The sequence below is a fragment of the Biomphalaria glabrata genome, chromosome 11, assembly GCF_947242115.1.
Source record: "Biomphalaria glabrata chromosome 11, xgBioGlab47.1, whole genome shotgun sequence".
NCBI lineage: Eukaryota > Metazoa > Mollusca > Gastropoda > Planorbidae > Biomphalaria > Biomphalaria glabrata.
Genome location: NC_074721.1, coordinates 41,789,040 through 41,861,128, shown reverse-complemented (window position 1 = coordinate 41,861,128; position 72,089 = coordinate 41,789,040). Strand labels below are relative to the sequence as shown.

General features: G+C 37.2%; 4 protein-coding genes across 7 annotated transcripts in view; 3 read left to right on the top strand and 1 right to left on the bottom strand.

Moving 5' to 3' along the window:
- LOC106050387 (uncharacterized) overlaps positions 1-15,644 on the bottom strand; it is a 115,876-nt gene extending 100,232 nt beyond the window's left edge. Inside the window, exon 1 of one of the 3 annotated variants that reach the window (XM_056004917.1) lies at positions 15,070-15,644. The gene's annotated coding sequence lies outside the window, so the exon portion shown is untranslated. Of the gene's footprint in view, positions 1-11,803; positions 11,929-15,069 lie in introns of those variants that run through there. The other 2 variants (XM_056004919.1, XM_056004918.1) reach the window with 2 other exon arrangements.
- An 8,289-nt stretch (positions 15,645-23,933) lies between these two features.
- LOC106071255 (alkyldihydroxyacetonephosphate synthase, peroxisomal-like) lies at positions 23,934-44,184 on the top strand. Its single transcript, XM_056004240.1, has 19 exons — positions 23,934-24,127; positions 26,665-26,845; positions 27,253-27,373; positions 29,225-29,299; positions 29,630-29,701; positions 29,930-30,009; positions 30,599-30,679; positions 32,151-32,276; positions 32,609-32,717; positions 34,240-34,367; positions 34,918-34,969; positions 35,480-35,619; positions 36,024-36,073; positions 36,418-36,487; positions 36,617-36,678; positions 39,427-39,516; positions 40,046-40,145; positions 40,269-40,326; positions 40,960-44,184. Exons 1-19 carry the CDS (start codon positions 23,961-23,963, stop codon positions 41,145-41,147), a joined length of 1,950 nt encoding a protein of 649 aa, XP_055860215.1. The 5' UTR covers positions 23,934-23,960; the 3' UTR covers positions 41,148-44,184.
- A 1,716-nt stretch (positions 44,185-45,900) lies between these two features.
- LOC106071258 (uncharacterized) lies at positions 45,901-57,577 on the top strand. 2 transcript variants are annotated; one of them, XM_056004958.1, is made up of 5 exons: positions 45,901-46,072; positions 46,385-46,509; positions 51,617-51,665; positions 54,910-54,975; positions 55,116-57,577. In XM_056004958.1, the coding sequence occupies exons 2-5, from the start codon at positions 46,444-46,446 to the stop codon at positions 56,066-56,068; spliced, it is 1,134 nt and encodes a 377-aa protein (XP_055860933.1). In that variant the 5' UTR covers positions 45,901-46,072; positions 46,385-46,443; the 3' UTR covers positions 56,069-57,577. The 2 variants fall into 2 exon arrangements, with proteins under 2 accessions (XP_055860933.1, XP_055860932.1); XM_056004957.1 differs by having other exon boundaries at positions 45,901-46,101.
- A 9,058-nt stretch (positions 57,578-66,635) lies between these two features.
- On the top strand, positions 66,636-67,412 carry LOC106071257 (major royal jelly protein 5-like). Its single transcript, XM_013231312.2, has one exon. The coding sequence runs from the start codon at positions 66,636-66,638 to the stop codon at positions 67,410-67,412; it is 777 nt and encodes a 258-aa protein (XP_013086766.2).
- Positions 67,413-72,089: the final 4,677 nt, after the last annotated feature.

The following is a 72,089-nucleotide window of genomic DNA, read 5'->3' as shown; positions in this document are numbered from 1 at the left end:
TGTATTGAAATGAAAGGAGCGCAAATTGTGACAAATATACAGCGTCAAGATTTCTGACATTCGATGTTTTCATTTGAACTTTTTATCAACATTTCTAAACAAAAAAACTGTTGAATGGACAGAATGAAAGGGAGAGAGAGAGAGAGAGAGAGAGAGGGGGACAGAGAGGAAGAAGTACAGAGAGCGTGATAGAGAAGAAAAAGAAGGGAGAGAGAGAGAGAGAGAGACAGGGAAGACGTAGAAGAGAGCGAGACATACGTGAAAGAGAGAGTGAGAGAGACAGAAAAGAAGAAGGAGACAGGCGGCAGACAGAGAGACAGAAAAGTGAAGACTTAGAAAGAAAGGTGGATAGAGAGTGAGAGGCAGTTAAAAAGTGAGAGACTCTCAGAGACAGACTGAGACACAGAGACAGAAAGATAGAGAGACGGAAAGAGAGAGAGAGAGAGAAAGAAAGACAGAGATAGAAAGACAGAGAGAGAGATATGGGCACAGAGAGACAGGGACAGAAACAAGTTAGCCAGAGAGAAAAACGAAGACAGAGAGAGAGAGAGAAAAAAAAAAAAGAAAGGAAGACAGAAAAAAAGAGAAACAAACAAAGACAGTGAAAGAGACAGAAAGAAAAAGAGAGAAACACAGAGAGAGAGAGAGAGAGAGAGAGAGAAAAGAAGAAAGAAACAGTTTTATTAAAGTATTCAGTTTTCATTGGCGCTTATTTCATTACAGTAACCTCTCATCTAAACATTAAAGAATCTTTTACTGTAGATTGAAGCTATTTTATTGACAAAGCTAAGTTCCATTTCCTACAAATGAAAAACAAATCCAGAAGGAGTATTTGTACAAATTTGTCCTAGCATATGGGACGAGGAATGTGCCTTTATCTTTGTGTCTTTCAGAGTATTTTACTAAATTTTGTTTTTGTATTTGAAGATTATGGTTCAGTGTTTTATGTATAATTGCTACTTTACTTTTGAGTCTTCTGTCCTGAAGGCTTTCTGAATTTAGTGATTTTACTAAAGGTGTTACTCAAGTCAAATGTGAATATTCGTTTGTTATGAATCTCACTGCTCTATTTTGTGTCTGTTCCAGTTTCTTAATGTTTTCTTGAGTTGAGGGGTCCCAAACGGAGGATGCATATTCTATTATTGGCCTAACCAAGGTTAAATAACATTTTAGTTTTATGTTCTTATTTGATGTATAGAAATTTCTTTTAATAAATCCTAATGCTTTGTTTGATTTTTTTGTAGTTTCATCAATATGTGGATTCCATGACAGTTTTTCATTTATTATAACACCTAGGTATTTTGCGTTTTTAGTCTGTGTTACTGGTTTGTGTGTGTGTCTATGGTGGCTGTAGGAAGAGGTTAGCGATTGGTTGGGAATGACGCAAGAGAAAAGACATTGTCGTCAGCGGTTTTAGATAGGAGAAACAGCTCCATAATGTCAAACTGAAAAGACGTGTTTTTTATAGTAAATTAGATTTTATTCAGAATACTATTTAATATTATTACTAAAGCCAAGTACATTTATTACAAATTCATTTTTACTACAGTGTTCTATTTAGTACTTTTCACAAACAAGTTATTCTAGTTATTTCAAATTATACTAGTTAAAATATAATAAACCAACAGCGGTTTAGTTGTCTACCAGCTGCTTGGTGCTACAAGTCAACCACCGTCAGTAACAACCAGTAACAACCAGTAAGTGCTAGTTTTAAACCAGAAAATTAAAGCGTTGCTAAATATATTAACGCTTTCTCTCCTAACTGACGGTACCAACATTGATTCTACCAGAATGTGGTAAATAATTACGGAGAGAAAGAGTTAACAAAAAGATAAAAGTCTCATTCTTAATAAATAAATCAAAGTAAATTAAATCGTGGGCGCAAAAAATTTAGCCTGTCTCTAGTTGTATTATCTGGCTAATGGTTGGTATTAATGATAACTAAATATGTCAGTTAGGACATTTTCTTTTAAACATTTTTGAAATATCCTTTCTCCGTGTAGATCTATCTAAAGACACACACACACACGTATACTCAGGAATACTTTACACACATACACACACAATAGTCTAGCGACGACTAAAAGCTTTTTGTTATCGTTGATGTCCATCAAAATTTGGCGGGGAGTAAAAGTGAAATGGCAAAGCGGTTCTGCCACGCAGACGACAGTATCACGAGCTGACCTAATTACAGCGGTAATTTAATTGTCACAAGACATCTCCTTAAAGACAGTTCACAAATACGATTTAGTGATTTAGAAAAAAAAGAAAAAGTAAGTATGGGGATTGGGTAGGACCACTGAAATCATCTTTTTTTGTTTTAAGTCACGTCTGTATTTTATAAGATAAGGGTCTATAGTATCATCCTATAAAAGGGCCCTCTTAGTGACGTTTTAAAAATGTTATACCAGAATCTACTAGGGCCTACTAATTTAATCTAACACATTTTCCGAAATAATGTAATAGCCTACATCCGTAGACAGTGCTTCTAGATCTAGTAGGCTCCATCCTTTTAGGGGCCTAAACACTTAGCGATTAAAAAGCAACATAAGGCCTTATAAGGATATAGTGTTTACTGTATGCATGTGTACATCTATCGATAAATTATCAAACTTAACATAATGATATTGAATGAATACAGGTACCTAGAATTGAGTGTTCATTATATAATATACAGTTTATGGACCGGATGGTATAGGAAAGCCCAGGACGATGATGACACCCAGTCCGCCCCCTAGATTTGCACGTGAGAGCTATAGATAGAAACTGGGTAAGAGTCAATAATTCATTCAGTTAATAGTAAAAGTCGAATGGAGAGTCAACTCTTATTGTCAGTTAGCTTATTATGTGTAGTGTACGCTTTTATGAGTAGTCAAGTTCATATTCCTGTAAATTCTATTTTAGAATAACTTGTTTACAGAATTTCTATTTGTTTTTTTTCTCTTTACATTGGGGGGGGGGGGTGCGATGACAGAGCGGCAAGCTTCCGATGGCTCTCCAGTTCAAATCCTAAAGAAGTATGGGATTTTTAGCTTCAGTATTTTTAGGACACTTACGAGAATGAATATGGGTGAAAGGGGGGTGTCCCTTTTGTGCTCGGGCTTCGGCCTCGCCTCTAGCCCAAGCGTTTGTGTAAACGAGCCATCGGTAATGTGGATGTAACCCATTACATCTGCTTGGATCTCTCCCAGACAGAACTGAACAACTGGAGTGTTAAGAATTTTTGACTCCACTCTAACGATTATTACAAAGAAGTAGAAAAGAGAAGAATAAGTATATTTAACTCTTTCTCTCCGTAATTATTTACCACATTCTAGTGGAATCAACGCTGGTATCGTCAGTTAGGAGAGAAAGAGTTAAATAATAATAATAATAATAATAATAATAATCTTTATTGTCCGTATGGAAATTTGTCTTACAATTTTTGCATTACACCAAACAAAAAACAGTATAACTATAAGAAACCAAAGTGTACATTCACACCAGACTCACTCATAATTTACAGGTGACAAAGTCTGCATAACTAATTACAAAAGAACATTCAATATACATCCAGCAAAGAAATAATAATGGATAACGGAAGTACAGTTCAGCAAGGTTCTAAACAGCAAGCAAAATAATAAAATAAAAGATACTTTAAAAAATAAGAATTGTATCAAAGGGGAAAAACCGCAAAACCTCTGCCACAAATCTCAATACTAAAACGTTTAACTCCCTTTTACTTTATAAACCAAATTAATTTGATTCCCACTAATTGATCAATATTTTTTTTATTGATTCATATTTATCGATTATGAAGTCATGTGCGACAATTCAACTTGATCCGAGAATGGGAAGTGGGAGGAAAAAAAAACGAGTAAACAATTTGTACCAGACAGACAGACTGACAGACAGAATGAGCTGATGCAAGCTTCTTTTTAAAAAAAAAAAGAGCAAAAAATGACATCTTCACATTACCAACGCCTGCAGGTTGAGAACTCTCCCTGAAAGCTAGTAGGTCAAGATATCAGAAAATTGTGTCCTATCCACGTTCAGTTTCTCGCTACAAAGAATAGCATGAGGATCTCAAGACCGAAACTTACAATCTTAGCTTGTGAAAGGCTTGTCCTCATTTTACCGGACGTCTTGTAAATCTATCATTTGGCAGCAGTGAACTTTCTTTAAGGTATCCTTGACATCAATTTATTATGTCTTTTTCAATCTATTTCTTTTCATTTCTAATGTTGTTGTTTTTTAGCTACCACTATATTACCACGACATTTCATCAAATCGCTTTCCCTTCTTTTTTTTTCTCGCTCCATACTACCGCTTACAGAAGGTAAAGAGGATCTTACAAGTCATTGTATCAACAAGCAGATCATAACTAATTAATTTCTAGTCTGAAAATCTGTAATGAATATTTTGTTGAAATGTAAAGTTTACATTTCCACTTACGTTCTAGTGTGTAATCAATTTATTTTTGATTCGACGAAATTCATATAGATAAAGCAGGTATAAAGACGGGTTTCGGTAATTTAATTAAATAGAGGGTAGAAAAATAACAGGGCAAAAAAATGGACTGGGTCCTCACTTATCCTCTTATATTAAAAAGAAAATAGTATTTTGAACAAAACAAAAACACGGTCTTTTCACTCAGTCAATCTAGAGTCGTCTGTCCTACACAATATTACAAACAATTTACGAAAGATTGCATGAATACATAGATAGGTCTAGCTAAATCAATGCCTATTTAGTAAGCAGTGCCAACTTCAAGAGAGTATGGTGAAAATGGGCTAGAAATTATGCTGAAAGCTAGATTAGCATTTATACATGTGCTTGGAGAAACGACGAGAGAAAGAGGTCCCTAGAGACAGACAAAATCAGTAGATGAAGTGTTATGAAGTGTGTCTCTACGGTGACGATATAGGAAGAGGGTTAGCTATGCAGTGTGAATGATGCAATGCTAAGTGGCAATGTCATCAGCTGTCTTGTGTAGGACAGACGACTCTAGATTGCCGGAGTGAAAAGACGTGTTTTTTTTTTTTTAGTGACTTAGATTTTGTTCAAAATACTATTTTATATTATTATCTAAGCTCTACAACATTTATTTATTTTAACTCGAGTTAAATTTGTCGATATGGTAATAAAAGTTTAGAGTTAGTCTTGTTCACAAAGATGTTAGTTCAAGTTTTACAATGTAAGATATAATACGCCTAGTAGACAAGTACAAGAGATGATACGGAGAAAGTAAAATAAACTGTATATCGAAAACTCAAAGAGAGAGAGAGAGAGAGAGAGAGAGAGAGAGAGAGACAGAGAGACAGAGAGAGAGAGAGAGAGAGAGAGCTACTGACAAGTATAACTAAACTTAGACTAGATCTACTTAGTTGTGGCCCAGAGCGGAGAAAGTAGTGAAAACTCACACAGAAAGACAGAGAGAGAGAGAGAGAGAGCTACTGACAAGTATAACTAAACTTAAAGACTAGATCTACTTAGTTGTGGCCCAGAGCGGAGAAAGTAGTGAAAACTTACACAGAAAGACAGAGAGAGAGAGAGCTACTGACAAGTATAACTAAACTTAAAGACTAGATCTACTTAGATGTGGCCCAGAGCGGAGAAAGTAGCGAAAACTCACACAGAATGACAGAGAGAGAGAGAGCTACTGACAAGTATAACTAAACTTAAAGACTAGATCTACTTAGTTGTGGCCCAGAGCGGAGAAAGTAGTGAAAACTCACACAGAAAGACAGAGAGAGAGAGAGAGAGCTACTGACAAGTATAACTAAACTTAAAGACTAGATCTACTTAGTTGTGGCCCAGAGCGGAGAAAGTAGTGAAAACTTACACAGAAAGACAGAGAGAGAGAGAGCTACTGACAAGTATAACTAAACTTAAAGACTAGATCTACTTAGATGTGGCCCAGAGCGGAGAAAGTAGCGAAAACTCACACAGAATGACAGAGAGAGAGAGAGCTACTGACAAGTATAACTAAACTTAAAGACTAGATCTACTTAGTTGTGGCCCAGAGCGGAGAAAGTAGTGAAAACTCACACAGAAAGACAGAGAGAGAGAGAGAGAGAGAGCTACTGACAAGAATAACTAAACTTAAAGACTAGATCTACTTAGTTGTGGCCCAGAGCGGAGAAAGTAGTGAAAACTCACACAGAAAGACAGAGAGAGAGAGAGCTACTGACAAGTATAACTAAACTTAAAGACTAGATCTACTTAGTTGTGGCCCAGAGCGGAGAAAGTAGTGAAAACTCACACAGAAAGACAGAGAGAGAGAGAGCTACTGACAAGTTTAACTAAACTTAAAGACTAGATCTACTTAGATGTGGCCCAGAGCGGAGAAAGTAGTGAAAACTCACACAGAAAGACAGAGAGAGAGAGAGAGAGAGCTACTGACAAGTATAACTAAACTTAAAGACTAGATCTACTTAGTTGTGGCCCAGAGCGGAGAAAGTAGTTAAAACTCACACAGAAAGACAGAGAGAGAGAGAGCTACTGACAAGTATAACTAAACTTAAAGACTAGATCTACTTAGTTGTGGCCCAGAGCGGAGAAAGTAGTGAAAACTCACACAGAAAGACAGAGAGAGAGAGAGAGAGCTACTGACAAGTATAACTAAACTTAAAGACTAGATCTACTTAGTTGTGGCCCAGAGCGGAGAAAGTAGTGAAAACTCACACAGAAAGACAGAGAGAGAGAGAGCTACTGACAAGTTTAACTAAACTTAAAGACTAGATCTACTTAGTTGTGGCCCAGAGCGGAGAAAGTAGTGAAAACTCACACAGAAAGACAGAGAGAGAGAGAGAGAGCTACTGACAAGTATAACTAAACTTAAAGACTAGATCTACTTAGTTGTGGCCCAGAGCGGAGAAAGTAGTGAAAACTCACACAGAAAGACAGAGAGAGAGAGAGCTACTGACAAGTTTAACTAAACTTAAAGACTAGATCTACTTAGATGTGGCCCAGAGCGGAGAAAGTAGTGAAAACTCACACAGAAAGACAGAGAGAGAGAGAGCTACTGACAAGTATAACTAAACTTAAAGACTAGATCTACTTAGATGTGACCCAGAGCGGAGAAAGTAGTGAAAACTCACACAGAAAGACAGAGAGAGAGAGAGAGAGAGCTACTGACAAGTATAACTAAACTTAAAGACTAGATCTACTTAGTTGTGGCCCAGAGCGGAGAAAGTAGTGAAAACTCACACAGAAAGACAGAGAGAGAGAGAGCTACTGACAAGTATAACTAAACTTAAAGACTAGATCTACTTAGTTGTGGCCCAGAGCGGAGAAAGTAGTGAAAACTCACACAGAAAGACAGAGAGAGAGAGAGCTACTGACAAGTATAACTAAACTTAAAGACTAGATCTACTTAGTTGTGGCCCAGAGCGGAGAAAGTAGTGAAAATTCACACAGAAAGACAGAGAGAGAGAGAGAGAGAGCTACTGACAAGTATAAATAAACTTAAAGATTAGATCTACTTAGTTGTGGCCCAGAGCGGAGAAAGTAAAATACATTGTAGCGAAAACTCAGAGAGAGAGAGAGAGAGAGAGAGAAAGAGACAGAGAGAGAGAGAGACAGAGAGAGAGAGAGACAGAGAGAGAGACAGAGAGAGAGACAGAGAGAGAGAGACAGAGAGAGCTACTTAAAGATTAGATCTACTTAGTTGTGGCCCAGAGCGGAGAAAGTAGTGAAAACTCACACAGAAAGACAGAGAGAGAGAGAGAGAGCTACTGACAAGTATAACTAAACTTAAAGACTAGATCTACTTAGTTGTGGCCCAGAGCGGAGAAAGTAAAATACATTGTAGCGAAAACTCAGAGAGAGAGAGAGAGAGAGACAGAGAGAGAGAGAGACAGAGAGAAAGAGACAGAGAGAGAGAGAGAGAGAGCTACTGACAAGTATAAATAAACTTAAATACTAGATTTATGGCCCAGAGCGGAGAAAGTAAAATGAGAGAGAGAGAGAGAGAGAGAGAGAGCTACTGACAAGTATAAATAAGCTTAAATACTAGATCTACTTAGTTGTTGCCCAGAGCGTCTTGGGAGGTGATATTCTCCCCTCACAGGACTAAGGGGAGATGAAACCAGTTCTAGAGGCAGTGCTGTGGATGGAAGGGGGCAAGGGTGGATGGATTGCAATAATCAAGCAGGTGATACCCTAATTGTAGACAAAAAATGCTTGAGTTTTCGGTGTAAATAACTATTTAAAAGGAATTATATTTCTGGATCAGAAAATTAAATTACTTATTTTATTATAAATTATTTTTATTTATTTTTATTGTAAAACGTTTTTGTTTATTAACCTCCTTTTTATTATAGCCACATATTATTATATTGCTTGTTTTTACTTTGGAATTTTCGCACAATAGTGATGTTACTTATTATACATTTAGTGAAAGTTTAATGTTTTCTTGGTTTCTAAATTGAGAATAAAAATATTTTATTTTATATTGAGAAATTCTGTTATAACGTCACCTGAACTAGAATCTCCAGCATATAACATGACAAAAACAGGATATTACTACATCATTATATATAACATTACATATTGTACACATGTAGGAACTATTGGACTCAAGTAGGAACAGTTACAGTCTATTTTGATGGAGAGCCATGACAGGTGTGTGCTTTTGATGCCAACAATCTCATGTGAACTTTTGTTCATTTAGCTTTGAATCAAATCACTTTCAATCAAAATTATTCTTAATTAACATTGAAGTGTTCGCCGCTTCATACTAAACTCTCCCAACTGATCGATAGGCCTGCATTCAGAGGCGTATTCAAGATTGTCAATGGGACGACTTTCATACCATGCAATTGTATGTTAAAATCGAAGCCCTGGTAGATATTGATCTTGATAAAAGTATCGATTTAGTAAATTATCTAATTTGAAAGCTACTTATAATGGACGTGTACAATGTAAACAAAAAAGTACCCATTTCAGATTTTGCGATATATGGGGACGATGATAAAAATATGTAAAGGTCATCAGATTCTTTGGGTCCACGGATAACGAGAGTGTCATGTGACCAGAACAAAGATCAACCGCCTTTACTTTTTCCCAACCAGTGTCATTAGAGTTAGCTGGACTCAAGGGCCCCCTATAAATCCCGAAGTTCAAAATCCCAGTCGTCACCAAGATTCGACCCCTCGGTTCGAAGGCCAAGCGCTTTACCACTCAGCCACCAAACCGTGTAGCCCAGTGTAGCATCATGTAGCCCCGTGTAGCCCATTGTAGCATCATGTAGCCCCGTGTAGCATCATGCAGCCCCGTGTAGCATGATGCAGCCCCGTGTAGCATCATGTAGCCCTGTGTAGCATCATGTAGCCCTGTGTAGCATCATGTAGCCCCGTGTAGCATCATGTAGCCCCGTGTACCATCATGTAGCCCTGTGTAGCATCATGTAGCCCCGTGTAGCATCATGTAGCCCCGTGTAGCATCATGCAGCCCCGTGTAGCATCATGTAGCCCCGTGTAGCATCATGTAGCCCCGTGTAGCATCATGCAGCCCCGTGTAGCATCACGTAGCCCCGTGTAGCCACGTGTAGCATCATGCAGCCCCGTGTAGCATCATGCAGCCCCGTGTAGCATCATGTAGCCCCGTGTAGCATCATGTCATGGCAACCATGGCATGAAGGGGTACATTGCTCGGAACCAATAGAGGCCCCTAGATCAGTGATGCCCAACCTTATACAGCCGGCGGGCCGTAGTTTGGGTATCACTGCCCTAGATCATCATCCATTAAAAAGAAGACATTAAAAAACACTTGAAACGAAAAAAAAAATTGTGAACCAAGAATGTACAAGTATGATCGTTTTACAGAATTTTGTTTAGAATTCCTTGTTTATGTAACTTTGCTCGCGTCATTAGGAAACATCCAAAAGTTTAGGAATAGTTTAGGAATAGTTTAGGAATAGTTTAGGAATAGTTTAGGAATAGTTTAGGAATAGTTGCAATTGTTTTTGATTTGCCTCTCGGAAGACCACGAACACGAAATTTCAGTCTATAAATATTATATCCATTGATAAAATGGAGAGATGGAAATATCTACTGAAAAATAATGATTTAATCATAATTAGGTAAAGTAGTACCCAGATACTCATTCGAAAGGTTCTTTCCAGCATCTGCACCATCCTCAGACAACGTGGCCAGCATTGGCTTGGTCATGTCCGTCGGACGGAGGAGGAACTTATTCCGAAAATCATTGTTTATGAACAACTCGCAACGGACACAAGAAAAGCTGGTCGCTCCACTTCCGATATTTGGATGTGATTAATAGGACATGAAAAACAGGTGCAATTGATGTTGACTCCTGGGAAGACATAGCCCTAGACTTGAAAACTCAAGAAAACAGGGGCGTAGCTAGGAATTTTCCATCCTTTGGGGGCCCGAGGGGCTTTACCTCTTTTGGGGTTCCTGCATTTTGCGTAATATTTAATATTTAATGTAAAAAAAAAAATACTCGTTTGGGGCCCTCCCTCAAGTGGGGGCCCGGAGGGGTTTTCAAATTCCCCTCTACTCCACACCCACCCTAGCTACGCCACTGTTAAGAAACTAGAACTGACGCAAATAGAGCATTGATTTTTTCACAAACGGGCAAATGCCCGGTGGCCGGTACCCAAGTGGGCCGATAGGGTCATCTAAAGGGCCTCACCAATGCCACTATGGCACGTATTAATTTGTGAATATTCTCTTATAAAAGTGGCCCTCTGAGCGTCTAGTTTAAGAAAAAATCGTTTCCAGACTCTACATTGTAGGTCCTAATACTAATATAATTTAACACATTTTCCGAAGTAATGTAATAGCCTACATCCGTAGACAGTGCTACAGTAGGCTTCATCCTTTTAGGGCCTTCACACTTAGCGATGAAAAAGCAACATAAGGCCTTATATTTCTTATAAAGATATAGAGCATGCGTACAGTTATCGCTACCTTATTAAGCTTAACATAATGATTTTGAGGACAGGTAGGCCTATAATTGGAGGCCCATTGTATGCCATAGGCCTACAATTTATGGGCCGGAGTGTATAGAAACGCCTGGGTCGATTTTGACAGTCTGATCCTGTCCACATTTGTCGAGAGTCATGCCATTGGTAAAATCACTAAATTTACTGACACTCCAGCACAGAAGACTAAAGATTAAAGCAGCAATAATACATAAAATACTAAGCCATAATAAAGTTCTCAGACACAAAGATAAAAATACTTTTATAATTTCAAACGCTTGGAGAAATTCATACACGTATTCATTATTTTCTAGTGTCATTATGGCATTGAACGGATTGCCTGAATCAGCCAAGAAAATCAAAGCCTGAATAGAGTTAAATTCTCTAGTAAGCACGGTTACATTAACCCAGTGATACGCGTATGATCTAATAATGAATAACCCACTCTTTTGAAGTAACGTCAGTAATTTATAAGATAAGAAGATTCATGCATTAGAGCAGTGTTTCCCAAAATGGGGTCCGCGTACCCCCAGGTGTACTGGAAGACTTTGGAAAGGGTACGCATGGAACCTCATTAACTAGTCTGATTTTTTTTTAAATGACTATTTATTATGTTCTATTAATAAATTAAAGTGTTATGGGTGGGAGGGGTACTAAGCATTACAAAAAAAAATTATAAAAAGGGGTACACATAGGTCAAAAGCTTGTGAAACACTGCAGTAGTCTCAGTAGAGTATGGTGAATGTGTTGTAGATCTAATATGCTATATAATCTAAGTTGTTAATTCTTTTTAAAGAGAATTTACAGACGAAATGCAGTGATGAAAAATAAGCAATGGATTAGAAAGAATGCAACATAAAATGTCATTACCTTTGAAAAATAAATCCTTTTCTTTTTAATACGTATTTCAAATTAATCCAAGTATCGAATCATACACAAAACACAAGATTCTAAAACAACACGTTTCGTCAGTACGCTATAATGACTCCATATTGTGTTTAATTTCGGCCTGTGTTGAGTGGGGTCAAGGTCATTCGTACCCAGCGCTAAAAAAAATCTGGCAATCATGAAATTTCCGTTCGCTAACCATCCGTGCAGTTTCTCTTTGACTGGATAGTACAATGGACCAGGGCCGGCCCTAACAGTTGCGGGGCCCTATGCAAAACTGATTGCGCGGGGCCTAGTCTGGGTGGGAATAAGGATAATAAGTTAAAATTAAGATTTTGAATTATAAAAAAAAATCGACTTTGAATTGTATTCATTCTTTACTTAGTACAAAATTGCGATCAAATTAACTTTACTTTACGAACCGTGCAACCTATGGCATGTTCTTATACCAGTGACTATAAAAGTAAATAAAGTATTGGAACTTCCGATTAAGGTGAAAATTTGCCCGATTATTACATTTTATAACATGAAAGCTGACAATGTTTTTTTTCTTTTATCGCGCATAGGATATGCGTTTTCCGCAATGAATGAAACCCACAAATGACAAGTATATTTTTCATGAGATTTTTATGAGTATTTCGGAGATTTTAATAAATTCAGGAGATTTCCAGGAATTTTTCGCATATATTTTGCAATATAATGATTTCACCTAGAATTAGCGCGGGGCCTACGAAAGCGCGGGACCCACTGCGACCGCATAGGTTGCAGTGGCCTAAGACCGGCCCTGCAATTGACACAGTATGAACTGGACGGCATTTAAACTTCTGAACTGCAATTGAAACCTATGTCTGGATATCCATCTTATCTCATTAAAGACGCCCAGAGTCATCTTACAATATCTTATCTTGTAAATTACAGACGTTCCTTCAAAAAGAAGATAATTAAGTTACTCGCTTTAAATCCTGCTAAGTCATTGGTTTTCTTCTGGATGACTCAGGCAACCCGTTCCATGATGTAATGGCACTAGGGAAGAAGAAGTACTTCTACAATTTAGTCCTAGTATATGGAATAAGAAAAGCGCCTTTATCTTTGTATCTTTCCGAGTATTTTAATAGGTTTTGTTTCTGTATTTGTACATTATGGTTCAGCGTTTTAAGTATTATTGCTGCTTTTCAGTCGACTAAGTTACCCTCGGTCTGGAAACAGTTGTCTACAAACAGCTTGCTTGACAACAAGAAGTCTGTATGCTTGTCAAAATAATTTAAAAGTTTTAATCCATGGCGCGAACGGAATCGAAACACGTACTTGAACTTAGCAGACGACGTTGCACTACTCGGGTCTACAATTGAATGCATACAAGAAATGACGGAGAGCCTAGAACTGCGGTTCTCAACCTTTTTTGCTCGGCGACCCGTTATTACAATCCCCAAATCTGCCGCGACCCCCACCCACACAGCAATAGAAGTATAGACAATAACAATTCATATTTTCGATGGTCTTAGGCGACCCCTGGCAAATCGTCAATCGACCCCCCAAGGGGGTCGCGACTCACAGGTTGAGAACCCCTGGCCTAGATAAAGAGGCACCCAAAATTGGCCCTCCGCATAAACTTGGATAAAACTAAAATTATGCGAGTGTTATGTCAGGCATGTCAGTCAGAGCGAGGCCATTCGATATAGAAGGCCTCAACACTGACCTGCAACGTCACAACCTGTGGGCAGTTTAGACCAATAGCTCGTTGCCACGTCGTACAGACTTCAGGCCTTCTATGACGATTGGCGTCGGTCAGAGCTTGAACAGCTAGTTAAGTTCACATACCTATGCAGCATCATAGCTAACGATGGGGATGCATATCAAAACGCAGCATGCCGGATATTGCCGGATATAGCCGGATATTGCCGAATATTGATGGATATTGCCGGATATTGCCGAAAAGGAAAGGCAAGGGCCATTTTCCAAAGAAGATTTACAAGACAAAAAAAAAAAACCAACACAACCTTGCAAGGTTGAGGCGCTGTGGATGAGGGGTAAAGCGCTTGGCTTCTAACAAGGGTTGCCGGGTTCGAAACTCAGTGAAGACTTGGATCCTGAATTTCGGGATCTTTATTGCGTCTGCGAGTCCACCCACGCTCTAATGAGTACCTGACATTAGTTGGGGAAAAGTTAAAGTTAAGATTGGTTGTTGCGCTGGCCACGTTACACTATCGTTTAGCGTGGGCTACAGAAACAGGTGACCTTTACATTATCTGCCCTATAGATTGCAGCACTCTCTCCTTTTCTTTTTTTAAATTGTAAACTGCAGGTAATGTATGATGTAATTTCCAGCTTAAAATAGGTCTGGAATATTTTTTTTTCAATGTTTACATTCGTTGCCTACCCGAGAATGTAACTTTTTTTAAAAGAAATAAAGCGCGCTGTTTCGGTCAGAAGGGTGAGAATGTATAATTGTATATCAACCGAATATAAAATTTGTATGAAGTAATAAAGGCTTACTGTTTTAATATAGACGAAAATTATATAAATGCATAAGTGACCTACATATTTTGCCACATCCAACGCAGACCAAACAACATGTAAATTTAGTGTCAATGAATATATAGATCTTTGTGTATTATATAAAAATATACGTGTGTGTATGTTGCAAATTCCATGGAAAAAAAATCCTTTAGTTAAGTGTTTCATGGCTATTATGTAGCGTTGCAGTTCACGCGATAATATGAAAAACTACTTATTAATTGTTATTTTAAATTATATTCTACTTATATGCATACTAAACAGTTTATTGTGTATAGTCTCCCTAAAAAGACTCCTGTGTTTGTTACTAATGATAGTGAATAGTTGTAAAAATGGTGTATTTTTGTGAAAAAACTGGTTGCATAAGTGATTTTAAGAATTAGATTTTTCGCTTTCAGAAAATTAGGTTTTTCGCTTTTAGAAAATTAGATTTTTCGCTTTCAGAAAATTAGATTTTTCGCTTTCAGAAAAGAAAAAAGTAGCCGTTGCATCAAAACTTTGAATGGTCTAAAATATTATGATGTCAGATTTTCACTATCTTTTCTAGTTTACGAGATCTAAACGGGACGGACAGACATTCCACATAAAACTAACAGCGTCTTTTCCCCTTTCGGGGGCCGCTAAAAATGGTAATATAAAAATGAATTTGATAATAAGAAACTAAAATCTTTTATTATAGTAGGAGTTAAGAAAAAAAAATTCCAGTCTAGATCTAGATCTACCATGAAACTTACTTTGTGTTTAGAGTAGCAGACGTGAAGAACTCTTCCAAATTTCTTAACTTTTTAAAATTTTCAATTTGACGTTAATCCACTAGGAGAATGATAGGTAACGAAACAAACCAATCTGTCAGATCTACGTAATCCTTAGATCAATATAAAGCTGTCTCAGATCTGAACTAATGCGTTATCTTATAGGAGTCTAAGATCGAGTTTATAACAACGCTTGAAATACTCCTACACATAGAAATAATTAGACATTAAACAGAGCACCTCATAATCATTTCATGACTAATTGTCAATTACTTGTATCCTTAGCTATAATAATTAAAGCAAAGTTAGTCTCTCTTTTTTTTTTTATAACACAGAGATAGAGCGATTTTCAAGATGTTTCTAACAAAATATGTAGTTGCTGATGTTGGTGATGGTACATAGTCACCACATGAACTAGCAATCAACGAAAGTCACTACAGTCACCTTGTGACCAGACACCAGCAGATCAGCCAGACGCCTTCGGGGGCCTCTCACCCTTCAAAAAACCACGGGTAGAACGCCTAACCTTCACCGAGTACTCAAAGCCTAGGTTTCAGTGAGACTGTAAAGAGACGCCGTCTCGCTCACGCGCGGGCAAGCGTGCAACAAGTCGACATGGCTGCACCCCCCTTTCCCCCTTCCCTCCCTTTTTTCTCTTTCTACAGCCACGATCATATCAAACGTTCTAAAAATAGCGACCGATTTTTTCCTAAAATAAAACGCAAGGGGAGATAAATAACATCAAAGTTTTTTTTCATAGTGTTCTTTGCGTTTAATTCATCTTTTTTTTTTTTCTTCAGTTTATTCTACAATCTAATGTATATATTTTTTTTTTAGTTATACCCCAACTATTATATTCATGCATTATTTCATTATATTAGATCTACAACAGCTTGGGGTTAGGGCCTGGAGACAAAAGGCTGGAGATCTGAATGGAGGGATGTGTTGAAGCAGGCCAGAACCTTCCATAGAAGCGGTTCTCAACCTTTTATGCTCGGCGACCCCTTTTTACAATCCCCCACTTAGCCGCAACCCCCCCCCTCCGCACACACACACAGCAATAGAAGAATAGACAATAACAATCCATTTTTTCAATGGTCTTTGGCGACCACTGGCAAATCGTCAATCGACCCCCAAGGAAGTCGCGATCCACAGGTTGAGAATCCCTGCTCCATGGGCTGTAGCGCCACTATTTTATTATATAGTAAATAAAAATACGTTTTACTGGTCTTATGATGCCATACATAATAATGGTGACGTGTAATGAGGGTGTCATGTGGCCAGCACAACGACCATCCTCCCTTACTATTCCCAACTTATGCCAGGTACCCAAATGAGTCGTGTGAACTCACTATAATTTGTGTTATATAAAAAGAACATACATTCTTATATACTTCTGTACCAAAAGTAACATTTTCTGATTACAAACACAAATGTTATTGAAGTTTAATCATAAAAAAGGTAGAATATACAAATGTGAAAAATGAACAATTCTCTCAGAATGTGGAAAAATAATTACGGAGATTAAGAGTTAATAAAGATAAATATACACAAGTAGATAGGTAAAATTGTGTAAGGGCCAAACGACAGACAAATATGTATCCATTTTCATATTTTTCACATTAGTTTGCTGGCAAGGGCTAATGTGGGTCTTTGATGGTCCTGGGCCCTGGCGCAATGAGCCCCTTTGCCCCATGGCTGCTACGCAACGTTCATCTTAGTACCTACTATTTGTTTCGGTTTCTTCGACAAGTTTTTAATGTTTCTTCAGAAAGGATTATTACGCTCTAGAGTCTAGACCAAACCTCATGCAGGACGTCTGGGGAATGCCTACTGGAGAATGGCGTCTGGGGAATGAAGGCTGGAGAATGATGTCTAGGGAATGACGGCTAGAAAATAACGGCTAGAGAAAGACGGCTGGAGAATGACGGCTTTCGAACCAGGGACAATCGTGACGAGTGTCCATAGTGCGTACCGTACAACCACAAAGCCAATCATTTACTTATCCAATTACTCTCATATTCACCTAATATATAAATATATTTATAGCTTTTATATAGCACTTCTTTCATGCTTATAGCATGCTCAGAGCGCTTTGGTCCAATCTCATTTGTAGACCAGAGGGGGTATCTAGGAGTTGGTTTTCCGTGCAGCCTTTAGGCGCTCAGTAAACACAACTCTGCCAGAGTCGAACCTCGAGCCCCCTTCTAGGTAGCCAAGCCAAGCCAAGTTCAAGCGCACTTAGCCTCTCGACCACGCTTCCCATAATTAGATCTACCCTGATGCCAGTAATTATCATTATATATATAATATGTATGTATATATGTATCATGTATAAATAACTTCGTAATTGAAAAGAGCACAATCTGATGTCCTATGAACTCGAAGGTGGCTATGGGGTCCGATCTTAGGTTTGAAAAGACGGTCCCACAAAAAGCAAACACATTCATTAATTCAATAAATTTGCTAAATGCAAAATATAAAAAAATGTTATTAGGAGCTCAAAGGTCCTTTTTGTGAATCTCTCGGAGTATAGATATGCTGACCTTAAAATGGTATTCATTTACTTGAAAAGTTGTTTGAAATATTATTGATTAAAATATTGAATGATATTGATTTTTTGAGAAATCATCACCGTGGTATTGACAGATTTAAGAAGAAATCAGGTCAGTGTAAAATAAAAAGTTGGCTAAACGGTAAAAAAAAAATAATTGAGAGATCTTAATTACTTACTTAGGTCCTCCCGCGCCGTTGGGCACATTGGGCGTCAAGCTGTCTCCATAAAGATCTGTCATTGGCAATGTCTGAAGCCTCCTCCCACTTGGTGTCCATTGTTCTGAGGTCCTCCATGAAGGTGTGGCGCCAAGTAATACGAGGACGTCCCTGTTTGCGCTTTCCTCTTATTGGCTTCCATGTCATCGCAACTCTTGGTGTGCGTAATTCATTTTGACGTAGAACATGTCCCTCAAACCTCATGCGACGCTCTGTCACAACCTCACTAAGTGTTCGACTCCCAGTTCGGCATAGGATTTCCTTGTTTGAGACCCGATCTGTGTAACTGACTCCCAAAATCCGTCTCAACCATTTTTGTTGAGCCACATTTAGTCTTTTCTCAATTTTGACAGATGACTTCCACGTCTCACATGCATATGTAACAGTTGGAATGACGATTGTGTTGAGAGATCTAGGTCATATTAAAATGAAACTGCCGAGGAATTATTATAGTTGTTTTATTTTTTTAAAAGTATATAGATGATAAAAGATAGACCCGATTTTATGTCTTACTGGTCACGTGGCTTCGGATTGTCATAGCAGTTGTCCCTATTTCAAACCCTGCCCGACTCCCCATCTGCAAACTTTACAGGATTTCTTATGGCCAGACCCCCCCCCTTTTTTTTTTCTATTCTTTTTTCTATGCTCATACGCTCTTTGCTAGCAGAAGGGTTATCATGTTGGCTTTAGAAGCATGAAAAGGCTTCAGCTCACGAGTTCGAATTCCAACACTGGTCCAGACATGTGATAGGATCATAGCGTATTTAGAAAGCTGAAAGCAAGAAATTGCGCTAAACAAAAACAATTGGTAAAAATATTTCTGATCACACAGATGTATTATTGTGAGTCTAGATCTATTATATATTTTACGATTACACATTTACTTGCATGACTGATCCAAAGTTGATACTCTTAATATAAGCTTTGTGGGTTTTTTTTGTTTTTTTTTTTTTGTAAAGTATTACTTTTTACTTTACTTGTTTTGTTTTTGTTTTTATTTTAATAAATAGGTCACATTTTAAAGATCAACATAGCTCGAATACTTGTTCCAAAATGTAAATAGATCGTTTGTCTGACTGATTCTAACAAACTGGTCAGTGTAAGGCTTGCCTAGAACTTTAGTAGTGTAGTCGGTCATGACAAGACGACCACGCGATAGTCTTTGGTGTGTGTTGAGCGGTCAGGCGAGAAAATACACACTGCCGTGGTTAGTCAAGCGCAACACGCATTTTGTTTTCTTTATTTACAAACTCTGCCGCTTGATCAGTCACACCAGCTTCTGCACCGTCTCAAGACGAAACCAAAGCTATTGATCCACCTGGGCGCATCCATTGTCTTCCGAGACAGAAGGAGCCATAGATATATAAATAATCAATGATGGCAAGTCAATAATATATTCAGGGCACGAGAAGGAACACATTGGTGGTGTAGGAATCATCATGTCTAAAATAGCAGCTTCAGCGCTAATTGCTTAGAAGCGAGTCAGTGACCGCATCATTACAGCTCGACTCCAAACAAAGCAAATCAAAATCACTACCATCCAAGTATATGCCCCTACAGTGGATGCAGAAGATAATTTCTATAATCAACTTCAAACCAGACTTGATGAAACACCCACTCATGACTTAATTCTACTGATGGGAGACTTTAACGCCAAAATCAATCCCAACCGAACTGGCTTTGAATACGTAACTTTACCATATGGCTCTGAAGAAAATATCAGTGATAATGGCCAGCGCTTGATTTCTCTCTGCGCATCCAACAGCCTTTCAATTGGAAACACATATTTTAAGCACAAACAAATACACAATAAAACATGGCGATCACCAAATGGAGAAACCTTCAACGAGATAGATTTCATTTGCATCTCCAAACGATGGAGGTTATCTCTATTAGACGTGCAGACCCACAGGGGAGCGGATATTAGTGGCAAATGTAAGCTCCGATTGAAACGCCAACCAAAACAAGCCACATGACCCCGCCAATTTAATGTAGACAAGCTTAAACACGGCAATATTGCAGCACAGTTCCAATTGAAACTAACGAACCGCTTCGAGGCTCTTACAGATTTACTGACCCTTGAAGAAGAGTGGGCCAACTTCAAAGATACCACTATTGGGTGCGTGGAAGAAGTTATCGGAAGGAGGCGAGGTTCATACAAGGAACGGTGGATACAAGACAGAACATGGAAATTGATCGATGAGAGGAAAGAGGCCAAACGTAGACGAGATCAGAAAAATGAAACACAGGATCGCAGCCTAGCGGAAGAAGCCTATAGGGAAGCAGATCTGAAAGTAAAGAGAAGCTGTCGGCGAGATAAACTGGGCTGGATTGAGCAGAAGGGACAAGAGGCACAAGCAGCTGCAAGCAGAAATGACACAAAAACCCTCCATCGTATTGTCCGAGATCTCACTGGAGCAAGAAGTGGACATGGGGCACCGATAAAAGACAAGCAAGGCAAAACTTTGTTAACGAAAGAAGAACAGGATGCAAGATGGGTAGAGCACTTTAAAGAGACCCATAACCAACCGTCGCCAGACCTGACTTACACATTCAAGGGACCCATCTCCGGGTCAAGACAGACCCAATAACTGCAGAGGAGGTTACCATGGCCATTGCAGTGCTTAAGAACAACAAAGCACCAGGGCTAGACATGGTGTCAACAGAAATGCTAAAACATGGGGGACAGTGCATTGTTAACAGAATGACTGATCTCTTAAATCTCTGTTGGCTAACTTCAAAAGTCCTCGAGGACTGGCAAAAAGGAGTGATTGTAAAGCTTCCAAAAAAGGGCAACTTGGCAGACTGCAACGACTGGAGGGGCATTAATCTCCTCTCTGTCCCAGACAAAGTTTTCAGCACTGTTCTGTTGAGACGGCTTTAAAAGTCTGTAGATGAGAGGCTCAGAGAAGAACAAGCAGGCTTCCGAAGAGGCAGATAATGTGCAGAGCAGATCTTTGTTCTACGAAATATCATAGTCACATGGAAGTCATTTGTCAAAATTAAGAAAAGACTAAATGAGGCTCAACAAAAATGGCTGAGATGGATTTTGGAAGTCAGTTACACAGATCGGGTCTCAAACATAGAAATCTTATGCCGAACTTGGAGTCGAACACTTAGTGAGGTTGTGACAGAGCGTCGCATGAGGTTTGCGGGACATGTTCTACGACAAAATGAACTACGTATACCAAGAGTTGCGATGACATGGAGGCCAATACGAGGAAAGCGCAAACAGGGACGTCCTCGTATTACTTGGCGCCACACCTTCATGGAGGACCTCAGAACAGAGGACACCAGATGGGAGGAGGCTTCAGACATTGCCAACGACAGATCTTTATGGAGACAGCTTGCCGTCCAATGCGCCGAACGGGGCGGGAGGACCTAAGTCCTAAGTAATATATATATATATATATATATATATATATATATATATATATATATATATATATATATATATATATATATATATATATATATATACAAGATTTATATCTAACTGCATACACCTAGATCTATTGCTTTAACGAGATTGTAAACTTTGCTGTATGGTTTTTCTTTATGCAGCAAGTCTAGAAATAAACATAGATCTCTATAAATACATCTTTTTTTAATTGTGCAAAATGTACACATCTTTCATAAATATGTATTGCCGAAACATGTAATAGATACCATCATACCAATCAGTACTACTGAAATCTAGGTCTACATCTACAATCATTTAGATCTACTGAAAGCATTATAATAACGAACTCTGGGTGGGGGGGGAGCATTTTCATCCACACCCCTCCTTGCCGAAAACGTAAATAGGCTGTGAGTTAACAATCTGGTCAGGTGTAGCCTACGTAGACTACACATTTAGGACATTCTGACGTCAATAAGAAACCCGAAAAAAAAAATATGACCTATTTGGATGTGCATAAAAAATACGCCAGAAAAAACATCAATTATTGAATTATTAAATAAATCAGTAAATTTAGAAAGCATTAGGGCTAGAAGATGGTTAAGTAGCAATTGAAGTAACGTCTGTATTATATAAGATAAGATAAGATAATTATACAAAAAACACTGAACCATAATTTTCAAATACAAAAACAAAATCTAATAAAATACTCAGAAAGACACAAAGATAAAGGCACATTCCTCGTTCCATATGCTAGGACAAATTTGTACAAATGCTCCTATTTCCCAAGGGCTATTAAAGCATGTTTGTTGATTGTTAAAATGTTTTACATGTTTCGGATGTTCCTTCAGAGTTGAAGATAGTTTACTTCCTAGTCCAAACCTCCCGCAGGACGACGGGGGATGGGAGCGGGCAGGATTTGAACCCTCGACCATCGATAAATCCAAACGACAGTCCAGCGAGCAAACCGCACGACCAGGCAGCCATGGAATGTGTTGCCTGAGCCAGCCAGAAAAACCGATGACTTGGCAGAATTTAAGTCATTGGTTAACATGCATGACAAGATGCATGGCGTGTAGGACGTAATCATCTTCTTGTTTGAAGTAACGTCTGTATTTTATAAGATAAGAAAAGAAGATAAATAAAAAGAACAATTCATTCCTTATCTGTAATTTAAAACACGTATTATATCAAAAATTGTTAAAACCATCGGAGTTTCCCTTTAATAATTAAGTGTTTTTCTGTTTAGCTTGTCTCATATTCTTATAATTATGTTCTCTATTATGTAAAAGAAATTGTCAAACGCATGAAATGATTTGCCTGAATAAGCCAGGAAAATCATTAGGTTAATACAGCGGTTCTCAACCTTTTAAGCTCGGCGACCCCTTTTTTACAATCCCCCACTCTGCCGCTCCCCCCCCCCCCAGCAATAGACAAAATACAATCCATATTTTCGATGGACTTAGGCGACCCCTGACAAATCGTCAATCGACCCTGCCAGTGGTCGCGACCCATAGGTGGAGGAAAACTGGGTTAATAGTTTGTCTCTAATTAACATGGTGACGTGTTCGACATTATTATTGTAGTTGATGTATCAGATATGGGAGCAGCAGGGCCTAGCACAGGACTTAAAATATTTTTTTTTAGAGAAGAAGTAGCTAAATTTCAATCCAGTGTTCACCTTACTAGGTTTTCAATGAATAATTTTTTTTTTCGCTGTTTATTTTTTATTTTTCTATTCCATTTGGGGCCACCGAATTCACTTCGCCTAGGGCCTCCATTTATCTAAGGCCGACCTGCCATGGAAGCTAGACGTAATTAGGGTAGGTTTTGGTGTCGAAAGAAACTTTCTCCTGAGCTCACAATGTTTAAGTAGCAATCGGTGAGTAAATTGAAGTATTTTCATCTAGAATAATATTAAACCTCACAAAACTTATCTTATCTTATATAATACAGACGTTACTTCAAAAAAGAAGATGATTACGTCGTACGCGTCATGCATTCAATCATGCATATTAACCAATGACTTAAATTCTGCCAAGTCACTGGTTTTCCTGGCTTGTATTAGTGATTTTTTTAAAATAAACTAGATAGTCTAGTGAATAAAATTTAAATTAGCTTCAGAATTCGCCCCTTCTTTTACTGCCACTTTGGACAAGCTTCAACTAATTTCACCAGGTCATGCCTTTAAAAAAAAAAAACAGCACGTCTTTTCCCCCACAATCCCTTAGCAATTTTTCTTTTATTCATTTCTTCTTTCTGTCCATCTTCCCGATGGCTAGCTTGCCACTGATTACGCCACGAGGCCCTAGTAACGTCAAATTGATCCAGTTGTCCTATATCCAAAATCCATGTCTATATTCTATAAATTCGTATGTCTAATTTTACCTTAAAGTATGAAGATTTATTTTTTAAAGGGATCCACAATTGAAAAATTTATCCCGCTTAGACTATCTCTGAAAAATAAAAGGGGATATGAAATCAATATTTTCTTGGTCTAGATATAAAATAATTAATTAATTTCAGTGCAAGAAAAAATAATTGACTCTCCAAAAATGAATAGGATACAAATTTTACAATTTTAGTTATGCCATATTTTAGAAGTTTTATCGAAAGTAGTTTTTTTTTTAATCTGAACTTTGACCACCGCTCTTCTATGTACTGTGGCGTGATGACAAGGGCAGGCTACTCTTACAATAAAATGGCGTCCAAAGATTCTGAAATAAATACCAGCGACGTAAAATACCGGTTGCTGAATAATACTACTAATATGTCAAATCAAATGATAGAAAATAGAATGTGTGGAAATAATTCTGAAGTTTCCAATGGTGGATTGGAGCCTGAGCCTCCTAGCATTCCGAAGAGAAGGTTATTAGACTATTTCGACTTTTAGACTTAAAGACTACATCATCATCATGACTACAATCTACATCACTCAACAAGTCAAATTGACTCAAATCACTGACATTACTTTTACATTTACTATCAACTATCACTACTACTACTGTCTAATTTAGTAATTATGTCTAATATATCTAGAATTTTTCTAGATCTAACTAGACTTTACTTAGACTAACTTCTATATATAAAGACTTTTTTTTTCTAGACTTTAGAACTAGTTTAAGTCAAGTAGTTACTACACTACTACTACTAGATAATCATATAAAGTTGTGATAAAGATATCTTATTATAAGTATATAATATATAAGTATATATATTTACTTAAGTCTTAGCTACTTTAATTTTAATAGACTAGAATTGACTTGATACTTGATTCTATACTAATAATACTATATAGATCTAGTAGTAACTATACTAGATCTAGATTATAGTAGATTTATAATTATTAATTATATTTTAAATTTATGATTAAATTTACACTTGACTTACACAGATTATAATAATTATATTATTTATATCATTATAATTATTCACTTATTGATTATTTCTAGATCTAGACATCCAATTATAGTCACTGGTTAACATGCATGATGCATGACTAAATAAATGATGCATAGGATGTAATCATCTCTTTTTTGAAGTAACTTCTGTATTATAAGATTTATAAGAACAAGAAGAGATATAGATCTAGATTTACTTAGCTTATACTTATAATATTTATATATTTGTATCGATATTCTAGATCTATCTATTTAATGATTATAAAATAATCCAATAAAACTTATAAATTTACAATTTAAGTAATTATAATAAAAAATTATTTTGATAAATTAATAAAGAATAGATCTAGAAATAATAGATCTAGATCTAGAAACTATATATATGTCTAGAATCTATCCTATTGTATCCTATTGAGCCATTTTTATTTATCAGTTTTGCAAACTGGCTTTTATTGACACAACATATAATATCATACACATATCAGCATTTATTTAACACAAAAAAATTAGGTCAAATACACAGGATGGAAGATTGTCATCATGCCGGCGAAATTACTTTAAAATAAAAAAATAACTTGCGCAAGTATTTAATGTCAGTCCAACTGTTTGGGGTATAGGAATTTTTTTCACTTGGCATAAATACAAGTTTTTGTCTATGAGACTTTGTCGGCTTTTAAGATAAATTTTGTTTCCTGTCTCAATTTAAATTTCTCAAATGAGCTAATTCTTGTACTTTCACTTTTTGTCAAAAATGTAAACAGAAGATCCATATCAGACTAAGTTTGATCTGCCTGCTTGCTATATTCTATTATAAGACTTATGGAACTTTCTTTTTCTTATAGAAAAATCGAAACCATACCTAGATCTAGATCTATTTCTAGATTTTACATCTGATCTAGAACTAGATCAATTCTCCAGGCTTTTCTAATCAAGATCTAAACTTAGACAAGAAGTCTACTATAATCTATTTAGATCTAGAGTACAAGTACCCAAGTTGAAAAAAGAAGCTTTTAAAATAGTGTGTACGGATGTGAACACCGTTTACGAAGAATATAGCAGTGAATCATTTAAACTTTCTAATAGCAGTAATAGATTTATTAAAACTTGATAATAAAATTGAAATATTAAAAATGTATAATAGTGGTGAAATATTTAAACTTTATAATAGTGGCTGAAACATTCAAGCTTTAAAATATTGATGGAACATTCAAACTTTATTATAATAGCAATGAAACATTCATACTTTATATAGAAGTGAAACAATCAAACTTTATAATAGCTGTGAAGCATTCAAACTTTATCATCTTCATCATCTGTCCCTTGAATTTCATCTTAGGGGTGCTGTGACCATTCACGTAAGTCCTTCATTTTTTCCTGGTCAGCAGCTGTTCTTAGTAGGCTTGGTGTATTCAAATTAATTTAGGGATGGGCTTGCATCATCCTTAGAAGAGACCTAAATTAAAGAAACAATTTTGTCTTTTCTAGTAGAAGTCTAGGGGGTGCTGTGGCTGAGTGGTTAAGCGCTCGGCTTCCGAACCTGGGGTCCTGGGTTCAAATCTTGGTGAAGACTGGGATTTTGAATTTTGCGATTTTTAGGGCGCCCCTGAGTCCACCCAACTCTAATGGGTACCTGACTTTAGTTGGGGAAAGTAAAGGCGGTTGGTCGTTGTGCTGGCCACATAACACCCTGCTTGTTAACCGATGGCCATAGAAACAGATGACCTTAACATCATCTGCCCCATAGATCACAAGGTCTGAAAGGGGAAACTTTTTTTTTTTTAGTAGAAGTCGAATATTTCTGTTCGTCTTGTCAGTTCTCTGAAAATCTTATGTGAAATAAATCTATTTTCAATCAATCCTTTATTCCACTACTCTTGAATGCCTAATCTCTTTCACAAAACCAAATGTAGTTATGACTTGAACAGATATCCTAGTTGTTAAGTGTTCCCTCTGAAATCTTGATACCCATGTAATTTGTCTTTGTGTTATTTGTTTTTCCTTCAGACAAGAATTGTTAAAGTGGAATGGCTGGGGCTACAAAGACTCGAAGTTCTATGTCAACAAAGACGGCCATGTTGAGTTTACGGGCGAGAGGTATCGAATCAGTGGAAGTACGATGCCTGGTCTGAGGGAATGGATGATCAAAACCATCGGCATATCTTTGGAGCACAAAACTCCAGCTCAGGTACTGTGGAATGTTGACTACTGAGCTTTTCTGGCATTTGGTCAAACAAAAATGGCCTAAGCGCTTAGAGATGAGGGAAAAAATCTTTCTTATAAGTAAATAAATTGTTTACCAACTTGCTATTCTATGATCCAGAACCATGAAGCACTCGAGGCCATCTCTAATTTGTTTTCCAGCTAAAGTTATCAAGTTGTTTTTTTTTTAATTACTTTTATATAGAACATCTTTCATGCTAGGCTTAGTTCACTATGGTTCAATCTCTTATAATGCACTTGTGGGGATGAGGGGGTAAGTGGTCTTGGAGATTTACTTGCTGCCTTTAGTCGATCATCTCAGCTCGAGTTAGGATTTGAATTTTTTATTTTTTTGGTGATGAATGTGCTAAAAATGTTTTTATGTATCAACAGCCTGAGATATCAGCCGCCAACATTCCACTTCCTATCAAAAATGAAGGTTTCATCTCAGAATTAAGGCGCACAGCTATCTCCCAGTCAGACGACTGTCAAGACAGACTCTTCAGAGCTCATGGTAATCCCACTTCCATTTGTAAATTTAGTAATTTTCAATAGATATAAGTTGATATTTCCCAGTCAGATGATAGGATAGCATCTACTAAAAGTATTTATTTATTTTTATTTCAGTTAGTTATAACAAGCTAGCTAATTTCCATAGACTATCCAGATATGCCTACTATTCCTCATTATGTATAATTTTTCCTTAAAATCACAAACACACCATTAATTTCATTACTATTTCTAATGCAAAATGAACTTACTGAATGCTAAATTCATTTATTGTTTACATTTCCTGCTGTTGTGGGTAGGGAGGTTCCATTCCCTTGATTTGATTTAGCTAAGGCGTAATAGACTATTGTCGGGTTCCTTTTAAGACTTGGCTCATTAAGGGTTACAATTAAATATTACCTAAAAAATACACTCCAACTCTAGCTATCCATGGCAATACAAATAATACTTTAATATCCGATAGAGCACAAATAATGACATCAACTCTCAAGAAGTATTAATACACAAAACACCAGTCCAGGAAGCTGCCGTCCAACGTTCCTGGACCTGGGAACAAGACCTCACTAACACACTTACTCGCACATTCAAAGAAGACTAAACCATTCAGTTCATAACATGTGCAGACTGTTCACATTCATAACCTGGGCCAGGGAGTACTTAAACAAAGGGATGTAACTATCATACTGTCAGGGGGAGGTATGGCGAGAGTGAATATGTTACTTTGATATTATGGTATGATAGTTATATCCCCTTGTTTAAGTATGAATGAGAGTGAATATGTTACTTTGATATTATGGTATGATAGTTATATCCCCTTGTTTAAGTATGAATGTGAATAGTCTTGCACATGCTTATGAACTGAATGGTTTAGTCTTTGTTGAATGTGCGAGAGAGTGTGTTAGTCAGTGAGGTCTTGTCCCAGGTCCAGGAAGGTTGGATAGTTGCTTCCTGGACTGGTGGTTTTGTATTAAAATTTATTGAGTTGATGTCATTGTGTGCTTATTGAATATTAAAGTATTATTTGTATTTCCATGGATATCTATAGTCGGAATTGAATTGTGTTTAGTAATAATTGTTCTTGATTGTAATTATTAAGTAACCCCTACCGAGCCAAGTCAAAGCAAAGCAATAAAAAAGGAACCAGACACATACCAAAATATCAACACAGTAACATATTCACTCTCGCCATACCTCCCCCTGACGACTATCACCACTGTTATGCTTAAAAGATTTTTGAAAGTATATGTTGAATTAAGGCCTATATGTTAACATTTATTATATAAATATTTCCACGCACCTTGTCATAATGTACCAAACTAAGGTGCTTCTTCTTCTCACCTCTTTTGACTGATATTGTTACGATCTTCTCAATCAGGCCTTCTGTAAACACTGCTAAACACAACAGCACATCTAAAACATCATCTTGACAACAAGAGCTTCAATAAACAATGTGGCAGTTTTATTTACAAATACATCAACAGCCAATAAACACAATTGGCTACACTAACTTCAAATGCTTTCTTGTACTTAACAGAACTGCCTAACACTACAAGTCTCTCTAGCTCGTACAGCTACATTCTCGAGGACTCAAAGGTACATCACAGTCATTCTGCTTTTCTGTCCTGGACTCAACTGTCCTTTTTAACACACTGTCTCTCGTCTGTAAAGGCATTTTGGTCACATGACCATAACATTGGTCATATTGTGTGCATTGGCAGTAATGTCCCTTGTTCAACAGCCCTTGACCTGTGTGATTGGCCTGAATCGCGTGTCAGTAGGCAGCACACACATTAACCCTTTCAGTTCGCCACTAGGGTTATAACAATATTGTGTTTATTTTTTTTTTCTTTTATAGGACACACAGTTCATGAGATATTTTTACTGCGAGAAGGCAAATATGAGCGCATTCCGGATCTTGTCGTGTGGCCAGGTGAGTCAGACATTGAGTTGATAAAAAAATAGTTTCAGGAATTAGGATTTGCTAGCTTGGCATGTCTGTGAACTGCTTACTTCTTCGACTCTTTATATTTACTTTCTAGATCTCTGGTGTTTCATCATTAAAAATTTTCTAGCAAAATGATGTTTTATTAGTTTCCCTAATTAGTCCGCAATGTTTTTTTAATGTAGTACTTGAATTTCAAAAAGTTTTAAAATTCATGTTTTATTGTATATTATTTATTTTATTTTTACTTGTATAAAGCCCTAAATAGATATTATGTAAATTATTGAAATGGTCTGATGGCTTGGGTGTGTGTTTCAGTCAGTCACGAGGAAGTTGTGAAAGTGGTGGAGTTGGCCTGTAAACATAATGTCGTGGTCATTCCATTTGGTGGTAAGTTCGTCAACATTCAGATATCTTGTTTCTTTTACACCAAGTGAATCTATTCTTTTCCAGAAGTAAGGTCAGGAAATAATAATATACGTTTGTAAATAATAGTACTGTAAGATTATATAATGAATAAAATGTATGTGAAACAGTAAAATAGTAGATAGACTGCATTGTAAAAGAAAGATTTTTACAAATGACTGTTTCTTGACTATCCCATGATTTGCCTTCCAGGTGGCACCAGTGTGTCTGAAGCTTTGGAATGTCCAGCTGAAGAGAAAAGAATGATTGTCTCATTGGACACATCACAGATGGTAGGGAAAATCTTTAGTTGTTTGACTGTGACCTTTACAAAACGTTGACTATTAAAAGAAAGAACTAATTATATCATAAAGTGTAAGGAGTGTGCAGATGTTGTTTAGATTTAAATGATCTTCATTATTATTAGTGACTTTACCTAGATTAGGAAATAACATTTCTTTACTTAGATTAGGAAATAACATTTCTTTACTTAGATTAGGAAATAACATTTTGGAAATAACATTTCTTTACTTAGATTAGGAAATAACATTTCTTTACTTAGATTAGGAAATAACATTTCTTTACTTTGATTAGGAAATAACATTTCTTTAATTAGATTAAGAAATAACATTTCTTTACTTAGATTAGGAAATAAGGACTCTGTTTAGATTAGGAAATAACATGACTCTTGTCTAGATTCAGAAATAACATTTCTTTAATTAGATTAGGAAATAACATTTCATTACTTAGATTACGAAATTACATGACTTTGTTTAAGTTTTTTTTTTGTCGAGATTTGAGAAATAATATCCTCCTTTAGATTAGGAAATAACATGACTGTCTAGGTTAGGAAATAATGTATTTGCTTTTGTTTCCCCTTAGAATCGTATTTTATGGGTGGATGAGAAAAACATGACAATGAGAGCAGAGTGTGGAATTATTGGACAAGATTTGGAAAGGAAGGTCAGTGCTTAAAGCTTCAGTTATTCTTGCACAGTGTGACATAATGGGGAAATAGCTATTTTTGATTACTTGTAAAGTTAGGAATGATTCCCCTTATAAAGTTTATATAAGGCCTTCCAAACTGTGCTTAGCTGCCACTTGCTCCTGAGTTACCAGCTTGACCACTGGACCTGTGTTGTAAATTGTATTTTTTCTGTTAGTGGTCGTGTGTCTTGGGGTACTCGGGAGAAGTGTGCCCTGCTCTGGAGATCTTTGGGCTAAGTATATCTTTAGTCATTATTGTATTTTATATAATGAATTAATTAGTAGATATAGCCTCAAATGATTTCCAGGCAGTATGTTTTACCCTGATGTTCTGCATCCTGGGGTACTCCCAAATGTGACTTTTTTATAGCCTTGTCTCTGAGGGATTCAACCTGTATTGAATCATCAGATATTCTTTACTGAACGGATGTCTATAGGTGGGATTCTATGAAGCTTGTAGGCTCATAGGTTTCCCTGAAGCTTGTAGGCTCATAGGTTTCCCTGATGCTTGTAGGCTCATAGGTTTCCCTGAAGCTTATAGTACATCATGACCCTTTTGTTTTTTTGGCTAAAAGTGGCTAGTGTCAGCCTGAAGCCTGTAACCCCAGAATGGCCAAAAGTGGTCATGTATTGATCTGAGGCCTGTGACCTTTAATTTTCTACACTGATGTGTGATTTCCAGAATGTGACAATAGTGTATATATTATATGACTAGGGCGGTGTGCAATACTTTTTTTTTTTAAATGCATCTTTTGTTTATTTTGTATTGAGAAGGCCAGTGAGTTGATGGCTATTTATTTACACATTTTTTTTACTCATGTAAATAAACTTTGTATATATGTTTACCTGTGAGTTTGTTTAGTCTTGTTTTGCATACATTCGTTTAATTGTCTACCTGGAGGTTATACTTTATAACCTAGGCAGCACAAGTAGGCACCAACTCTGGAAGAACGTGCCAGCACACCTTTAACACTGATCTGTTGATCTAAAATGCCTAAATCTAGCTATAATTCTAATTGAATATTTTTAGCTATACCCGCTAATAGGTAATGTGAACTGATCATATTGGTTCATGAATCCTCTTTAGGTCACACACAGCCAGGCCTGTAACTATTATAGTTTTGATGTAATTTATTGTGTAAATCTTTTTCTTTTTTTCAATTCAATTACATTTCACCAAACTAATGCTGTCCTTTAACGTTTGATGTGGGGACTTGGTCTTTTTATTCTGTCAGACAAACCCATTTCTCTTCAGTCAATAACTGTAATTATTATAGGTTTAATGTAATTAGATCTTTTTTCCTTTTGGAGTTTTATTACATTTCACCAAACTAATGCTGTCTTAAACATTTTCTATTGAGTTGATGTGGGGACCAAGTCTTTTTGTCCTTCAGACGAATCCATTTCTCATCAGTCAATAACACCTATTTTGTTTCTTTATTCCCAGTTGGCAGAGAGAGGTCTATGCACAGGACATGAACCAGACTCTATGGAATTCAGTTCTCTGGGTGGTTGGGTGGCAACTCGTGCCTCTGGGATGAAGAAAAATGTGTATGGAAACATTGAAGACTTGGTGAGTACTGTCTGGGTTTATTTTATGCTTTAATTTTTGCGTTTAAATGTTTCTTGGGTCTTGTTGTCTCTTAAAGACAATGGTAATACTTTCTAGATTGAAATAAGTTTTTTTTTTTTTTTTTTTTGGGGCAGGGGTTGTATGAGATGGTGGTTTTTAAAGATTGTTAACATTTATCACAGTATTTTGTTTTATCTAGACATAAATCTAGGAGGCTTTTATATCTATTGATAACTATATTCACATTTTAAGTTTTCCAATGTATCAATTTGTATGTAAAGAGAAAGTCCAGTAAAATAGTTCCAGTTTCAATAACAAATCTTTGTTATCAGTTGGTTCATGTTAAGATGGTCACCCCCCGTGGTGTCATGGAAAAGAACTGTCAAGTCCCACGTATGTCCTGTGGTCCAGACATTCACCATTTTATTCTAGGATCTGAAGGTGAATATCCTTTTTTTCTTTAAATCTAGTATTTTTATATTTACAGTCAAATAGTTACACAGTCTGGATTTCTAACCTATCTACATCTTGCTCTGGCTATAATTCAAAAAAACAGAAATGGAAAAGTGGTTTGAGTGCTGGGACAAGTCCCAAAAGGCCTGTGGAGTCAGGGAGCGCATGAGGCGCCTTGACCACACTTCCCCATGGTGGAGGCTGTCCAGGCCTGAGCAAGCTATTATAGCACAGTGCAGGACAGGCCATTGTCTTGTTGGCTCATATTTCTCATGGCTATGGCCAAATTTCGATTCACTGTGCCTCCGCTGCAGGGAAGAAGAGGAAACCATGCCTCATATCTTGTTTGACTGTCCCAGACTTGCTGATCTCCGTCTCGACAGGTCTGGGAAACCAAAAATTCTCGACCTGTATGGCGACATTTATGCACTACGCAAGACAGCATGGTTTCTGTCCAGGGTTTTTGCAAGAGAGGATTTGAGCCTCTCAAGCCATCACTCAAATTGAGTTTGATGATGATGATGAACCTATCTACCCTGTAATTAATGATGTGACTTTAAAGATTTAAAAACAAATTATGATGAGACAGAAAAGTGATAGACCATAGATTGACGTAGATTCTACTCTAAAAGATCATTATTTGATATATTTCAACATTGGGATTAGAACCAAGTCATTTATCAAGTGTCTTTTGTAACTTTGAATTGTATGAAAGACGAATGCTACAGTTACGTAAAAGTTTACAACATTGACAAGTTTGGACTGGATCACACATCACATTTTGTTTGTTGAATTGAAAATAATATACCGGCATTTTATGGAATTCTTCTTCTTCTTCTAGCCAGCTTTATAGCTGCTGAGCTGTGAGCTCTTTTGCAGACTGTTCCAAGGAAAAAAAAAGTGTGCTGTTTTCTTCAGTTGTTCAGCACTGCCGTACAGGGTGTTGGTTATGATGGGCTGGAGTTGTAGTAGGGTCTGTCTAAGGTGGATTAGGAAGAAGCATTCAAAAAGGATATGGTTTATGGTTTCATAAGGGTGGGCATTTTATGGAATCAAATGTCATTATTTTTTTCTTTGAGAATCAAAAGCCATACTTATGAATAATGAACGTAAACAACAACTTGAAAAACATAGGGATAGGTCAGAAAGTTTCTCAGTGTAGAATACAACAATAATAAATAAAAATAATAATATCTTTATCATCCTTGAAGAAGATTGTTTCACAATTTGTGCATTACACAAAACAAAAACATTAATACGTTAGCAAATGAAATATATATTCAATTCTTTAAGCTCACAATGGCAAAAGGTACAAGATAAGACATAGTGTCAAGATTTTTATTTTATACAAGTTACTAAACTACCAGATTATGTTCTATTTTTAGGCAGCTAATATTAGGTTTTAGAAATTCTTTCTATTACGTCTCTAAAGTGTCAGATTTCATTTGAGGTTCTCTCATCCACCATGTTCTAGTAGTTTTAAACACTGACCTATGTATTTTCTCTTCAGGTACACTTGGTGTTATCACTGAAATCACTCTGAAAGTTCGGCCCCTCCCACCCTGTAAGAAATACGGCTCCATTGTCTTCCCAGATTTTGAGAATGGAGTCAAGTGTATGAGAGAAGTGGCTAAACAGGTCAAGAACATTCATAGATATTGATGACCATTGATCTAATTAAGATGTCATTTGTATAGAAGAAGATTAAAAAGAAAAGTTACTTTTTCAGATCTTGCGATTTATGGGGCAGATGATGTAAAGGTCATCTGTTTCTGTGGCCATCGGTTAACGAGGGTGTCATGTGGCTAGCGCAATAACTTACCGCCTCTATACTTTTTTTCCCAACTAATGTCAGGTTCCCATTAGAGCTGGGTGGACTCAAAGACACCCCGAAGATCCCAAAATTTAAAATCCCAGTCTTCTAGGATTGAAACTAGGTACCCTTCATTTCAGAAGCCAAACGCTTTGCACAGCGACCTACTATTTATATAAGAGTTTCTAACTAAATCCTTGTTGCTGGTGATATGGCCTTTTCTAATGGCATTTACTTCTAATTTTATCATGAATTTCTCACCTGGTGTGTCTCATATTGTGCTGGCTACTTTAAAGCTTTTTCCCTTTACTTTCTTGAAGTTGTGTCCATGACCATCATAAATCTTAAACGTGTGTAACTGTTTCTGTTCCACAGAGGTGTGCCCCAGCGTCCATTCGTTTGATGGATAATGAACAGTTTCAGTTTGGTAAGTGTGGACTATGTTCAATATGTATTAGATTAAGCCAGTCAATTTAAAATTTGTTTATTTAGTTCATGACACTTAGTGCCAGTGAAGTAAATAGGAAATGTAAAAAGTACAAAGCGGAAATGAGACGATAAAAGACAGTAACTCCTATAGTGTCATACGAGTCAAATCCGTAGTATTTATAGGCAGTTTTCAAACTTTTTTTTGACAGAGCACGGATCTCTTTCTTTGCCAGCTATTAAATGTTCAACCTATTTCTTATTCAGCTTTGAGGTTAAAATAACAATTCATTAGCTAAATAAAATTTAGTGAACATTGAAATGCAAGCTACCTCATTTAAGTGAGCACAACCTCACTCGCACTGCGACAACATCCAACGGTAAAAACTCTAACCTCTTAGCTGACCTCCAAGTCTTTTAATAATTAAGCATACAATCTAACCTGTCAAATAGAAATGTTCTCTGAGTGTTATTTATTATTTCATTTATATTGTTTACTCTTCATTGTCAGGTCATGCTCTAAAAGTCGAGTCCAAATCGATTTTGTCCAATTTCCTGGATGGTCTAAAAAAATTGTACATCACCAAGTTGAAAGGTTTTGATCCAATGAAATTATCAGTCGCCACGCTGCTGTTTGAAGGCACTAAAGAGGTAAGGGATGGACTTTATTTACTGCATAGTTTATAGTTTAGTGACTTGAAAATATTGCTACAAAGACACAAGGGGCACACATAGGAAATGATTAGGTATCTGATATTTCAACTTTGAATGATTGTCCAGTTCCATCAATCCCAGGGCCCTGACCCGCTTCAACACATCTCTCCATTCAGATCTATCTTGGGCTGCCCCAACTCTCAGATGTTGTTGATCTGCTTCTACATCATCAATCCATTGTATTTGCGGTTTGCCTTTGGGGGGCCTGCCTTTTTTTTTTCCCGTTATACTCCTCGTTCGAGGTGTCTTACCCAATGTAATGTGTTCTTTTTATTTTGGTCATGATTATGTAGATTATTTTTTTTAAAAAGCTCTTTCTTATTTGATTTTTGTATTAACAGGAAGTGGCGGCTCAAGAGAAGCGTGTGTATGAAATAGCTGCTGCATTTAGGTAAGTGTTGATGCAGTTTATTGGCTAGCACGGTGTGTATTTATGTAGATTATAACTTACTTTTTCCAAGAGATAACCATTAAAAATGTGTAAAATTTCTAGGATAGGTTAAATTTGTCATTGTTTTTACTGTTGCTATAAATAAAGACTAATTAATTGAATGCTAAATTAAATATTAAACTAATCTAATTCTAAGATGTTTAGCTGAAAAATATTGTATTCAGGCTGTTTGTTTGTTTAGTTTCACTGTCACCAGGTAAAAAAAAAATTCCTATAGAGATTTAAAAAACTAAGTATAATTAGATTCTTGTTACTAATTCCAAATGTTTTAATTTGATTCTCAGAGGCATACCAGCAGGAAGTGATAACGGCGAGAGGGGTTACATGTTGACCTTTGTCATTGCGTACTTGCGGGTCAGTTTACTTTTTTTTTTTTTTTTTTTAAACTGAAGTATTTGAACATGATAAACTGTATCAACATAGGAGACGTAGGGATTGTGTGCCGACATTGTCATATAATCTCAGTTTTGTATTTCTCTCCAGGACATTGCCTTTGATTATTATGTGGTGGCTGAATCCTTTGAGACCTCGGTACCTTGGGACAGGTGATTACAAAGTTTTATCATAAAAGCCTTTACCGTTTTGTTTTATGCAGCACAATGGCTGTTGATGCAAGCTGAGAGGACTTGGTTTTAGGGGGAAATTATCTTCAGGGTGGGGGGGGGGGGAATTCAGAAATGTCTTTGTTAAGGCAAATCAGGTTTCTAACACTAGATAGAGGCCCAGTCTCATATATATGAAAATAATGTACAATAACTGGTGCAAGTAGGCCCTAATTTAAACCTCTAAATAATTCTTTAACTGATGAGAACTTAATTTTTATTCAATAAATGGACAAAATGCATATTTATAAATCCATAGTTATGTAAGATAAGATAAGAAAAGATAACTTTTATTGATCAAATCAAATGGAAATTCGGTTTGACTACAATTGACAACCTCAGCATAACTACTGCACAATAACAATATAGATGCAAGTACAAATGACATTCTCACACGAAAAACGCATACACACTCATGACCAACGCTTTATAAATAGACTTCTATGTACTTCTCGATGACGACAGAAGGTTAATTTTTAATGTTGGTCATCCAGGGTTTATTATTACTGAATGGTTTATTTTTCTTCTTTGGTACAATTATGTTATCAATAATGCAATTTAAAATTTAAGACATCATAAAACTTAAACTATTACAATGGAATCCAGGTTAAACTTGCAAAAATCCTAGTTCTGCATTTTTGTTCTTGTGTTTTATTGAAAATAGAAGTCACCTGGCTAGTTCAAAGCAGCTCTTGATAATTCAAACACTCTTCTGTGGCTGAATGCCTTTTTTTTTTCTTTGCGTACTCATGACTAGCTAGAGGTGAACCTGACCTGCTGGGGATTAGCAATTTCTAGCATCACATTTTCTGTGTGTGTGTCTTTAGATATTTTATGTTATGCATAACAGTGGACTGACCTAATCTAGGTGGTTGTGCCTGACCTGTCTCCCATCCCTTTTCTTGCTCGACACGCCAGACAAAATGCACAGCGGCATAATCACTGTCACTTACTATATTGTTATTGTAAAGTTCTACACAAAATGGTATTGTCAGTCTATTATTGTAAAGTTCTACACAAAATGGTATTGTAAGTCTATTATTGTAAAGTTCTATACAAAATGGTATTGTCAGTCTACATTCTTGTTGAAGATAAACACAAATCTCTCAGAATCGAAACAAATAATGTCATTGAACTAGGACAATAAAAAGCATTGCCTAAAAACAATGCAGCTTTAGCAGAGAAATACAGTATTCTATCGAACATTTTTAAAATACTGTTGAACATAATGTGTACATAAAATACGAAATTCTCAAGAAAGGTAACTTTGTAAAATATCCTTATTATTCAATTATTTCCCTTAAGTTCCCCCTTCAGACCTTGCCATTTATAAGGCAGATAATGTTAAGGTCATCCCTGTTTCTTTGGCCAGTGGCTAACAAGGGTGTCATGTGGCCAGCACAACGACCAACTGCCTTTACTTTCCCTAACTTAAATCGGGTTCCCATTAGAGTTGGGTGGACTCAGGGGCGCTCTTAAAATATAGGATTTCTAAATCCCCAGTCTTCACCGAGATTCAAATCCAGGACCCCAGGTTTGGAAGCCAAGCGCTTAACCACTCAGCCACCTCGCCCCTTAGTTATTTCCTTTGTTGATGTGTAATTCAATCTTTATTCAAAGATGTTCCCAGTGACTTAAAACCCCGAGGATTCCACTGTACTTTCAACACACTATAACCCAACTGCCTTCTCTTTAACTCTTTCTCTCCGTAATTATTTTCCACGTTCCGATGGAATTCTTCATTTTCTCTTTAGTATTTTTTCCCCTGTTATGGTTAAGCTTGAATAATTTCCGCGTTTGTTACCAGAAAGTGTTTTAATCGGTATAGAAATATACCATTTTATATAACACAAAGTCAAGTTTATAAAATCTAATTTAATTTAATGAGGTCAAATCAACGATGGTATCCGTAAATTAGGAGAAAAAGAGTTAAAAGTCTCCATGCTCCATTTTGCTCTATCCCACCATTCTACTTCCAGTCTCCAAGCACTGACCCCAATAATTACGAACTAGTTCTTAAATTCAACGTACTTTGGCTAAACATCAGCCTATAAAACAGAGGGTTTTTTATTTTGTTAAAAAGTGGAAAAAAAAAATTGAACATCAAATTATGAATTTATTCAGTTTTAGGCAGTTAAATACACCAATTTCTAAATTTACCATCACAAAAGAGATACAAGACACCGATGCCGAAGACAAACAGACACAAACACTCTTTTGTTCCCCTGGCAATCAAATCATTAAATAAGAACAATCTGGTATAAACTGTGTCACATGTAAATTATGAGTGAGTCTGGTGTGAATGTACACTTTGGTTTCTTATAGTTATAATGTTTTTTGTTTGGTGTAATGCACAAATTGTAAGACAAATTTCCATACGGACAATAAAGATTATTATTATTATTATTATTATTATTATTATTATTATTATTATTATTATTATTATTCCAGTGTTTCCCAAACTGTGTTCTGGGAGGCCTTAATAGGTGTTCCACGAACTAATGGAATAATTAACTTATAGGCCATGACGTGAATTCATCTCTCTAAAAAATAAGCAAAGTGGTCCGCTAACTACTGAAAATGTGCGAAGTGTTCTGTTAAGGAGTAAAGGTTTGGGAATCACTGTATTGTTCTATTTCACATAGTCGTATGGTCTAATACTTCTTATTGTCTCTCTCCTGATTGCTGCAGGTGTTTAGACTTGTGCCAGAATGTGAAAGAGAGATTACACAGAGAGTGTAAGGACCACAGTATACAGTTCCCTCCTTATATTACATGCAGGTAAACAAAAACAATTGGCTTATCTTGACTCTTTGTATGTAGTTCTAAGGATGTTAGTGGTAAGAGATAGCTTCAATGATCATTAATCATTATAGTCATTAGCAGTCTAGGCTTAAGCACTGAAAAGAGATCCTTTTTTTTTTTTTTTTTTTTTTTTTTTTTTTTTCACAGAATCTGTAAAATTTTAGAATGGTTATCTTATCTAGAAAGTTTTCCAGGGACCTCTTCCAGTGAAAGACATTATTAGACATTGATTATACACAAGAACTCTTTTGTTCCTTTGGCAAATAAAAAAATGTAATCTACTGTTGTAAATTTCACATGTAATGTTAAAGAGAAACTGGGGTACGAACGCATATTTTGTTTGCTGCTGTAGTGTAATGTGTAGTGTAAAATTGTTAAGCAAATTTCTTTACAGATAATACATTTTATTATTATTATAATTATTTCACAAAGATTGGTATTTGAAAATGTATTTAGTATTTTCTAATGTTGTTTCTGTATTGTGTCGCCTCACTGACCTATACAGAGTCACCCAAACCTACGATGCAGGAGCATGTGTCTACTTCTATTTTGCCTTCAACTACCGAGGAATCAGTAACCCTGTCCAGTTGTATGAGGAGATTGAGGTAGGCAGCACACTGCTGGTCTTCTGTAGTCACTTAATTCAAAAAAATTTTTTAATACATTGTTTGTAACTCTTTTTCTGATGAGAGCTTAAATTTGAAACAATCTTTTGTCTTTGTGTCCAGTCCAGGGCTAGAGAAGAAATCTTGGCCAACGGAGGCAGTATATCGCATCACCATGGAGGTCAGTGCTACAGTTTCTCCGTAACATTTCAATTAGTTATTTCATTAGTATTTACAAGTATGACGAGGTTAATTAATTTCCATTTATGCCTTGGTGTTGTTTTTTTTTCAAATTTCGGAATCCTTAGGGCGCCTCTGAGTCCGCCCAGATCTAATGGATACTTTCCATTAGCAGGGGAAAAGTAAAGGCGGTTGGTCCTTGTGCTGGCCACATGACACCCTTGTTAACTGTGAGCCACATAACCCTTTACATCAGCGGTTCTCAATCTTTTAAGCCCGGCGACCCTTTTTACAATCCCCCACTCTGCCGCGACCCCCCCTCCACACACACACATACAGCAATAGAAGAATAGACAAAAACAATCCATATTTTCGATGGTCTTAGGCGACCCCTGACAAATCGTCATTCGACCCCCAAGGGGGTCGCGACCCACTGGTTGAGAATCCATGCTTTACATCATCTGTCCTATAGATCACAAAGTCTGAAAGGGGAGTTTACGTTACTCTAAGCTTGGGTATTAATGTTGTATATATCTAGTTGATCTTGTGTCTTGTTTTTCCTATTTCATGTGCATTGAACAAATGATTAAATCTTTCTTCGACTGATGACCACACTCTTGATCTCTCCTTTCAGTGGGCAAAATTCGCAAGCGCTGGTTAAGAAAAACTGTGGGTGACATTGGTCTCGGCACTTTGCAAGCAGTAAAACAGTATATCGACCCAAACAACATCTTTGGGAACAACAACCTAATGATTAACAACAGCTCCAGTGACAACTCGCAACAGGAACCACAGAATGTTCTGCTGCCCTCTAAACTTTGACCTTCTCTAACCTTTGTCCCATTTTTTTTTTTTTTAATTAAAAAAAAAATTCTTTATGATAATTTTGTTTTATTCTGAGACTGTTGATTTTATGTTGTTATTTTTTTTTTTTTAAAAGAGAATATGTTTTTTTAAAATGTGTGTTTGACATGTGCGACATTATGACTACGCTAGTCTTTAAGTAAACAGATTAAACTAGTCTACTACGAACCATTTAGACTGAAGTGGTCTATATTGTTACATTTGCTGTGAATGAATACAAGTGTTAGATTGGAAGGACTTTATGGCAATGTTGACATTACACTGGCCAACTTGTACCTATCCTTCGCTGTTGTAAGGATTGTCTGCATCTACTTTAAGCTGTCTTATGCTTAAGGCTGTAAATCCTCTTTGTAAACATAGAGCTGTATTATGATTAGGACAATAAGGTGTCTTTGAGCATGTAATATTTCAAGCTGTTATATTTGACTAAATGTAAATTGCTATTCAGATAGTTATGAATCATAACTCATATTGTCTACACAGTCTATTTGATATCCAAACTTTGTGACGACCTGATTGTATAAAGTAGATACACATTATTTTATGACTTCTTCTTACTAAACACTATATACATTTGTTTTGAAATACCTAGGGATATGATTTTTTTTTTTTTAATTTTATATTTGAAGTAAATATGGGATTTGCTTCCCTTTGAATATATACATTTAATACACATGTCCCAGCAGTAACAAGCATTCTCAGTATGTTGATTATCTATATAACTGTGACAGTGATATCAGTGGAGATGTTTTAGTTTAAGCTTCTATTATCTGTCTGCATATCTCTGGTCATGTGCTTCAGTTTTATCTTTTGCATATTGCTGTATTATCTTGACCTCATTTGTAGTCTAAATATATTTGACCAAAATAATTTATTAATCTAATGTGTAATGTGACAATGTATATCAGGGTAGAAGCTTCTCTCTTTTTGCTCTCATTATTTCTATGTTGTTGTTTTTTTAAAGCAGTTTTTGTGGTAAAGATTGTGTATACTAGCTGTAGATGTCGATGTATTTCAGACCTTGAGGTCAGAGGTTAAATACTATTGGGGTATATCGCAACGCGTAGATATTTTTTAGATATACATATTTTACTGTCACAACTGCCTTGCAATTAAACTGTAGAAGAGAGGAAAAAAAAGGTGTTTGCCTAATGCAAATTCTACTTTCATTGTCTGCCCTTATTCTCTTGTTATTTGAACTGAATAAGTAATGTCACTAACTCACAAAGCTGTTTTAGCAAATTCAGCTGTATCTGATATTCATGTTGTAAAGATTGACACATGGAAATGAATTTTTAAATATTTATTAAAGCCTTCATTAAATTAATTAAAAAAGACAAAAGAAATGATGCTACTCTTGTACAGGGATTCTCAACCTGTGGGTTGCGACCCCCTTGGGGGTCGATTGACCATTTGCCAGGGGTCGCCTAAGACCATCAAAAATATGAATGGTATTGTCTACTCTTCTATTGCTGTATGCGTGTGTGTGTTGGTGGCGGCAGAGTGGGGGATTGTAAAAGGGGGTCGCCGAGCTTAAAAGCTTGAGAACCGCTGTTCTTGTACCTTTTAGTTAAATGTAATATATCTTTTCAAAGAGGAACTGACTATAATGTGTTCTAATTAGCTTAGGGCATTTCATTAGTCAGGCTATGATCATGGAAATTCATATTGCTATCCAAAGTTTCAGACTGTGGCGTAGGCATGTGCAAAGGGGGTTATTGTGCATGAGTCCACAACCATTAACGGCCTACTGAAGCCCTAAAAAAATGTAAGAATTGACAAATTATCACATTTATATTGTTAGAAGTTGTTACTGAATTGAGCGTTAGGACATTTCTACTTGGACATGGAAGTATAAGGGCCGCCCTTAGGTCAAAGGAGGCCATGGACGAAGTGAATTGGGTGCGTCCCAAATGTAGAATCATAGAAAAATATCCGTTCAGATGTTGTAAACAGTTTTTTTTTCAGTTCAATCTAAGCGTCGATAGCACATTGACGATCTATAATCATTAGACTAGAAATAACGTTTAGACATTTCACCGAGAGGAAGAAACAATGGTCTTCAAACATGGCTGCCTAGTTTGTCCATGCCTAAAGCTGGCTTTTGTAGTACCTTCATTGGGCTGCCATTTTTTTTAAATATACTGATACATTCACATTGACTAGTTATTTTTTTTGTTACGCTTAGACTACTGAAGGGGGTCGACCATCATTTTCTTGAAGCCTGGCACAAGGGTAACTTGCTACACCACTGGTACCATATGCTGTTAAAAATGAGTATTCAATTAGATATTGCATATAATGTATTCTACTAGCATGTCTGTAATTCACTCATGTCCTTTTACCATTCAGTGACATTTTGTTAATGACATTTGTTGTTTTATGTGGAGTCAGGGGTAAAAGTCAGAACTTTGAAATCCCAATTACCATGTGTCTGGTTTAAACTGAGTCTTGTTGAAACTTGAAAGAACCTGTATGTTTAGTATCAATCTATCCCTACTCAGAACATGGACACTTACATTTGTTTACAGAAGGAATGTTTTCTATTTATAAGATTGTCTGAGATCATGAATAAAGATACTGTTTGCCATTTTACTGGCCATGTACTATTCTGATTGTAGATGGCCACAGATTAAAAGTCTTGTATTTAAAGCAGGGTCCTATAAGTCAAGTCTGTAGATGTGAAACAGTGACTAGTCTAGTGTGAGCAAGTTTTAAAGTGCTGTAAGTGATGATATGTGATGAGTTTTTACTAGAGACTTTTCAATGCATTCATTTCACTTGAGATTTGTTGTTTTCTAATGTCAAGTATTTGTGTGGTTTTTATATTATTATTTAAAGGATATTTTTTTTTCCAGTTTTGCTGTAGTCTGTTGTCTACTTTGTTTTCATCATCTATTTGTAAAGTCTATCCCATTCATAAAGTTTGTTTTTTAATGTCTGCAGCAGACGTGAACTTTGTAGACATGTGAACAATAAACAATTGATTTTCTAATTTCTGTTTTGAGTTGGGTTTTTTTTGCGTGTGGAATTTCTAGGTTGAAGTTACAGCTATTTGCTAACTTATGTCAGATTATTTACATAGAACATGTTTATATATAGCAGTGCACAAGAAAACCTTATATGTAATGAGAAGTCTTGACTTGATATAGAATACTGAAAAAAAAAACATAATAAAGATCTCGTCTTATACGTTACCGACGTCACTTCAAAAGAGGCACATTCGTTTTTCCATATGCTAGGACGAATTCTTACAAGTGCTCCTTCTTCCCTAATGCCATTGGAGAAGGGTTGCCTGAATCAGCCAGGGAAGCCAACGACTTAGAGTTGAAGTATCTTATTAACATGCATGACTAGATTGACACATGAAATGCGTAGGACGTAATTATCTTCTCTTTTAAGTAACGTCTGTAATTTATAAGATTATATAAAAGAGATAATTACGCCCTACATGCGTCTTAAACACAACGCGTTCAATTCCTGTGCGTTTGTTCGCACGCTAATGCATTAACTCTTTCTCTCCTAACTGACGATACCAGCGTTGATTCCACCAGAATGTGGTAAATAATTACGGAGCGAAAGAATTAATAAGGTTAAGAGACTAGGCCCTCTAGAGTTTTGCCGGACTCATTGAGTTTTCATGACTAGGTTAGGGTTAGGGTTAAAGCTTGTCAAATAAATTAGTTACGTTACACAAGTATTGGGAAGACTACAGACTTTGGATTGCAAGGTGAAAAATATTAGCAGCACAATATTTCTACTGGTCGATTCAGAGCCAAAGTCAATATGAAATCAAGGGGAAAAATATCAGTAGCACAATATTTCTACTGGTCGATTCAGAGCCAAAGTCAATATGAAAGGAAGGGGAAAAATATTAGCAGTACAATATTTCTACTGGTCGATTCAGAGCCAAAGTCAATATGAAATCAAGGGGAAAAATATCAGTAGCACAATATTTCTACTGGTCGATTCAGAGCCAAAGTCAATATGAAATCAAGGTGAAAAATATTAGCAGCACAATATTTCTACTGGTCGATTCAGAGTCAAAGTCAATATGAAATCAAGGTGAAAATATTAGCAGTACAATATTTCTACTGGTCGATTCAGAGCCAAAGTCAATATGAAAGATCAGAAAAAGTTTTTTTTTTTTTGTATTTTTCAATATTATTAAGGCATAATTATTGTTTTCTATTTAAAATGTTCATGATTATTTTGCTATTTATTCTTTGCTTTTAATTGGCCTCCTTCAGTCGTAGAACGACTATGGATCATCTCAGAGCACACTTCCTCATGTGGCTGTGGACCCCTATTTTGGAGAAACACCCGTCCACAGATAGCGCAGGTTAAGGTGGCTTTTGCTTCGGTGGTAGAGGAGCTGGCCATTTTTCGGATTGTACGTTTTTCTTCCTGAGCTGAGACCCATGTACTTTCACTGTCCATGGCTTTCTTTGTCACTGTCTCTCTCCATCTGGTGCGGTCTAGAGCTATGTCTTCCCAATAGTCATTATTGATGTTTACTGTTCTCGTTTTATTAGGCCTACATCTATGCTTCTATAAAAATAGTTAACACCCAGTTCTAAGTAATTCTACCAAGTAGCTAATTACGCCAAGATGCTTTTAAATAAAATACAATATCACGATACAACCCAGACAAACAAAACAGTCACTTTGAGTAAATCACGCATTAACATGAACGAAATAGATTATCTTATGGATACGCGTAGAATGATTTTTTGTTTAAGGGAAGCTTGAGATTTATAAGAAAGGAGATAAGCAATCGGAAATACAACGTATGACAACAGGGGCTTTAAAACTAATATCAGTCAAGCATTGACTACGAATAAAGAAACGATACTATACCAATAGCTTTCGGAAACTCCAGTGTATTAGACCTACATTTTGCTTGCTAGATGTGATCTAAGTCTTTGAACTTCGGGTGTTTTAGTTTATTTGCTTTAGTATTTTAAGTCTGTAAAACTGTAGGGTGTTTTAGTTTATTTGCTTTAGTATTTTAAGTCTGTAAAACTGTAGAGTGTTTTAGTTGATTTGCTTTAGTATTTTAAGTCTGTAAAACTGTAGGGTGTTTTAGTTGATTTGCTTTAGTATTTTAAGTCTGTAAAACTGTAGGGTGTTTTAGTTTATTTGCTTTAGTATTTTAGTCTGTAAAACTGTTTTATTTCATCTGTATCTGACAGAACTGGAAGACACTATTTTTTCATTAGCTAGCAGCTGTTCCTTCGAAAACTTATCCCTAATGTTTACATATTTGAGTACAAGTCATATTGATGGTAAAAATTCGAAGAAATTGGAATCAGAAAATGTAAGTTTGAATAATTGAATTTTTTTTTTCAGTTAAGAAAGATTGAATGATCGATTTTTTTTGTAACGTCTTATCTTATCTTATCTTATCTTATCTTATCTTATCTTATCTTATCTTATCTTATCTTACAGACGTTACTTCAAAAAAGAAGATGATTACGTCCTACGCGTCATGCATTTAGTCATGCATGTTAACCAATGACCTAAATTCTGCCAAGTCACTGGTTTTCCTGGCTAGCTCAGGCAACCCATTCCATGCTCTAATAGCACTAGGGAAGAAGGAGTATTTGTACAAATTTGTCCTAGCATATGGGACGAGGAATGTGCCTTTATCTTTGTGTCTTTCAGAGTATTTTATTAAATTTTGTATTTCAAGATTATGGACTTCAACCATTTTACAAGTACTGTTGTGAGCTAATATTATCTGACTTTTGACTCTATCTCAATTATTACTTCGCATTAGCCACAAAACATTACAAGTTACTAATATACTTGATAACAACTTTCACTGTTATGAAATGACACCTTTATTTATCACTGCGAAGTCCGTCTAGTCTTCATAAACGTCGCTATTTCTAACCAACATCCAAAACGAAACTACTTCTATACCATCGCCATGTTGCTCTCCTGCTCGTCTAGTCTACTACGTCATTCGTCTGTCTAACTACGTCACTACTTTTGCCGTCGCTAAAAACAGTACACAATATAGTTGTCTAACAAAACTAACATACTCTCTAAACTAGTACATAACAGTACCGAGTACAATCACTAAAGTTAGAGACACTTCAAGAGAGAAGAATAAAAACGAACGATAGCTATAATACTTATAAATAAAAAAAAACAAAAACTAATGAAATACCCAGAAAGACACAAAGACAGAGGCACATTTTCGTACTAATGCTCCTTCTTCTATAGGGCTATTAGATAATGGAATGGGTTGCCTGAATCAGTCAAAAAAAAAACCCAACGACTTAGCAGAGTGTCATTGCTTAACAAGCATGACTAGATTGACTCATAAAATGTGTAGCACTTAATTATATTCTTTTTTGAAGTAACGTCTGTAACTTATAAGATAAGAAACCACTGCAGAACTGCAGGAGCGCTCAAACTCGTGACCATCGCAAGGCAAACTGAATAGCCAGCCACTCTACCAGGCCGTCAAAACAATCGAGTTGATATGTAATGTTCATTTAGTTGCTATGCAGGGCCGGTCCTACAGATTGCGGGGCCCTATACGAAACTGTTTGCGCGGGGCATAGTGGGTAAAGATAAGGATAATAAGTGAAAATTAATATTTTGTATTAGAAAATACACTCTTCTTTGGCTTTGCATTTTATACATAATAGGTACAAAATTACGGTCAAATTAACTTTACGAGCCATCTACAGTAGATAGTAGTTTTCCAACAAAACGCCGATAAACATTCAGATCTGCTTTTTAGATTTAAAATCGACTAGCAAAATATCGCTTTTTATTTTTTTTTTATTTTGTAAGAGATTGAACTAGATTCAGATTAGTATTTATATTCCAGTAACTATTAAAGTAAATTAAGTATTTGAAATTCCTGTTTTGGTTAAAATTCGCCCTATTATTCCATTTTTATTAAATGAAAGCTGGCAATGCCGTTTTTTTTTATCGCAAGTAGGATTGAAGTTTTTTCATATTGAATAACGCCCCCAAATGACAATTATATCTTTGTTTCAGAAGATTTTTATGAGTTTACAGAAGATTTTAATTATTTCAGGAGATTTCCATGAGCTCTTAGATAATCAGGAGTCCTCGGGAACCTTGTTATAATAAGTTAAAATGGTTTAATTTAATAATTTACACCTAGATCTAGAATTAGCGCGGGGCCTATGAAAGTGCGGGGCCCACTGCGGCCGCATAGGTTGCAGTTGCCTAAGGCCGGCCCTGTTGCTATGAGTAGATCTATATAATGATTTTTTGTTGTTGTTGTTGTTTAAAGTCATAACAACTACATTCTATAGGGCCTACTTTCTGTGCTTCGTAGCCCTATAGTCCACAAAAACTACAGCTTAGGGCCCAAAAGAAATAACTAGTAGGCCCACTGACATAAAATCTGGACTTGTAAAGGTATATCTCAAATAGCTTAGGGCCTTTTCATGTTTAAATACGGATTGGCCCAATTTTATTTTTAGAATTATAATCATCCATTTAGTTCGTTAGTGTAAGGAGTTAAGTTTCCAGACCGTCTATATGAGACATCTGATTGTGTGATAGGTCTAACTAAGTCTAGGTAAATCACTTAGCTGTTTGCCTAACATTATCAATCACAGACGTAACTTCAAAAAGAGAAGATGACTACGTCCTACGCCTGTCCCTGTGTCACTCTAGTCATACATGTAAATCAGTGACTTAAAGGGAAACGCCGATGGTTTTTCAAATTTGGGTTATTGACATATTTAAATTCTAAGTAAAATGTTGTAATAGTAAACATTTTACCATTTTTTTTTATTTAAATGCTTAGAAACATTTATATTTAATAAATTAGTCAGTATTCTTGACATCTCCAAAACAAAAAAAACGGGGTGATTTGAGATTTTGTTTTTAGGTTAGGCATACGTCACTTCCCTCAACAATACTGAAAGGGAAACTAGATTTGACCAATCGTATCGCTTCATTCTTACAGTAGCTGTTAGGCTGTTAGGCTTAGTTACGGCCTAGTCATGCGCTATAATACACTTATATATAGATAGATAGATTTAAAAGCATTAGGGCAACCAACTCGAGAAAAATAGTAACATTTTCGTCTAAGCCCCTCCCTGTCCCAAGAAGTAAAAAGATCGCAGGTCTGACTGATTCGAACAAACTGGTCAGTGTAAGGCTAGTCTAGACTACGTGTAGTCGGTTATGACAAGACAACCAAGCGATAGTGTTTGTTGTGTGTTGAGTGGTCAGGCGAGAAGATACACACTGCCGTGGTTAGTCAAGCATGCAAATCTACTTTTCATACGCATTTTTTTCTTTGCTTACAAGATCTAGATCTAACTGCATAGACTGTTAGACGAAGATATATTTCTTTTACGAGAATGTAAACGTTACTGTAATGGTTTTCCGTTATACAATAAGTCAATAGATTTAATTAATAGGCATGTGTGACGTCACATAGAAACCCGGTGAAAATCTGACCGTTTTGGATGCGCAGGAAAATTACGTCAGAAAAATATCAATTACTAAGTTATTATTTCTAATGAAAACAAAATAACAATATATTCATTATCTATAAATCAAACACATATTATATCAAATATTGTCAAAACCATCGGAGTTTCCCTTTAAACTATGCCAAGTCTTTGTTGCTGTTTTTCTGGCTTATACAGGCACCCCATTCCATGCGCTAATAGCACTTCTGAAGAAGGAAGATTCATACAATTTTGTCCTATCATATGGATTAAGAAATTTTCTTTTATATTGGTGTCTTTGTTGCTGAGTTGCTGTATTACCTGTTAGTAAGAGCAGTTTCGCCGGGCTTAATATCTAAGCCACACAAGCAGGCCAGGTGCTGGACTTAGTTGTCAGAGGCTATTTGAGACGCATGCCATTAGGAGTATTTTATAGACAATGGGAGCTTCTCCCTCTTACTAACAGGTGAAGGGGTGAAGGCGGATACCTGGCGCCACAAAACCTGGAGCTTCTGGCAGATGGAGCTCGTCAGCCTAGCAATTCATCTAGGAGAGGGGTACTCTGACTTCAACCCCCCGCTGCCTTGCGGTACTGAGGCTTCAGGAGACAACCTCGAGAAAAAAAAAATCAGGAGTGAAACTCCATAGGGGTTGGGAATAGCAACTATGACATTCCCTCCGGCAGCTTCTGCAACTGAGCTGGTGCCAAATGTAATGCGAAGCGTTCCTTTGGATCTCATCAGCAAGGTCGAGAGAGGGACCCGCATGGGCTACCCATGGCCCCTTTATCTAAGGTCTAGGAATGCGCCCCGGAGAGGAAACTCTGGTGCTGCTGCAAAGCGGCTAAAACAACACGGGAGATAACAAAAACCAGTGACTCATCTGGGCGCATCCATTGCCTTCCGAGACAAAAAGGAGCCATATATATATATATATTATAGCTTTTATATAGCGCTACTTTCATGCTTATAGCATGCTCAGAGCGCTTTTGGTCCAATCTCATTTGTGGACCAGTGGGGGGAGGGGGTATCTAGGAGTTGGTTTATATACATAATAATAATAGTAATACAGCATATATATATATATATATATATATATATATATATGCTGTATAACTCTTATTTTATTTTGCGTATTTAACCCAAGACTGTATATAAAACTTTCCTATCCATAAAGCGAAAACGATACAGTATGTATTGAGGTATATTAATATAACTAAATATCTTTATCAATAGCAATCATTAATAAAGTGTGTGACCCAAACATTGAACATATGAGTCACACTTAGGCCCTGCTATCTTTGCTATCTGCCAATAGAATTAACACATGTGTGTTGTGTCGTTGGTTATAGTTGACACCATGATTTTAACGGAAGTTATTTTGGTGGTCATTGACGTAGAACACGAGCGCCACCTACCAGAGACCAGTCGTTCTAGTTGGCCTAAATACAGACCTGTGAGGGTAGTAACCTGTGGACTGTGGTCAGTGGTGACCATGAACTCGTTGCCACGTCGCGGTATACTATAACAATAGGTTTAGACCCACTTCGCCGTTAGAATATCGAATCGTCTCGAAGTGGAAAAAAATCTGTCCTTCTTAAATAACTCTTTCTCTCCTAACTGACGATGCCAGCGTTGATTCCACCAGAATGTGGTAAATAATTACGGAGAGAGTTAATACCATTAAGCATAGGTTGCCTGAATCAGCCAGGAAATCAAATGACTTAGCAAAGTCTAAGAAATACGCTTAGGACAAATATAGACGGCGAAAAGAAAACCTAAACCGACCACCGGGAGACAAAGGTTAAGTCCGTGTTGGATGAGGCAAAATATGTAGGTCACATCTAGGACTATAAAGCCAATAAAATACTACGTTTCCCAATCTTCTGACTCTAAGACAAGCCTTATAATAATTATAATAATCCTTAATATCATTATTATGAAATATTTTTTTCTATTTCTTTAGAAAAATGAAGACTTGAATTTGAACAATAAATCAAATGATGAATTCGATGGTAATTATCATGGTTCCTAATTGAGTTCACATATATTTAAATGATTAGATCTAGTTCAGCGGTTCTCAACCTTTTATGCTCGGCGACCCCTTTTTACAATCCCCTACTCTGCCGCGACCCCTCCCCCCCCCCCCCACACAGCAATAGAAGAAAAGACAATAACAATTCATATTTTCGATGGTCTTAGGCGACCGCTGGCAAATCGTCAATCGACCCCCAAGGGGGGTCGCGAGCCACAGGTTGAGAACCCCTGATCTAGTTAGACAAACTAAATCTAGTAATATTTTGTAAGCTATAAAATTGTGTATAATTTAACAGTTAATAACAGTCAATCTTTGTGTCCGTCAATCAATCAATTGAAGGATAGGCCTACACTATACAATCCATCAACCTTATACCAACAAACCTACCTGCCTACCTACCTACCTACCTACCTGCCTACCTACATACCTGCCTACCTACCAAACTACATTTTATTTACTACCTAACAACCTAGGAGCTTGCATAAGTTCAGGCTGCTTAGCTGCATGTCTGTTGATATACATGTTTCCCTACCTGTCAATCTGCCTAAGTGCATGGGTGCTAAACTATCAACGTGCTTGGCTAACTCAGCTACGTGCTTACATACCTTACGTGTCACCCAAATCACCCCTACCCAATTTCTCAAAATATATCTTTTCAAAGTATCTTAGTGTCGTGAATTTGTTTCTATCTATTGTCGCCCCTAGTGTTTTGTTTACATTTGTGGATTCACGTTAGAGTTTGTACTGACCACATTCCGTGTCTTGATCTTTACTATATGTGTGGAGTTATTGTCGTCATTCTGCGTAATAGAGCTTTAGATGTTAACATGGTTTTTGTTATATTACAATGTGACACTTAGCCTGTTCGTATATTACACTGATGTCAAATTTAAAAAAATGTCTTTGGAAAGAAATCCAAAAATGTCATCCAGTGCGATTAGCAGAACTCACATATAAATAAAGGCGAGGGGATAGCATGTCATTACCATTCAGGAATCTGACTTATTATATGCCTATATTCATGAAATAAGCAAACCCTTCATAATTGTTAAAACAATTCACTGAACGGTATTATAATTCATACTACACATACAATATTATGGTGGAGTGAAATAAACATTGTTATAAAAGCTACGTGCTTATTGAATTATCGTCAAATTATATCTCGCTTCAAAACGTCCCCGTCGCCAAAACGGCTCGCGCCAAAACGGCGTCAGCAAAAACGGCACGTACCGCCTACGTGCATGCCGGTCTACTCATCTACACGTCGTGTATTCTTCTACATACCCACGTATCTACTGTCTACCTGCATGTTTATATACATATCTGAATGCTTACCTACCTACGTACCTGCATTGGCTTTTTATCTGCATACCTGTTCTCCTGCCTACGTTCCTAGCTATCTGTAAGGTTATCTTCTGGTCTGCATGCTTACCTACGTACCTACCAGACTACCTAACGCTATGCCTATCTGACTGCCTACCTACATATCTGCATGCCTACCCCACTACGCGCTTATATGTCGTCATTAAATTTCACTCTGTCCTACATGTCACATTGTCCTACTGGTATGATTGATCATGTCACATTGTCCTACTGGTATGATTGATCATGTCACTTTGTCCTACTGGTGTGATTGATCATGGCACATTGTCCTATTGGTATGATTGATAATGTAACATTGTCCTACCGGTATGATCAATCCTTTCACATTGTCCTACTGGTATGATTGATCATGTCACATTGTCCTACTGGTATGATTGATCGTTTCACATTACCCTACATTTATGATCAATCCTTTCACATTGTCCTACTGGTATGATTTATCATGTCACTTTGTCCAACTGGTATGATTGATTATTTCACTTTGTCCTACTGGTATGATTGATCATGTCACATTGTCCTACCGGTACGATCAATCCTTTCACATTGTCCTACTGGTATGATTGATCATATCACATTGTCCTACTGGTATGATTGATCATGTCACTTTGTCCTACTGGTGTGATTGATCATGGCACATTGTCCTATTGGTATGATTGATAATGTAACATTGTCCTACCGGTATGATCAATCCTTTCACATTGTCCTACTGGTATGATTGATCATGTCACATTGTCCTACTGGTATGATTGATCGTTTTACATTACCCTACATTTATGATCAATCCTTTCACATTGTCCTACTGGTATGATTGATCATGTCACTTTGTCAAACTGTTATGATTGATTATTTCACATTGTCCTACTGGTATGATTGATCATGTCACTTTGTCCTATTGGTATGATTAATCATGTAACATTGTCCTACCGGTATGATCCATTCCTTCACATTGTCCTACTGGTATGATTGATCATGTAACATTGTCCTACTGATATGATTGATCATGTCACATTGTCCTACTGGTATGATTGATCATGACACATTGTCCTACTGGTCTGATTGATCGTTTCACATTACCCTACATTTATGATCAATCCTTTCACATTGTCCTACTGGTATGATTGATCATGTCATTTTGTCCTACTGGTATGATTGATTATTTCACATTGTCCTACTGGTAAGATTGATCATGTCACATTATCCTACTGGTATGATAGATCATGTAACATTGTCCTACCGGTATGATTGATCATATCACATTGTCCTACTGGTATTATTGATCATATCACATTGTCCTAGTGGTATAATTGATCGTTTCACATTGTCCTACTGGTATGATTGATCATGTCACATTGTCCTACCGGTATGATTGATCATGTCACATTGTCCTACTGGTATGATTGATCATTTCACATTGTCCTACCGGTATGATTGATCATATTACATGTCCTACCGGTATGATTGATCATGTCACATTGTCCTACAGGTATGATTGATCATTTCACATTGTCCTACCGGTATGATTGATCATGTCACATTGTCCTACCGTATGATCGATCATGTCACATTGTCCTACCGTTATGATTGATCATATCACATTGTCCTACTAGTATGATTGATCATATTACATGTCCTACCGGTATGATTGATCATATTACATTGTCCTACCGGTATGATTGATCATATCATATTGTCCTACCGGTATGACTTATCGTGTTGGATTTGGACATAGTGAACAAAAACTAGATCAATATTTTAGGATCTGTAGCTTTAAAAAAACTTCCTTTATCGGTATTGCGTGTGTAATGAGAACTGTTTACTGTGAAATGTTGTTCCAGATTGTCTCAAAGTCCCAGATGACCAGAACCATGTCCAGTCCGAAGATAATGAAAATCGTCTTATCGGTAAGTATTTGATTAGTCTCACTGTGTTGACATTGCTGATATCATGCTATGGTCAGACTTAATGTATTTACACATACACTATATCTATATCAATTGATTGGATAATTGCTGTATATTATATTCTAAACATTCAACTCCAGGTGATCACGAAACTCAGGAGTCGGAGGGTGGAGAGGCTGATCTACACAAGTATTACATAGGCTGTAAGAAGAATCCTGGTCACAGCCAGTTTATACCTGTTGATACTCTGAACATGAAACATCTTCCTGAAGGTTATCAAGACCTTGAACTCTTTGAGTTCATCAAGGCTGAAGCGGACCTGACAGTTAGAGTAAATGTCCTAAAGACTAGCCCAGGCAGACCAAAAATTTGGCCGAAAACTACGCGACCCTATGCGTTTTATGGCATAAGAGGCAAAAGCAACTTGAGGACAGGAACCGGAAGAGTGTGTGACGTATACAAGTTCCAAGATGGAGTCAGGCAAGATGGGCGTGTTGGATTTACTGACTATATGAAATGCTGGTGCACACAATGTCAAGGTTCTGACTCACCCAGCAATGTGTGGTGGGAGTTTGATGTGTTCACAGCCACACATGTGGTCTTCGATGATGACGAGGCCACCCACACGACCTTGAGACTTTTTTACAATAGAGATGATAGTCCAGAGGTCATTATTGACAAGGTCAGCTTGGAAAGCGCAAACATTGAGTATGACAGGTGTTTGTTGAAATGCGTGACATGCGACCAAGAGTTGGGAAGTAACCTTAGAAAATTATGGGGACATTATGAAAATGTCTGGGGAAAAGTCTTGAAAAAATACACGAGCTCTAGAAATAAGCACAAGTTACTATTTATAGTCTCCCATCCACATGGCTGTTCGAAGCAGGTCAGTGTCGGGCATTGGAAGGAAAAACTAGAGGTGGGTGCAAAGACGAAATTGACCTATACAACTTCTACGTGTCCAGGAAGTAGTGGAGCACATGTCCAATGCGTGGGGTATTTTGACGGGTGGTCAGATCTTGTCCACAGTGGAAGTTTTAATTCTGAATTGAATTACAGTGCTCCTGGCCGTGTGTATGTCTTTGGTAGTTGAGTTGTTTCCCTTGCGAGTGTTTTTTTTTCTGTCTTTGACCTGTGATTTATTTCCCTTGTGAGTGGTCTTGTTCTGTAATCTATTTCCCTTGTGAGTGGTCTTATTCTTCGTCTTTGCATTTAGTTATTTCCCTTGTGAACAGTCTTGTTCTACGTCTTCGACTTTTTTGAGTTATCTCCCCTGTGAGTTGTCTTATTCTTCGTCTTTGACCATTGAGTTGTCTTGGAATACTGAGTTGCTTCCCTTGTGAGAGGCCTTGTTCATGTATTCAAGCTTTAAGTTGTTTGTCTCGTGAGCTGTTTGGTCCTGTGGTACTCGCTTCGGTCTGTCTTCGCGATGGTCCCGTGTTCCAACCCTTCCCGGCTGCCACCCTCCGACGTTCTGCATGAGATATGGGCTGGGACGTAATAGTCGTCAGCTCTGAAGAAACGTCCGAAACGTCAAAAGCAATGACAACACATCACATAAACATGTGAGCGCCTATAATCTTAACGATGCTTATATATATATATATATATATATAATATATATATATATATATATAGTTCTTCCATCGTGCATCGATGATGACCACTTTGTCATCCAGGGGGCTGAAGGCTTTGCACTGGGGTTTTATGCCTCCTCATGTGGCTGGTGAGACCTATGTGAGCCCGGAATGTTCGGCCGCACACTGGGCAGGTTATTCCAGCTGGAGCTAGTGTCGTTTGCCTTGCTTTTCTTCTCTGGCGTTTTTCTTCTGCCAGCGCGGTTCTCTTTTCCTCAGCAACCTGTGCGCCAAATTTCACAGCTCGACGCCATGATGTTCTGTCATGTGCATCTGTCTCTCAGGTGGCTGGGTCTATGCTGAACGCCTTCAGAGAAGCTTTGAAGCGCTTTCTTTGACCACGCTTTCCTTCGCTTAGTTGGCCATACAAGAGTCATTTAGGGATGCGGTGGTCTTCCATTCTGCAGACGTGTCCTGCCCATCGCAGCTGGGACTGCATCAGGATTGTGTGGATGCTTTGCAGACCCGCTCTTCGAAGGACTTTAGTATCTGCTTATAGTAATTCACTCTGTATCTTTTCCACTAACTTGGATCAAGTTGAAATCTTACACAACTATTCATTGTAACTAACAAAACACGAATGAATCAATAAATAAATCGATTAAACAATTAATAAATTAGTTGTGCTAATTTTTATGATACTGAAAAGGGGAAATAAATCATATAGTATTAAGAGATGTGGCTGTTAATGTTGAATTCTTCCCCTTAGAATTGTTTTTAAAAAAATAAAAAAATAGACATTTGCTTATTTGTTTACGCGTTACAGTCTTTTCTTCCAAAACAAAATGTAATCTTTTGTTTTCTGTATAGTTAACATATTTAATTCACACCGGAAGTGCACTTTTAAAATGTGCCTGTGTCTTTCGATTTATAATATTAACATTTTTCTTGTAGACTTAGAAAATGTTGACTTATTAAAGCTCTGACAATCAACTTTTATAAATCAATAAACATGTATGTCTTCACCTACTTTTAGTCAGAATTTAGTTTTGTTTATACCTATTGAATCTTTTTCTGTTTTTATTGGTATATATGGATGTGGCAATATAATATTGTTTTCTTATCTGAATAAAAAAGAGAAATATTAACTAGAAAAGAATACTTAAACTATTAATTACATTAGATCAGTGATGCCCAAAATACTGCCAAATCCGGCCCACAGAAACGTCGGCACAAAATATAGAAAATCATCCCCCACCCAAAAAAAAAAAAGGTTCAAAATGTATCTTTACATACGTTAGGGCCCTGACATTTTTAAGTGAAAAGACCTTTACTTTCTTGTAGAACATGATACCATTGCTAGCCAACATGTTTGTTTTTATAAAGAAAGTCTGACAAGAACAACAAAATACAAACAGAACTTAGGCCATTTTTTGAAGTGTAAAGAGAAAATTCAACTCTCCCAATAATTAAATCTATGTACTATATTCTCGCGGGTTTGAAATAAAATAGTTTCAAGTCAATTTCATTCAGTTTTTGTATCTTTTCTATCATGTGGCCCGCGACAATAGTGCTGGAAATATAAATGGCCCACAGATTGAATTAGGTTGGGCATCACTGCATTAGATATTCATCACATGGACTCAAAGTTTATCAACAAACAACGAAGTCCGGAGACTTAATGTTCACAGGACAGATCAAGTTTTGTTTGCTCTCATTAATCTTGAACCTTCTACCTACTATTTATGCAGATTCACTATTTTACTAATTAAGTATTACGTTTCAAAGTTTAATTTTAATTCTTTATACTTTAATATTTGTGAAATGTGAGAACTTATAATTAAAAAAAAGCCCACAAAAGAGGCAAGAGGGCCCCAAAAAGAGGCATATAAAGCCCAAAAAAGAGGCGAAGAAAAGAGGTCTAAGGCCCAATGATTCCTATGATGACAAAGCTAAAATCGAATAGCGCAAATTCTGAGGTTTCCTTTTTTTTTTTTTGAAAAAAAAATTTATTTGCGAGCCCAAGGGCCATTAGAGGAGGCTGTGAGTCCAAGCAAACAGCGGTTGGATGTCAGCACCGGAGAGATCCCTGAAACTCCTCCTCTTGTAATAGATGAACTGGACAGCCCTACGCCGTCCAAGCTATTAAATAGCTTATAGAAATACATCTATTCCATTACCCCTCAACCATGATAGACATCAGATTCTTATCACTTAAGATACACAGCTTTAAAAAAACCCAGATAACCATAGCATGGCAATGGCTCGCTAGACCATAGCCCAAACCTCCCGCAGGATTGGGGGGATGGCAGCGGATAGAGTACAAACCTCACGATTACACAGTCGTTGACATGTAGATCTAGGATGTGAATCTATTATAACTGTAAAAGTTGTGAATAAGTTCACTTTTCAGTAAAAAAAAAAATAGAAATATTTTAAATAAAATCATTTTAGTGGGAAAATTGGAACATCAGTCAAATTGATTTTTTTATATATTTTTTTTTCAATTACGAATCTTATCCTCACAACTTTTTTTCGCTTTTTAAAATAAGTAAAAGTCTGTCATGGGAAGTAAACTATGAACTACAAAACAGTAACGTAATATCAGAGTTGTCTACCTTTGTTCATATTGAAAAAAATCTTGGATTCTCGGGCATACGTTTTTTATTGGGGGATGTTACAAGGCTCTTCAAAATAAACAGACATGCTCAAGTTTTAATTCATAAACACTTTTTGTCTTTACCTATCCCTTAGTCTGTTGGACCGTTGGGGCACCAAGCAAGACTCGTCGACCGTCTTTCTCCATTCCTCCCTCCCTGTCTTTTTGCATTATTTAAAACCGCTTTCAATGGCATGAGATAAACACTGTAATATTCTTATAAAGAATGGTATCATAATACATGAAAGTCTGTTCACGCCCATATATTTCCGGGATCCTACTTTTTTTAACCTCCCTTGATGTCACACAAATTAACGTTGATGTCAATGTCATTTTATAACGGAAGTCTCTATCAAATATCATTAACTTACTTAGACTTAGGTCCTCCCGCGCCGTTCGGCGCATTGGGCGGCAAGCTGTCTCCATAATGATCTGTCACTGGCAATGTCTGAAGCCTCCTCCCAACTGGTGTCCACTGTTCTGAGGTCCTCCATGAAGGTGTGTCGCCAGGTAATACGAGGACGTCCCTGTTTGCGCTTTCCTCGTTTTGGCCTCCATGTTATCGCAACTCTTGGAGTGCGTAATTCATTTTGACGTAGAACATGTCCCGCAAACCTCATGCGACGCTCAGTCACAACCTCACTAAGTGTTCGACTTCCAGTTCGGCATAGGATTTCCTTGTTTAAGATCCGGTCTGTGTAACTGACTCCCAAAATCCGTCTCAGCCATCTCTGTTGAGCCACATTTAGTCTTTTCTCAATTTTGACAGATGACTTCCACGTCTCACATGCATATGTAGCAGTTGGAATGACGATTGTGTTGAGAAGGTGTATTTTTGTCTCGAGTCCAATGGCTTGGCTAGTCCAAATAGGCTGCAGCCTTTGGAAAATGCTCCCTGCCTTTCCTATTCGGCACGCTACATCATGGTAAGCATCTCCATCATTTGTTATGATGCTGCCAAGGTACGTGAACTATCCAGCTCTTCAAGCTTTGACTCGCCAAGTCTGACGGGGACACCCTTTGCCTTATATCCCACTCGCATAATTTTAGTCTTATCCAAGTTTACGCGGAGGCCAATTTTGGGTGCCTCTCTGTTTAGGCTCTCCGTCATTTCTTGAATGCATTTATTTGTAGCCCCGAGTAGTGAAACATCATCAGCAAAGTCCAAGTCCGTCAATCGGAGTTGTTCATGCCATGGAATACCAAAGGCAGTCTGGTTCATTGCTCTCCTCATTATGTAGTCGATGGCTAGGAGGAAAGGGAAGGGAGATAAGATGCACCCCTGTCTCACACCTGTCTCGATTGTAAAAAACTCTGTTGTTCCCTCTTCTGTTTTAATGCAGCAACTAGACTGACTGTAAAGGTGTCGTAGGATCTGGACGAATTTTTCTGGGATGCCGTATTCTCAGACTATTTTCCATAGTGATTCGCCTTTTCTTTTTCTCTCTTTTTTTTAAATATTTTATTTGGGGGCCACCTAATTCACTTCGTCTAGGGCCTCCAAATATCCAAGGCCGGCCCTGGAGACAATATATTGAAAACTAAAGAACAATGCAGAAAAATAAACTCAGGAAGACCATGAAAGATTTTGAAGGATTTTTCTATGTTATTGTATTTTATTTTTAAAAGAATTCTAACATAATCTTACACATCAAAATGCTAATATAGGGGAGATTATCGAGTTTAAAGTATAGTAATTATTTCCTTAAAGAAAAGGTGTCTCACATATGTGAATTACATATCATAAAGCATTGTAAGATAGGAAACGAATCATACGATGGCACACAAAATGTAAAATACAGACCCTAGTCAACAGATATTTTAAAAAATATATTTAAAAAAACAATAACAGTGGCAAGTAGAAAAAGTCAGACTCTGGGAAATGGGCGGATAAAGAAGTTACAGGTGCAGATCTTAGAGACAGGAAGCGGAGATGGATTAGTCACATCTAGAAGAGTGGATACTAACAACAAAGCTAGATAACACACATTGAAACTACAGGGCACAAGACGTAGAACAGGGCGCAAGACGTTGTCCTACGCGTCATGCATTCAGTCATGCATGTTAACCAATGACTTAAATTCTTCCAAGTCACTGGTTTTCCTGGCTAGCTCAGGCAACCCATTCCATGCTCTAATAGCACTAGGGAAGAAGGAGCATTTGTACAAATTTGTCCTAGCATATGGGATGAGAAATGTGCCTTTATCTTTGTGTCTTTCAGAGTATTTTATTAAATTTTGTTTTTGTATTTGAAGATTATGGTTCAGTGTTTTATGTTTAATTGCTAGTTAACTTTAAATTCATTTATCCTGAAGGCTTTCTTAATTTAGTCTAACGTGAATATTCGTTTTTTATGAATCTCATTGTTCTATTTTGTGTCTGTTCTAATTTCTGAATGTTTTCTTAAGTTGAGGCATAGATGTATAGATGATGATGGTACACAATTAAAGGTTCATATCACTGTTTCACTACAACAGTACATGCGAAGTTTACATCAAAAAATTGAAATTTATTCCAGATTTAATTGCTAAAAGAAACTAACATAATTATTGATTATTAATCGGGTAATGTAAGGCATTTTGAAAGATGTGAAATACTTTATTTAACGCTTAATTCTATCGTCATACCGTATCTCGGTGCTGTCAAAACACCCTACACATCTTTAACATAACTTGTAAGTAATGAGAATAATGTTAATCAGGACATTTGGCATTTTAAGTCTCGAGAGACGATCTTTTCCCCTTGCCAACCTTGGCTAACACACAAGGCAACAAAATGTTTGACATGTTTCGGATGTTCCTTCAGAGTTGAAGATAGTTTACTTCCTAGTCCAAACCTCCCGCAGGACGACGGGGGATGGGAGCGGGCAGGATTTGAACCCTCGACCGTCGATAAATCCGAACGACAGTCCAGCGCGCAAACCGCACGACCAGGCAGCCATCCTTAACAAGTTAAGGGTAAGGATGCAAAATCACCAGAAGTTGCAGCTTGAGGATCTCACCACTGCTTGTGATTCCCGTCTGGGGTATAGGCTACCAAGTTGCTTTATCTAGCTGTCTCGGCTCTGGGCGAGTCTCGCCAACTGTCTCCAGGCCCCACACATCTTCTTGGCATCTACCTCCTAAGTTCGTAGCCACGTCTTATTTTATTCTCTTATTAGATGTTCCTGTTGAGGGCTTGTCTTGTAATGTTGGATGCACGCAGGAGCGGACTGGATGTCACAATCGGCCCGGGCATTTCTTTACAATCCGATCCATAAATTTCATATCATAATGATATGGGATAATATTTTACGATCTTCTCAATCAGGCCTTCTGCAATCACTACTTAACAACACAACAGCACATCTAACACAAGAACTTGACAACAAGAGCTTCAAGTAACAAAGTGGCGGTTTAATTACAAATACATCGACAGCCAATTCAACACAATTGGCTACATCAGGTTCAAATGCTTTCTTGTACTTAACAGAACTGCCTAACTAAACATGACTAGTCTCTCTAGCTCGTACAGCTACATTTTCGAGGACTCAAAGGTACATCACAGTCCTTCTGCCTTGCTGTCCTGGACTCTTATGTTCTTGTAAACAAACGGTCTCTCGACCGTGAAGGCTCTTGATCACATGACGACAACACAGGTCATACCTGCGGTTATTAGCAGTACTGTCCCTTGTCTATCGACAGCCGTTGACCTGTGTGATTGGCCTGAGTCGTGTGTATCAGTAGGCCGCACACACATTAACCCTTTCAGTCCGCCACTGGAGTTACAACAATATATAAGACAATATAGACGCTCTGATGCTTTTTAAGTTTTAAAGGATGAAACCTACAAGTAACATTGTCTACGGATGTATGTAACTAATAATATAAAACCTTTTACAATTTAATACGTGTCATTGTGACATTCATGAGGACCTTTCGGTGGCCTTACCAGCCCATTTGGGTTCCGGCCCAACGGGCATTTGCCCGAACGCCCATATAGCCAGTCCGCCCCTGGATGCACGCATACGAAGGCTGTGGCCTGTCCATTTGCCAACGTCTCTGAAGAATATCTTTTATCGTCTGCTGCTTGGTCTTTTGCCGAAGTTCTTCTTTAATGTTCGTGTCCATCGTACCATAAGAATCTTACTGAGGCAGGTGTTGATAAATACCTAAAGTATAGGGGTCACTACACCATTACACTTACAGAAAAATAAAAAACATTTTACAAACAACACATTTAAAAAAAAAAATAACACCACGCAAGCCCTGAACTGACGTCAGGCATTCTAATTATATAACTATTGGAAAGTTTCATACATATCAGAATATCTTATAAATAGAAACTTTTTTGGGGTATTCTGTGTACGAAATTAAGGAAGTGTTTTGATTGAGCTTTGTATCTTTTCGAATAAAAAAAAAAAGCTACATGATAATTGAAGTGCGCATTTTAGCTCAGCAGAAGGAAATTGTCTAAGCACTTCCGTTTGTTAACTTTATTTAGTGGGCAAGTTTAAAGTTCAATTTAGCGTCCTTGACATTGTTTAGTATAGCGTCCTTGACATTGTTTTGTATAGCGTCCTTGACATTGTTTTGTATAGCGTCCTTGACATTGTTTTGTATAGCGTCCTTGACATTGTTTTGTATAGCGTCCTTGACATTGTTTTGTATAGCGTGAATTCTCTAATAGGTACACATTTTTTTTTCTGTTTCTAAGAACGTCTTCATATTATCTTATCTTATCTTATCTTATATAATACAGACGTTACTTCAAAAAAGAAGATGATTACGTCCTACGCGTCATACATTCAGTCATGCATATTAACCAATGACTTAAATTCTGTCCAAGTCACTGGTTTTTCCTGGCTAGCTCAGGCAACCCATTCCATGCTCTAATAGCACTAGGGAAGAAGGAGTATTTGTACAAGAAGTGTACATCAGTGAGATTCATAACAAACGAATATTCACATTTGACTAGAGTAACACCTTTTAGTAAAAATTTTAATTTAGAAAGATATCAGGATAGAAGACTTATAAGTAAAGTAGCAATTATACATAAAACACTGAACCATAATCTTCAAATACAAAACTCAAGCCTAATAAAATACTCAGAAATATACAAAGATAAAGGCACATTCCTCGTTCCATATGCTAGGACAAATTCGTACAAATACTCCTTCTTCCCTAGTGCTATTTGAGCATGGAATGGGTTGCCTGAGCTAGCCAGGAAAACCAGTGACGTGTCAGAATTTAACTCTTTCTCTCTTAACAGACGATACCAACGTTGATTCCAACAGAATGTGGTAAATAATTACGAAGAGAAAGAGTTAAGTCATTGATTAGCATGCATGACTAGATTGACATAGAAGCACGAGTTGGAAATAATTATCTTCTATTTTAAAAGTAACGTCTGTATTTTATAAGATAAGATCTTTTGCTGATATCATTCATTAAAAACAACACAACACACAATTGCACAGAGTAATTTAAGGCAGTTATCGTAGAGTTCAATATTACACACCCGGTAAGGTGAAGGTCAATCTGCGTGAGCAGACGTATTTTAGAAATACGAAACTAAAATTCAAACTCTGCTTGCGCTGTGTTGACGAAACAAATCAGTTTCCCGAAACTATCAACATTCAAGTTTGTCTTCCGGTTGAGTCAGACTGACAGCCAAACTGGCAAACCTTATTGTAGTTTTGCCATGTTGCGCTTTTATCTTAGTGGCTGAGGTAGATCTCGAGCAGTGTTTACCAAACTGAGTTCCGCGGAACAGTAGGGTTCTGCAAGGCTTGAATACATGTTCCATAAACTATAGGAAGCATTAACTATTAGACCTACACGTGAATTAGTCCTAAGTATATAAGTTAAAGTCTCCTTTGAGGCCTTGCGATCTATGGAGCAGATGATGTTAAGGTCATCTGTTTCTTTTGGCCAATGATTAAAGAGCAGGGTGTCATGTGATCAGCACAACGACCAACCGCCTTTACTTTCCCCATTAGAGTTGGTTGGAATCAGGGGCGCCCTAAAAATCCCGAAATTCAAACTCTCAGTCTTCACCGAGATACGAACCCAGGACGACCCCAGGTTCGGAAGCCAAGCGCTTAACCACTCAGCCACCGCGCCCTCTCCTAAGTACATAGAAAAGAAAAATTGATGTTATTAACTCTTTTTCATTTACATCATTATGAACTTTGAACTGACCTAGATTCTTACACAAATCTGAAACAAAGATACGAAGATTAACCATTAAATGTTTGTCTGAAAAGATCTTTAATATTTCAAAACAATTTAATGTTATTTTACTTCTTTTCCCTAACATCTATTTGTGAGAAGCAAGAGTTAAATTTTTTTTCGTTGCAACAAAGTCATAGAATAAATATAGAAACATGTGGCTTGATGCCCCAGCAGATAATAGAATTGAGCTTATCAACAAACAAAAATATGTTACGCTCTTCAAGAACACAATACCACCAAAGTCATTAGTCCTTCATTTTTCTGGTGCTAATTATAATTAGAACGCGCGAGATGGAGAGAGACAGTGACCAAGAAAACTATGGATAGCGAAAGAACATGGGCCTCAGCCCTGGAAGAAAAACGGACAATGCGAAAAATGGCAAGCTCCTCCACCACCGAAGCAAAAGCTACACTAACCTGCGATATTTGTTGACGGGAGTGTCTCTCCAAAATAGGGCTCCAAAGGCACAAGAGGAAGTGTGCGAGATGAACCATAGTCGTTCTACGACTGTAGGAGGCCAACGAATTATAATTTTATTATAGCTCTCTACCTTAAAAGATAATATTAACCATTCTAAATTTAGAAAACGGTTTAATTCTTGATGCTTTTAGTTTTAAAAAAATGGGAGATAATCTGACCTAAAATACAAGCGAGGGGTTCTGCCCTATTCTCCAAAAAAAATGGAAAGTGTTTCGTTAAAGAAAAAGTTTGTGAAACACTGATCTCCATCAATATATTTTTGGTTTAATACTAACTAATAGATACCTGTAGGTTCTTAGAACTTGCCCACGCCTATGACGTATAGAGCTATAGGGGCCCAAAGTGGCCATTGAAAGAGTCATTTAATACTTTTTAGAAGACTTACAGGTATCTTGTCATGACACCATTGCTTGCAAGTATTGTCTCATGATACAAGTGCTTGCAAGTGTTGTGTCGTGACACTTTTGCTTGCAAGTATTGTGTCATAACACCTTTGCTTGCAAGTATTTTGTGATGATACCATTGCTTGGACAGTATTACTTACAAACTGTAGTACATGCGTTGACATCATATTCTTGAAACCAGGCACGCAGCTACATGATTTCGCTACTGGTCTGAGTCAAAGAAGAAATAACCAGCCATTTGGGTGGTTGATTTTTTTTAAAGACTTTACATTGCGGTGTATTGTCTTAAAAAATAGTCTGTGTTTAAATTGTACTAGAAGTTTGATGCTATGGCACACTACCGGTGTTGATAGTGCAGATAGTGTTGATAGTGTTGATAGTGTTGATAGTGTTGGTACTGTTGATAGTGTTGATAGTGCTGATAGTGTTGATAGTGCTGATGGTGTTGATAGTGCTGTTAGTGTTGGTAGTCTTGATAGTGCTGATGGTGTTGATAGTGCTGATGGTGTTGATAGTGCTGATGGTGTTGATAGTGCTGATGGTGTTGATAGTGCTGATAGTGTTGGTACTGTTGATAGTGCTGATAGTGTTGGTACTGTTGATAGTGCTGATGGTGTTGATAGTGCTGATAGTGTTGGTACTGTTGATAGTGCTGATAGTGCTGGTAGTGTTGATAGTGCTGATGGTATTGATAGTGTTGATAGTGCTGATGGTGTTAATAGTGTTGATAGAGCTGATGGTGTTTATAGTGCTGATAGTGTTGATAGTGCTGATGGTGTTGATAGTGCTGATGGTGTTGATAGTGCTGATGGTATTGATAGTGCTGATGGTGTTGATAGTGCTGATGGTGTTGATAGTGCTGATAGTGTTGGTACTGTTGATAGTGCTGATAGTGTTGGTACTGTTGATAGTGCTGATGGTGTTGATAGTGCTGATAGTGTTGGTACTGTTGATAGTGCTGATGGTTTTGATAGTGTTGATGGTGCTGATGGTGTTGGTAGTGTTAGTAGTGCTGATAGTGCTGATAGTGTTGATAGTGCTGATAGTGTTGATAGTGCTGATAGTGTTGATAGTGCTGATGGCGTCAATAGTGTTGATTGACTGCTAGTGTGTATCGCGCATGTGTATGTCTGAAAAGAGCTGAACAATAAAGTTTTCAGTCAGAATTCCCCCAAAACAAAAACATTATGTTTTGTTTTGCACCATTTATGCACCACCGCTTCACCCCCTCTCCCAGCCCAGTCTCCACTGAGACGTCTGCTGGTGGTCCACATAAAGCCCCTCTCTCTCTCTCTCCCCCTCTCTCTCTGTCTCTCACGTCATGAATACTGGACGTTAGAAGCCGACAACGCCATAGATCAGGAGCAGTCTCCGTCACGAAGCTGATGAGAAACCCAGACTCGACTTTGATGTACAACATTTAAATTGCAGCCTTTCCCATGATCCCACACACAACCTGACTGTTCAGGTTTTTCTATGTTTTTTTTTTTTCACAAAGAATTTTAGTTGTGTTTAAAAAAAAATTATTTCGTATGTTTCCTAGACTAAGTCCAAGAGATTGTGGGGCTGTACGCGCATTCTTGCGCCATTTTGAATATGTGTGCGTGTTTGTGTATGTGGCAAAGTGTTCGTAGTAATCTCCAAACAAAATGAATACAGCGGATCCGGTTATTCGGACCAACGTTTAAACAGACCAGCCGATTATTTGGAGTGATCCTTAAATATCGAAACCCTATTATTCATTCGAATTCGTTTAATCGAACCAGTCGTCTCGCTATGATCAGTAAGAACGATTTATATCAGTTGTCAGGATTAAAGCAAAGATAATTTGTCTCCATGTTATGTGTGGGGGAGGGGGTTTCTGATTGGTCAAGACCATTCAAGGTTTTGGGTCGCACCTCAGCGAGTGGCTGAGTGGTAAAGCGCTTGTCTTCCAAACCGCACGGTCCTCGGTTTAAATCGTGGTGACTGAGATTTAATATCGGGATCCTTAGAGCGCCTCTGAGTCCACCCAACTCTAGTGGGTATCTGACATTAGTTGGAAAAAAAAGCGGTAGGTCGTTGTGCTGGCCAAATGAGACCCTCGTTATTCGTAGGCCACAGAAACAGATGACCTTTACATCATCAGTCATCATCTACCCATGGTATGAAATGTGGAACTTACTTTAAAAGGAGAACTTACTTTGAAATGGGAATCTAATATGAGAAGAAAACTTACGTTGAAATGTGAACTAACAATGAAAGTGGATCTTACTTTGAAATGGGAACTTACTTTGGAAGGGGATCTTACTTTGGAAGGGGATCTTACTTTGGAAGGGGATCTTACTTTGGAAGGGGATCTTACTTTGGAAGGGGAACTTACTTTGGAAGGAAACTTACTTTGGAAGGGGGAACTTACTTTGGAAGGAAACTTACTTTGAAAGGGGAACTTACTTTGAAAGGGGAACTTACTTAGGAAGGGGATCTTACTTTGAAAGGGGAACTTACTTTGGAAGGAAACTTACTTTGAAAGTGGAACTTGCTTTGAAAGTGAAACTTACTTGAAAGTGGAACGTACTTTGAAAAAGGAACTACTTTGAAAGTGGAACTTACTTACTTTGAAAGGAGAACTAACTTTACTTCTCTGAAGAGGAAATATCTCTTACTTAAAACATTTCATTTTTTTAAATAAAACTATCATTTTACTTGGTGAATATTTAAAGCTGTATTTATAACTAGATCTACAATAAATTGACTGATAGTCAGGTCGTCGTGCCCACAAGCCACGCTACCCAGTTTGATAAAACGCTGGTATATAAAAATAACAGATCTAGAAATATTCAATTGAGTACTGTGATCCAACTTTTTGTTTTAAATGTACAGTACAATGTAAACTACCAAAAAGTGTACAGTAAAAAGTAAACACCCGTTTTTAAAGTCTACATTACATTGAGAACCAAGAAAAACAAATTCTTCAGAAAAATAAATACAAGAAAATGCCATAATTTTATACACATCTTCGTAGCAAACATTAAAATGTCTTCAGTTCGTTATAACGGTCATTAAAGTGGCTAAAGTACATTATAGCAAAACATCAGAATGGCTACAGTACATTTTTAACAATAATTAGAATGTCTACAGTACATTATAACAAAACCATTTTCTCTCCTGACTCGGTTACGACCCGGTAATGGCTTCATTTCAAAAGATTTCCTCTTCCTTCTCGCACATGCGCACACGCTTTCATCCGGTTCCTTTGATTGGCGGAAAATGGCTTCTAAAGTCACAGCAAGGAACAATAAAACAAAAAAAAAGTACACACACACACATACAGCAACGATAGATAGACGCCCCAGGTTTGGGTTCTATTTGCAGCTTCTTCTCCTGCGCCCCCATTCCTCCCACCCACCCCCTCTCATCCAAGCGGGAGGGTGTTTATAAAAAATACTTGTTAACAAATGTCTTAAATTGAACATGAGACAAATGTCATTCGCTCGGTTGGTATTTACGCGAGGACAGAGTCGAGGCTTTAGCTTCCCCTTCGAGATGTAATCAGGGCTTGATTCTATCACAACAAGCAAGAGGCGTCGAAGATTTCCGAGGCGATTGTAAATGAAGCAGCGACGCCCAGCCGATCATTATAATTTACAGTATTGAAAACTTTTGTTTATCTGAAGCAAGATGGATAATCTACGTGTCTTGAGGCAAGAGTACTGGAACTTGGGACTCTATTTTGTGACTTAAAGTTTCGGGTTATATCCCTTGTCTTTTAGAAACAGCAGTCTCTGTTTTAAGAAAGGATGGTCGGCAGGGGCGGACTGGATGTCTACATAGGCCCAAGCATTTCTATATACTACAGCCCATAAATTGTATATCATATGATGGGCCTCCAATTATAGGCCTATCTGTTCTCAAATCATTATGCTATATTTTTTTTTAAATAATGTACCGATAACTGTATGCATGCTCTATATCTTTATAAGAAATATAGGCATTATGTTGCTTTTTAATCTATATGTTTGTAGGCTCTAAAAGAATGAAGCCTACTAATAGCACTGCCTACGAATGTAGGCTATTATATTATTTTTGAAAATGTGTTAGATTCAATTAGTATTACACTGTAGTCTGTAAAAGATGTTTTTAACATGACGCTCATATAGCCCCTGTGGAGTACTCAAGAGCAGGACAAGACACACAGAAAGTCTCTGGTCGTCCACTGCACCCAAACTTGTCCCCGGACGTCTTGACCAAATCTTGCTTCCGGAAAAGGACGGGCTTTAGGGCGAGAGAGTGAGGTCGACGTGTTGCGCGAATCCTCCTCACTTTAATCCAAATTCCAGCGCAAGTCACTTGTCATCCCCCCCCCCAACATCCCAGTGCAAAGCCCTCAGCCCCCTGGATGACAAAGTGGTCATCATCGAACCACGATGGATGAACTATATATATATATAATGGCATTCATGAGACTCTTTAGGCCCATTTGAGTACCGTCCCACCTGGCATTTGCCCAAATGCCCATATAGCCAGTCCGCCTCTGATGGTCGGGGTGAATATGGCAGTAAGGTAACCTTTTTCCGTGCGTTCATTACAATGAATAATAACCCGAAATATAATGACAATAATAGTATCTCTTAACTGAAAAACGAAAAAAAATATGAACATTTGACATGAATTAATGCCATGAACTACTGAAATGAGTTACTGAAATGAACTACTGACATGCAATACTGGCATTAACTACTGGCATGAAATACTGACATGAACTACTGATATGAACTACTGACATGCAATACTGGCATTAACTACTGACATGAACTACTGGCATGAACTACTGACATGAACTACTGACATGAACTACTGACATGAACTACTGACATGCAATACTGGCATTAACTACTGACATGAACTACTGGCATGAACTACTGACATGAACTACTGACATGCAATACTGGCATTAACTACTGACATGAACTACTGGCATGAACTACTGACATGAACTACTGACATGAACTACTGACATGAACTACTGACATGAACTACTGACATGCAATACTGGCATTAACTACTGATATTAACTACTGACATGAACTACTGGCATGAACTACTGGCATGAACTACTGACATGAACTACTGACATGAACTACTGACATGAACTACTGACATGAACTACTGGCATTAACTACTGATATTAACTACTGGCATGAAATACTGACATGAACTACTGACATGAACTACTGACATGAACTACTGACATGAACTACTGACATGAACTACTGGCATTAACTACTGATATTAACTACTGGCATGAAATACTGACATGAACTACTGACATGAACTACTGACATGAACTACTGACATGCAATACTGGCATTTACTACTGATATTAACTACTGGCATGAAATACTGACATGAACTACTGATATGAAATAGTATCAGTAGAACTACTGACATGAACTACTGACATGAACTACTGGCATGAAATACTGACATGAAATACTGACATGAACTACTGATATGAAATAGTATCAGTAGAACTACTGACATGAACTACTGACATGAACTACTGACATGAACTACTGGCATGAAATACTGACATGAACTACTGATATGAAATAGTATCAGTAGAACTACTGACATGAACTACTGACATGAACTACTGGCATGAACTACTGACATGAAATACTGGACATGAACAGTACCAGACAAAAAAGAAAAGGCAGATTGAGAAAGCGACTGGAAGGCAACATAAAATAATGAACGCGCCTTCCATTGAAAGAGATTCTATCCAAGGCAAAATAC

Bases quoted from the DNA above. Each gene is read 5' to 3' on its own strand.
- LOC106071255 (XM_056004240.1), top strand. From the start codon at position 23,961: ATGGCGTCCAAAGATTCTGAAATAAATACCAGCGACGTAAAATACCGG. The intron at 32,277-32,608 runs GTGAGTACTGTC...CTTTGTTATCAG, and splicing joins ATGGAAACATTGAAGACTTG to TTGGTTCATGTTAAGATGGT. The intron at 36,679-39,426 runs GTGATTACAAAG...TGATTGCTGCAG, and splicing joins ACCTCGGTACCTTGGGACAG to GTGTTTAGACTTGTGCCAGA.
- LOC106071258 (XM_056004958.1), top strand. From the start codon at position 46,444: ATGTTTACATATTTGAGTACAAGTCATATTGATGGTAAAAATTCGAAG. The intron at 51,666-54,909 runs GTAATTATCATG...ATGTTGTTCCAG, and splicing joins ATCAAATGATGAATTCGATG to ATTGTCTCAAAGTCCCAGAT. The intron at 54,976-55,115 runs GTAAGTATTTGA...ATTCAACTCCAG, and splicing joins TAATGAAAATCGTCTTATCG to GTGATCACGAAACTCAGGAG.
- LOC106071257 (XM_013231312.2), top strand. From the start codon at position 66,636: ATGCTATGGCACACTACCGGTGTTGATAGTGCAGATAGTGTTGATAGT.